Raw genomic sequence first — 70,056 nt, forward strand, 5'->3', positions numbered from 1 at the left:
GTCCTTTCCTCTCCTGTTAACTCCTCTAGACCTCTCCCATCCGTCCTCCCCTCTCCTGTCCACTCCTCTAGACCTCTCCCATCCCGTACTCTCCTCTCCTGTCCACTCCTCTAGACCTCTCCCATCCCGTACTCTCCTCTCCTGTCCACTCCTCTAGACCTCTCCCATCCCATCCTCTCCTCTTCTGTCCACTCCTCAAGACCTCTCCCATCCTGTCCACTCCTCTAGACCTCTCCCAACCAGTCCTCTCCTGTCCACTCCTTTAGACCTCTCCCATCCAGTCCTCTCCTCTCCTGTCCACTCCTCTAGACCTCTCCTGTCCACTCCTCTAGACCTCTCCCATCCCGTCCTCTCCTCTCCTGTCCACTCCTCTAGACCTCTCCCATCCTTTCCTCTAATCTCCTGTCCACTCCTCTAGACCTCTCCCATCCCGTCCTCTCCTGTCCACTCCTCAAGACCTCTCCCATCCCGTCCTCTCCTCTCCTGTCCACTCCTCTAGACCTCTCCCATCCAGTCCTCTCCTCTCCTGTCCACTCCTCTAGACCTCTCCCATCCCGTCCTCTCCTCTCCTGTCCACTCCTCTAGACCTCTCCCATCCTGTCCTCTCCTCTCCTGTCCACTCCTCTAGACCTCTCCCATCCCGTCCTCTCCTGTCCACTCCTCAAGACCTCTCCCATCCCGTCCTCTACTCTCCTGTCCACTCCTCTAGACCTCTCCCATCCAGTCCTCTCCTCTCCTGTCCACTCCTCTAGACCTCTCCCATCCCGTCCTCTCCTCTCCTGTCCACTCCTCTAGACCTCTCCCATCCCATCCTCTCCTCTCCTGTCCACTCCTCAAGACCTCTCCCATCCTGTCCACTCCTCTAGACCTCTCCCAACCAGTCCTCTCCTGTCCACTCCTGTAGACCTCTCCCATCCAGTCCTCTCCTCTCCTGTCCACTCCTCTAGACCTCTCCCATCCCGTCCTCTCCTCTCCTGTCCACTCCTCTAGACCTCTCCCATCCCGTCCTCTCATCTCCTGTCCATTCCTCTAGAGGTCTCCCATCCAGTCCTCTCCTCTCCTGTCCACTCCTCTAGACCTCTCCCATCCAGTCCTCTCCACTCCTCTAGACCTCTCCCATCTAGTCCTCTCCTCTCCTGTCCACTCCTCTAGACCTCTCCCATCCCGTCCTCTCCCCTACTGTCCACTCCTCTAGACCTCTCCCATCCCGTACTCTCCTCTCCTGTCCACTCCTCTAGACCTCTCCCATCCCGTCCTCGCCTCTCCTATCCACTCCTCTAGACCTCTCCCATCCCGTCCTCTCCTCTCCTGTCCACTCCTCTAGACCTCTCCCATCCAGTCCTTTCCTCTCCTGTCCACTCCTCTAAACCTCTCCCATCCCGTCCTCTCCTCTCCTGTCCACTCCTCTAGACCTCTCCCATCCCGTCCTCTCCTCTCCTGTCCACTCCTCTAGACCTCTCCCATCCCGTCCTCTCCTCTCCTGTCCACTCCTCTAGACCTCTCCCATCCCGTCCTCTCCTCTCCTGTCCACTCCTCTAGACCTCTCCCATCCAGTCCTCTCCTCTCCTGTCCACTCCTCTAGACCTCTCCCATCCCGTCCTCTCCTCTCCTGTCCACTCCTCTAGACCTCTCCCATCCCGTCCTCTCCTCTCCTGTCCATTCCTCTAGAGGTCTCCCATCCAGTCCTCTCCTCTCCTGTCCACTCCTCTAGACCTCTCCCATCCCATCCTCTCCTCTCCTGTCCACTCCTCAAGACCTCGCCCATCCTGTCCACTCCTCTAGACCTCTCCCAACCAGTCCTCTCCTGTCCACTCCTTTAGACCTCTCCCATCCAGTCCTCTCCTCTCCTGTCCACTCCTCTAGACCTCTCCTGTCCACTCCTCTAGACCTCTCCCATCCCGTCCTCTCCTCTCCTGTCCACTCCTCTAGACCTCTCCCATCCTGTCCTCTCCTCTCCTGTCCACTCCTCTAGACCTCTCCCATCCCGTTCTCTCCCATCCTGTCCACTCCTCTAGACCTCTCCCATCCAGTCATCTCCTCTCCTGCACTCCTCTAGACCTCTCCTCTCCTGTCCACTCCTCTAGACCTCTCCCATCCAGTCCTCTCCACTCCTGTCCACTCCTCTAGACCTCTCCCATCCTGTCCACTCCTCTAGACCTCTCCCATCCTGTCCACTCCTCTAGACCTCTCCCATCCTGTCCACTCTTCTAGACCTCTCCTCTCCTGTCCACTCCTCTAGACCTCTCCCATCCCGTACTCTCCTCTCCTGTCCACTCCTCTAGACCTCTCCCATCCCATCCTCTCCTCTTCTGTCCACTCCTCAAGACCTCTCCCATCCTGTCCACTCCTCTAGACCTCTCCCAACCAGTCCTCTCCTCTCCTGTCCACTCCTCTAGACCTCTCTCATCCCGCCCTATCCTCTCCTGTCCACTCCTCTAGACCTCTCCCATCCAATTATCTCCTCTCCTGTCTCCTCCTCTAGACATCTCCCATCCCGTCCTCTCCTCTCCTGTCCACACCTCTAGACCTCTCCCATCCAGTCCTTTCCTCTCCTGTTAACTCCTCTAGACCTCTCCCATCCGTCCTCCCCTCTCCTGTCCACTCCTCTAGACCTCTCCCATCCCGTACTCTCCTCTCCTGTCCACTCCTCTAGACCTCTCCCATCCCGTACTCTCCTCTCCTGTCCACTCCTCTAGACCTCTCCCATCCCATCCTCTCCTCCTGTCCACTCCTCAAGACCTCTCCCATCCTGTCCACTCCTCTAGACCTCTCCCAACCAGTCCTCTCCTGTCCACTCCTTTAGACCTCTCCCATCCAGTCCTCTCCTCTCCTGTCCACTCCTCTAGACCTCTCCTGTCCACTCCTCTAGACCTCTCCCATCCCGTCCTCTCCTCTCCTGTCCACTCCTCTAGACCTCTCCCATCCTTTCCTCTAATCTCCTGTCCACTCCTCTAGACCTCTCCCATCCCGTCCTCTCCTGTCCACTCCTCAAGACCTCTCCCATCCCGTCCTCTCCTCTCCTGTCCACTCCTCTAGACCTCTCCCATCCAGTCCTCTCCTCTCCTGTCCACTCCTCTAGACCTCTCCCATCCCGTCCTCTCCTCTCCTGTCCACTCCTCTAGACCTCTCCCATCCTGTCCTCTCCTCTCCTGTCCACTCCTCTAGACCTCTCCCATCCCGTCCTCTCCTGTCCACTCCTCAAGACCTCTCCCATCCCGTCCTCTACTCTCCTGTCCACTCCTCTAGACCTCTCCCATCCAGTCCTCTCCTCTCCTGTCCACTCCTCTAGACCTCTCCCATCCCGTCCTCTCCTCTCCTGTCCACTCCTCTAGACCTCTCCCATCCCATCCTCTCCTCTCCTGTCCACTCCTCAAGACCTCTCATCCTGTCCACTCCTCTAGACCTCTCCCAACCAGTCCTCTCCTGTCCACTCCTTTAGACCTCTCCCATCCAGTCCTCTCCTCTCCTGTCCACTCCTCTAGACCTCTCCCATCCCGTCCTCTCCTCTCCTGTCCACTCCTCTAGACCTCTCCCATCCCGTCCTCTCATCTCCTGTCCATTCCTCTAGAGGTCTCCCATCCAGTCCTCTCCTCTCCTGTCCACTCCTCTAGACCTCTCCCATCCAGTCCTCTCCACTCCTCTAGACCTCTCCCATCCAGTCCTCTCCTCTCCTGTCCACTCCTCTAGACCTCTCCCATCCCGTCCTCTCCCCTACTGTCCACTCCTCTAGACCTCTCCCATCCCGTCCTCTCCTCTCCTGTCCACTCCTCTAGACCTCTCCCATCCCGTCCTCGCCTCTCCTATCCACTCCTCTAGACCTCTCCCATCCCGTCCTCTCCTCTCCTGTCCACTCCTCTAGACCTCTCCCATCCAGTCCTTTCCTCTCCTGTCCACTCCTCTAGACCTCTCCCATCCCGTCCTCTCCTCTCCTGTCCACTCCTCTAGACCTCTCCCATCCTGTCCTCTCCTCTCCTGTCCACTCCTCTAGACCTCTCCCATCCCGTCCTCTCCTCTCCTGTCCACTCCTCTAGACCTCTCCCATCCCGTCCTCTCCTCTCCTGTCCACTCCTCTAGACCTCTCCCATCCAGTCCTCTCTTCTCCTGTCCACTCATCTACACCTCTCCCATCCCGTCCTCTCCTCTCCTGTCCACTCCTCTAGACCTCTCCCATCCCGTCCTCTCCTCTCCTGTCCACTCCTCTAGACCTCTCCCATCCAGTCCTCTCCTCTCCTGTCCACTCCTCTAGACCTCTCCCATCCCGTCCTCTCCTCTCCTGTCCACTCCTCAAGACCTCGCCCATCCTGTCCACTCCTCTAGACCTCTCCCAACCAGTCCTCTCCTGTCCACTCCTAGACCTCTCCCATCCAGTCCTCTCCTCTCCTGTCCACTCCTCTCCTCTCCTGTCCACTCCTCTAGACCTCTCCCATCCCGTCCTCTCCTCTCCTGTCCACTCCTCTAGACCTCTCCCATCCTGTCCTCTCCTCTCCTGTCCACTCCTCTAGACCTCTCCCATCCCGTTCTCTCTCCTGTCCACTCCTCTAGACCTCTCCCATCCAGTCATCTCCTCTCCTGCACTCCTCTAGACCTCTCCTCTCCTGTCCACTCCTCTAGACCTCTCCCATCCAGTCCTCTCCTCTCCTGTCCACTCCTCTAGACCTCTCCCATCCTGTCCACTCCTCTAGACCCTCTCCTGTCCACTCCTCTAGACCTCTCCCATCCTGTCCTCGTAGACCTCTCCTCTCCTGTCCACTCCTCTAGACCTCTCCCATCCCGTACTCTCCTCTCCTGTCCACTCCTCTAGACCTCTCCCATCCCATCCTCTCCTCTTCTGTCCACTCCTCAAGACCTCTCCCCTCCTGTCCACTCCTCTAGACCTCTCCCAACCAGTCCTCTCCTGTCCACTCCTTTAGACCTCTCCCATCCAGTCCTCTCCTCTCCTGTCCACTCCTCTAGACCTCTCCTGTCCACTCCTCTAGACCTCTCCCATCCCGTCCTCTCCTCTCCTGTCCACTCCTCTAGACCTCTCCCATCCTTTCCTCTAATCTCCTGTCCACTCCTCTAGACCTCTCCCATCCCGTCCTCTCCTGTCCACTCCTCAAGACCTCTCCCATCCCGTCCTCTCCTCTCCTGTCCACTCCTCTAGACCTCTCCCATCCAGTCCTCTCCTCTCCTGTCCACTCCTCTAGACCTCTCCCATCCCGTCCTCTCCTCTCCTGTCCACTCCTCTAGACCTCTCCCATCCTGTCCTCTCCTCTCCTGTCCACTCCTCTAGACCTCTCCCATCCCGTCCTCTCCTGTCCACTCCTCAAGACCTCTCCCATCCCGTCCTCTACTCTCCTGTCCACTCCTCTAGACCTCTCCCATCCAGTCCTCTCCTCTCCTGTCCACTCCTCTAGACCTCTCCCATCCCGTCCTCTCCTCTCCTGTCCACTCCTCTAGACCTCTCCCATCCCATCCTCTCCTCTCCTGTCCACTCCTCAAGACCTCTCCCATCCTGTCCACTCCTCTAGACCTCTCCCAACCAGTCCTCTCCTGTCCACTCCTTTAGACCTCTCCCATCCAGTCCTCTCCTCTCCTGTCCACTCCTCTAGACCTCTCCCATCCCGTCCTCTCCTCTCCTGTCCACTCCTCTAGACCTCTCCCATCCCGTCCTCTCATCTCCTGTCCATTCCTCTAGAGGTCTCCCATCCAGTCCTCTCCTCTCCTGTCCACTCCTCTAGACCTCTCCCATCCAGTCCTCTCCACTCCTCTAGACCTCTCCCATCTAGTCCTCTCCTCTCCTGTCCACTCCTCTAGACCTCTCCCATCCCGTCCTCTCCCCTACTGTCCACTCCTCTAGACCTCTCCCATCCCGTACTCTCCTCTCCTGTCCACTCCTCTAGACCTCTCCCATCCCGTCCTCGCCTCTCCTATCCACTCCTCTAGACCTCTCCCATCCCGTCCTCTCCTCTCCTGTCCACTCCTCTAGACCTCTCCCATCCAGTCCTTTCCTCTCCTGTCCACTCCTCTAAACCTCTCCCATCCCGTCCTCTCCTCTCCTGTCCACTCCTCTAGACCTCTCCCATCCTGTCCTCTCCTCTCCTGTCCACTCCTCTAGACCTCTCCCATCCCGTCCTCTCCTCTCCTGTCCACTCCTCTAGACCTCTCCCATCCCGTCCTCTCCTCTCCTGTCCACTCCTCTAGACCTCTCCCATCCAGTCCTCTCTTCTCCTGTCCACTCCTCTAGACCTCTCCCATCCCGTCCTCTCCTCTCCTGTCCACTCCTCTAGACCTCTCCCATCCCGTCCTCTCCTCTCCTGTCCATTCCTCTAGAGGTCTCCCATCCAGTCCTCTCCTCTCCTGTCCACTCCTCTAGACCTCTCCCATCCCATCCTCTCCTCTCCTGTCCACTCCTCAAGACCTCGCCCATCCTGTCCACTCCTCTAGACCTCTCCCAACCAGTCCTCTCCTGTCCACTCCTCTAGACCTCTCCCATCCAGTCCTCTCCTCTCCTGTCCACTCCTCTCCTGTCCACTCCTCTAGACCTCTCCTGTCCACTCCTCTAGACCTCTCCCATCCCGTCCTCTCCTCTCCTGTCCACTCCTCTAGACCTCTCCCATCCTGTCCTCTCCTCTCCTGTCCACTCCTCTAGACCTCTCCCATCCCGTTCTCTCCCATCCTGTCCACTCCTCTAGACCTCTCCCATCCAGTCATCTCCTCTCCTGCACTCCTCTAGACCTCTCCTCTCCTGTCCACTCCTCTAGACCTCTCCCATCCAGTCCTCTCCACTCCTGTCCACTCCTCTAGACCTCTCCCATCCTGTCCACTCCTCTAGACCTCTCCCATCCTGTCCACTCCTCTAGACCTCTCCCATCCTGTCCACTCTTCTAGACCTCTCCTCTCCTGTCCACTCCTCTAGACCTCTCCTCTCCTGTCCACTCCTCTAGACCTCTCCCATCCCGTTCTTTCCCATCCAGTCCACTCCTCTAGACCTCTCCCATCCCGTTCTCTCCCATCCTGTCCACTCCTCTAGACCTCTCCCATCCCATTCTCTCCCATTCTGTCCACTCCTCTAGACCTCTCCCATCCAGTCCTCTCCTCTCCTGTCCACTCCTCTAGACCTCTCCCATCCTGTCCACTCCTCTAGACCTCTCCCATCCTGTCCACTCCTCTAGACCTCTCCACTCCTGTCCACTCCTCTAGACCTCTCCTCTCCTGTCCACTCCTCTAGACCTCTCCCATCCCGTTCTCTCCCATCCAGTCCACTCCTCTAGACATCTCCCATCCCGTTCTCTCCCATCCTGTCCACTCCTCTAGACCTCTCCCATCCCATTCTCTCCCATCCTGTCCACTCCTCTAGATCTCTCCCATCCAGTCCTCTCCTCTCCTGTCCACTCCTCTAGACCTCTCCTCTCCTGTCCACTCCTCTAGACCTCTCCTCTCCTGTCCACTCCTCTAGACCTCTCCCATCCAGTCCTCTCCTCTCCTGTCCACTCCTCTAGACCTCTCCTCTCCTGTCCACTCCTCTAGATCTCTCGCATCCCGTCCTCTCCTCTCCTGTCCACTCCTCTAGACCTCTCCCATCCTGTCCACTCCTCTAGACCTCTCCCATCCAGTCCTCTCCTCTCCTGTCCACTCCTCTAGACCTCTCATCTCCTGTCCACTCCTCTAGACCTCTCCCATCCAGTCATCTCCTCTCCTGTCCACTCCTCTAGACCTCTCCTCTCCTGTCCACTCCTCTAGACCTCTCCCATCCAGTCCTCTCCACTCCTGTCCACTCCTCTAGACCTCTCCCATCCTGTCCACTCCTCTAGACCTCTCCCATCCTGTCCACTCCTCTAGACCTCTCCCATCCTGTCCACTCTTCTAGACCTCTCCTCTCCTGTCCACTCCTCTAGACCTCTCCTCTCCTGTCCACTCCTCTAGACCTCTCCCATCCCGTTCTTTCCCATCCAGTCCACTCCTCTAGACCTCTCCCATCCCGTTCTCTCCCATCCTGTCCACTCCTCTAGACCTCTCCCATCCCATTCTCTCCCATCCTGTCCACTCCTCTAGATCTCTCCCATCCAGTCCTCTCCTCTCCTGTCCACTCCTCTAGACCTCTCCTCTCCTGTCCACTCCTCTAGACCTCTCCTCTCCTGTCCACTCCTCTAGACCTCTCCCATCCAGTCCTCTCCTCTCCTGTCCACTCCTCTAGACCTCTCCTCTCCTGTCCACTCCTCTAGATCTCTCGCATCCCGTCCTCTCCTCTCCTGTCCACTCCTCTAGACCTCTCCCATCCTGTCCACTCCTCTAGACCTCTCCCATCCAGTCCTCTCCTCTCCTGTCCACTCCTCTAGACCTCTCATCTCCTGTCCACTCCTCTAGACCTCTCCCATCCAGTCCTCTCCTCTCCACTCCTCTAAAACTCTCCCATCCAGTCCTCTCCTCTCCTGTCCGCTCCTCTAGACCTCTCCTCTCCTGTCCACTCCTCTAGACCTCTCCCATCCAGTCCTCTCCTGTCCACTCCTCTAGACCTCTCCTCTCCTGTCCACTCCTCTAGACCTCTCACATCCCGTCCTCTCCTCTCCTGTCCACTCCTCTAGACCTCTCCCATCCTGTCCTCTCCTCTCCTGTCCACTCCTCTAGACCTCTCCCATCCCGTTCTCTCCCATCCTGTCCACTCCTCTAGACCTCTCCCATCCAGTCCTCTCCTCTCCTGTCCACTCCTCTAGACCTCTCATCTCCTGTCCACTCCTCTAGACCTCTCATCTCCTGTCCACTCCTCTAGACCTCTCCCATCCAGTCCTCTCCACTCCACTCCTCTAGAACTCTCCCATCCAGTCCTCTCCTCTCCTGTCCACTCCTCTAGACCTCTCCTCTCCTGTCCACTCCTCTAGACCTCTCCCATCCAGTCCTCTCCTGTCCACTCCTCTAGACCTCTCCCATCCAGTCCTCTCCTCTCCTGTCCACTCCTCTAGACCTTATCTCTCCTGTCCACTCCTCTAGACCTCTCCTCTCCTGTCCACTCCTCTAGATCTCTCCCATCCCGTCCTCTCCTCTCCTGTCCACTCCTCTAGACCTCTCCCATCCTGTCCTCTCCTCTCCTGTCCACTCCTCTAGACCTCTCCCATCCCGTTCTCTCCCTCCTGTCCACTCCTCTAGACCTCTCCCATCCAGTCCTTTCCTCTCCTGTCCACTCCTCTAGACCTCTCCTCTCCTGTCCACTCCTCTAGACCTCTCCCATCCAGTCCTCTCCTGTCCACTCCTCAAGACCTCTCCCATCCTGTCCACTCCTCTAGACCTCTCCCAACCAGTCCTCTCCTGTCCACTCCTTTAGACCTCTCCCATCCAGTCCTCTCCTCTCCTGTCCACTCCTCTAGACCTCTCCTGTCCACTCCTCTAGACCTCTCCCATCCCGTCCTCTCCTCTCCTGTCCACTCCTCTAGACCTCTCCCATCCTTTCCTCTAATCTCCTGTCCACTCCTCTAGACCTCTCCCATCCCGTCCTCTCCTGTCCACTCCTCAAGACCTCTCCCATCCCGTCCTCTCCTCTCCTGTCCACTCCTCTAGACCTCTCCCATCCAGTCCTCTCCTCTCCTGTCCACTCCTCTAGACCTCTCCCATCCCGTCCTCTCCTCTCCTGTCCACTCCTCTAGACCTCTCCCATCCTGTCCTCTCCTCTCCTGTCCACTCCTCTAGACCTCTCCCATCCCGTCCTCTCCTGTCCACTCCTCAAGACCTCTCCCATCCCGTCCTCTCCTCTCCTGTCCACTCCTCTAGACCTCTCCCATCCAGTCCTCTCCTCTCCTGTCCACTCCTCTAGACCTCTCCCATCCCGTCCTCTCCTCTCCTGTCCACTCCTCTAGACCTCTCCCATCCCATCCTCTCCTCTCCTGTCCACTCCTCAAGACCTCTCCCATCCTGTCCACTCCTCTAGACCTCTCCCAACCAGTCCTCTCCTGTCCACTCCTTTAGACCTCTCCCATCCAGTCCTCTCCTCTCCTGTCCACTCCTCTAGACCTCTCCCATCCCGTCCTCTCCTCTCCTGTCCACTCCTCTAGACCTCTCCCATCCCGTCCTCTCATCTCCTGTCCATTCCTCTAGAGGTCTCCCATCCAGTCCTCTCCTCTCCTGTCCACTCCTCTAGACCTCTCCCATCCAGTCCTCTCCACTCCTCTAGACCTCTCCCATCTAGTCCTCTCCTCTCCTGTCCACTCCTCTAGACCTCTCCCATCCCGTCCTCTCCCCTACTGTCCACTCCTCTAGACCTCTCCCATCCCGTACTCTCCTCTCCTGTCCACTCCTCTAGACCTCTCCCATCCCGTCCTCGCCTCTCCTATCCACTCCTCTAGACCTCTCCCATCCCGTCCTCTCCTCTCCTGTCCACTCCTCTAGACCTCTCCCATCCAGTCCTTTCCTCTCCTGTCCACTCCTCTAAACCTCTCCCATCCCGTCCTCTCCTCTCCTGTCCACTCCTCTAGACCTCTCCCATCCAGTCCTTTCCTCTCCTGTCCACTCCTCTAGACCTCTCCCATCCAGTCCTCTCCTCTCCTGTCCACTCCTCTAGACCTCTCCCATCCATCCTCTCCTCTCCTGTCCACTCCTCTAGACCTCTCCCATCCAGTCCTCTCCTCTCCTGTCCACTCCTCTAGACCTCTCCCATCCCGTCCTCTCCTCTCCTGTCCACTCCTCTAGACCTCTCCCATCGCGTCCTCTCCTCTCCTGTCCACTCCTCTAGACCTCTCCCATCCCATCCTCTCCTCTCCACTCCTCAAGACCTCTCCCATCCTGTCCACTCCTCTAGACCTCTCACAACCAGTCCTGTCCTGTCCACTCCTTTAGACCTCTCCCATCCTGTGCTCTCCTCTCCTGTCCACTCCTCTAGACGTCTCCTGTCCACTCCTCTAGACCTCTCCCATCCCGTCCTCTCCTGTCCACTCCTCTAGACCTCTCCCATCCTGTCCTCTCCTCTCCTGTCCACTCCTCTAGACCTCTCCCATCCCGTCCTCTCCTCTCCTGTCCACTCCTCTCCCATCCCGTCCTCTCCTCTCCTGTCCACTCCTCTAGACCTCTCCCATCCAGTCCTCTCTTCTCCTGTCCACTCCTCTAGACCTCTCCCATCCCGTCCTCTCCTCTCCTGTCCACTCCTCTAGACCTCTCCCATCCCGTCCTCTCCTCTCCTGTCCATTCCTCTAGAGGTCTCCCATCCAGTCCTCTCCTCTCCTGTCCACTCCTCTAGACCTCTCCCATCCCATCCTCTCCTCTCCTGTCCACTCCTCAAGACCTCTCCCATCCTGTCCACTCCTCTAGACCTCTCCCAACCAGTCCTCTCCTGTCCACTCCTTTAGACCTCTCCCATCCAGTCCTCTCCTCTCCTGTCCACTCCTCTAGACCTCTCCTGTCCACTCCTCTAGACCTCTCCCATCCCGTCCTCTCCTCTCCTGTCCACTCCTCTAGACCTCTCCCATCCTGTCCTCTCCTCTCCTGTCCACTCCTCTAGACCTCTCCCATCCCGTTCTCTCCCATCCTGTCCACTCCTCTAGACCTCTCCCATCCAGTCATCTCCTCTCCTGTCCACTACTCTAGACCTCTCCTCTCCTGTCCACTCCTCTAGACCTCTCCCATCCAGTCCTCTCCACTCCTGTCCACTCCTCTAGACCTCTCCCATCCTGTCCACTCCTCTAGACCTCTCCCATCCTGTCCACTCCTCTAGACCTCTCCCATCCTGTCCACTCTTCTAGACCTCTCCTCTCCTGTCCACTCCTCTAGACCTCTCAGCTCCTGTCCACTCCTCTAGACCTCTCCCATCCCGTTCTTTCCCATCCAGTCCACTCCTCTAGACCTCTCCCATCCCGTTCTCTCCCATCCTGTCCACTCCTCTAGACCTCTCCCATCCCATTCTCTCCCATTATGTCCACTCCTCTAGACCTCTCCCATCCAGTCCTCTCCTCTCCTGTCCACTCCTCTAGACCTCTCCCATCCTGTCCACTCCTCTAGACCTCTCCCATCCTGTCCACTCCTCTAGACCTCTCCACTCCTGTCCACTCCTCTAGACCTCTCCTCTCCTGTCCACTCCTCTAGACCTCTCCCATCCCGTTCTCTCCCATCCAGTCCACTCCTCTAGACCTCTCCCATCCCGTTCTCTCCCATCCTGTCCACTCCTCTAGACCTCTCCCATCCCATTCTCTCCCATCCTGTCCACTCCTCTAGATCTCTCCCATCCAGTCCTCTCCTCTCCTGTCCACTCCTCTAGACCTCTCCTCTCCTGTCCACTCCTCTAGACCTCTCCTCTCCTGTCCACTCCTCTAGACCTCTCCCATCCAGTCCTCTCCTCTCCTGTCCACTCCTCTAGACCTCTCCTCTCCTGTCCACTCCTCTAGATCTCTCGCATCCCGTCCTCTCCTCTCCTGTCCACTCCTCTAGACCTCTCCCATCCTGTCCACTCCTCTAGACCTCTCCCATCCAGTCCTCTCCTCTCCTGTCCACTCCTCTAGACCTCTCATCTCCTGTCCACTCCTCTAGACCTCTCCCATCCAGTCATCTCCTCTCCTGTCCACTCCTCTAGACCTCTCCTCTCCTGTCCACTCCTCTAGACCTCTCCCATCCAGTCCTCTCCACTCCTGTCCACTCCTCTAGACCTCTCCCATCCTGTCCACTCCTCTAGACCTCTCCCATCCTGTCCACTCCTCTAGACCTCTCCCATCCTGTCCACTCTTCTAGACCTCTCCTCTCCTGTCCACTCCTCTAGACCTCTCCTCTCCTGTCCACTCCACTAGACCTCTCCCATCCCGTTCTTTCCCATCCAGTCCACTCCTCTAGACCTCTCCCATCCCGTTCTCTCCCATCCAGTCCTCTCCACTCCTCTAGACCTCTCCCATCCAGTCCTCTCCACTCCTCTAGACCTCTCCCATCCAGTCCTCTCCTCTCCTGTCCACTCCTCTAGACCTCTCCCATCCAGTCCTTTCCTCTCCTGTCCACTCCTCTAAACCTCTCCCATCCCGTCCTCTCCTCTCCTGTCCACTCCTCTAGACCTCTCCCATCCTGTCCTCTCCTCTCCTGTCCACTCCTCTAGACCTCTCTCATCCCGCCCTATCCTCTCCTGTCCACTCCTCTAGACCTCTCCCATCCAATTATCTCCTCTCCTGTCTCCTCCTCTAGACATCTCCCATCCCGTCCTCTCCTCTCCTGTCCACACCTCTAGACCTCTCCCATCCAGTCCTTTCCTCTCCTGTTAACTCCTCTAGACCTCTCCCATCCGTCCTCCCCTCTCCTGTCCACTCCTCTAGACCTCTCCCATCCCGTACTCTCCTCTCCTGTCCACTCCTCTAGACCTCTCCCATCCCGTACTCTCCTCTCCTGTCCACTCCTCTAGACCTCTCCCATCCCATCCTCTCCTCTTCTGTCCACTCCTCAAGACCTCTCCCATCCTGTCCACTCCTCTAGACCTCTCCCAACCAGTCCTCTCCTGTCCACTCCTTTAGACCTCTCCCATCCAGTCCTCTCCTCTCCTGTCCACTCCTCTAGACCTCTCCTGTCCACTCCTCTAGACCTCTCCCATCCCGTCCTCTCCTCTCCTGTCCACTCCTCTAGACCTCTCCCATCCTTTCCTCTAATCTCCTGTCCACTCCTCTAGACCTCTCCCATCCCGTCCTCTCCTGTCCACTCCTCAAGACCTCTCCCATCCCGTCCTCTCCTCTCCTGTCCACTCCTCTAGACCTCTCCCATCCAGTCCTCTCCTCTCCTGTCCACTCCTCTAGACCTCTCCCATCCCGTCCTCTCCTCTCCTGTCCACTCCTCTAGACCTCTCCCATCCTGTCCTCTCCTCTCCTGTCCACTCCTCTAGACCTCTCCCATCCCGTCCTCTCCTGTCCACTCCTCAAGACCTCTCCCATCCCGTCCTCTACTCTCCTGTCCACTCCTCTAGACCTCTCCCATCCAGTCCTCTCCTCTCCTGTCCACTCCTCTAGACCTCTCCCATCCCGTCCTCTCCTCTCCTGTCCACTCCTCTAGACCTCTCCCATCCCATCCTCTCCTCTCCTGTCCACTCCTCAAGACCTCTCCCATCCTGTCCACTCCTCTAGACCTCTCCCAACCAGTCCTCTCCTGTCCACTCCTTTAGACCTCTCCCATCCAGTCCTCTCCTCTCCTGTCCACTCCTCTAGACCTCTCCCATCCCGTCCTCTCCTCTCCTGTCCACTCCTCTAGACCTCTCCCATCCCGTCCTCTCATCTCCTGTCCATTCCTCTAGAGGTCTCCCATCCAGTCCTCTCCTCTCCTGTCCACTCCTCTAGACCTCTCCCATCCAGTCCTCTCCACTCCTCTAGACCTCTCCCATCTAGTCCTCTCCTCTCCTGTCCACTCCTCTAGACCTCTCCCATCCCGTCCTCTCCCCTACTGTCCACTCCTCTAGACCTCTCCCATCCCGTACTCTCCTCTCCTGTCCACTCCTCTAGACCTCTCCCATCCCGTCCTCGCCTCTCCTATCCACTCCTCTAGACCTCTCCCATCCCGTCCTCTCCTCTCCTGTCCACTCCTCTAGACCTCTCCCATCCAGTCCTTTCCTCTCCTGTCCACTCCTCTAAACCTCTCCCATCCCGTCCTCTCCTCTCCTGTCCACTCCTCTAGACCTCTCCCATCCTGTCCTCTCCTCTCCTGTCCACTCCTCTAGACCTCTCCCATCCCGTCCTCTCCTCTCCTGTCCACTCCTCTAGACCTCTCCCATCCCGTCCTCTCCTCTCCTGTCCACTCCTCTAGACCTCTCCCATCCAGTCCTCTCTTCTCCTGTCCACTCCTCTAGACCTCTCCCATCCCGTCCTCTCCTCTCCTGTCCACTCCTCTAGACCTCTCCCATCCCGTCCTCTCCTCTCCTGTCCATTCCTCTAGAGGTCTCCCATCCAGTCCTCTCCTCTCCTGTCCACTCCTCTAGACCTCTCCCATCCCATCCTCTCCTCTCCTGTCCACTCCTCAAGACCTCGCCCATCCTGTCCACTCCTCTAGACCTCTCCCAACCAGTCCTCTCCTGTCCACTCCTCTAGACCTCTCCCATCCAGTCCTCTCCTCTCCTGTCCACTCCTCTAGACCTCTCCTGTCCACTCCTCTAGACCTCTCCCATCCCGTCCTCTCCTCTCCTGTCCACTCCTCTAGACCTCTCCCATCCTGTCCTCTCCTCTCCTGTCCACTCCTCTAGACCTCTCCCATCCCGTTCTCTCCCATCCTGTCCACTCCTCTAGACCTCTCCCATCCAGTCATCTCCTCTCCTGCACTCCTCTAGACCTCTCCTCTCCTGTCCACTCCTCTAGACCTCTCCCATCCAGTCCTCTCCACTCCTGTCCACTCCTCTAGACCTCTCCCATCCTGTCCACTCCTCTAGACCTCTCCCATCCTGTCCACTCCTCTAGACCTCTCCCATCCTGTCCACTCTTCTAGACCTCTCCTCTCCTGTCCACTCCTCTAGACCTCTCCTCTCCTGTCCACTCCTCTAGACCTCTCCCATCCCGTTCTTTCCCATCCAGTCCACTCCTCTAGACCTCTCCCATCCCGTTCTCTCCCATCCTGTCCACTCCTCTAGACCTCTCCCATCCCATTCTCTCCCATTCTGTCCACTCCTCTAGACCTCTCCCATCCAGTCCTCTCCTCTCCTGTCCACTCCTCTAGACCTCTCCCATCCTGTCCACTCCTCTAGACCTCTCCCATCCTGTCCACTCCTCTAGACCTCTCCACTCCTGTCCACTCCTCTAGACCTCTCCTCTCCTGTCCACTCCTCTAGACCTCTCCCATCCCGTTCTCTCCCATCCAGTCCACTCCTCTAGACATCTCCCATCCCGTTCTCTCCCATCCTGTCCACTCCTCTAGACCTCTCCCATCCCATTCTCTCCCATCCTGTCCACTCCTCTAGATCTCTCCCATCCAGTCCTCTCCTCTCCTGTCCACTCCTCTAGACCTCTCCTCTCCTGTCCACTCCTCTAGACCTCTCCTCTCCTGTCCACTCCTCTAGACCTCTCCCATCCAGTCCTCTCCTCTCCTGTCCACTCCTCTAGACCTCTCCTCTCCTGTCCACTCCTCTAGATCTCTCGCATCCCGTCCTCTCCTCTCCTGTCCACTCCTCTAGACCTCTCCCATCCTGTCCACTCCTCTAGACCTCTCCCATCCAGTCCTCTCCTCTCCTGTCCACTCCTCTAGACCTCTCATCTCCTGTCCACTCCTCTAGACCTCTCCCATCCAGTCATCTCCTCTCCTGTCCACTCCTCTAGACCTCTCCTCTCCTGTCCACTCCTCTAGACCTCTCCCATCCAGTCCTCTCCACTCCTGTCCACTCCTCTAGACCTCTCCCATCCTGTCCACTCCTCTAGACCTCTCCCATCCTGTCCACTCCTCTAGACCTCTCCCATCCTGTCCACTCTTCTAGACCTCTCCTCTCCTGTCCACTCCTCTAGACCTCTCCTCTCCTGTCCACTCCTCTAGACCTCTCCCATCCCGTTCTTTCCCATCCAGTCCACTCCTCTAGACCTCTCCCATCCCGTTCTCTCCCATCCTGTCCACTCCTCTAGACCTCTCCCATCCCATTCTCTCCCATCCTGTCCACTCCTCTAGATCTCTCCCATCCAGTCCTCTCCTCTCCTGTCCACTCCTCTAGACCTCTCCTCTCCTGTCCACTCCTCTAGACCTCTCCTCTCCTGTCCACTCCTCTAGACCTCTCCCATCCAGTCCTCTCCTCTCCTGTCCACTCCTCTAGACCTCTCCTCTCCTGTCCACTCCTCTAGATCTCTCGCATCCCGTCCTCTCCTCTCCTGTCCACTCCTCTAGACCTCTCCCATCCTGTCCACTCCTCTAGACCTCTCCCATCCAGTCCTCTCCTCTCCTGTCCACTCCTCTAGACCTCTCATCTCCTGTCCACTCCTCTAGACCTCTCCCATCCAGTCCTCTCCTCTCCACTCCTCTAAAACTCTCCCATCCAGTCCTCTCCTCTCCTGTCCGCTCCTCTAGACCTCTCCTCTCCTGTCCACTCCTCTAGACCTCTCCCATCCAGTCCTCTCCTGTCCACTCCTCTAGACCTCTCCTCTCCTGTCCACTCCTCTAGACCTCTCACATCCCGTCCTCTCCTCTCCTGTCCACTCCTCTAGACCTCTCCCATCCTGTCCTCTCCTCTCCTGTCCACTCCTCTAGACCTCTCCCATCCCGTTCTCTCCCATCCTGTCCACTCCTCTAGACCTCTCCCATCCAGTCCTCTCCTCTCCTGTCCACTCCTCTAGACCTCTCATCTCCTGTCCACTCCTCTAGACCTCTCATCTCCTGTCCACTCCTCTAGACCTCTCCCATCCAGTCCTCTCCACTCCACTCCTCTAGAACTCTCCCATCCAGTCCTCTCCTCTCCTGTCCACTCCTCTAGACCTCTCCTCTCCTGTCCACTCCTCTAGACCTCTCCCATCCAGTCCTCTCCTGTCCACTCCTCTAGACCTCTCCCATCCAGTCCTCTCCTCTCCTGTCCACTCCTCTAGACCTTATCTCTCCTGTCCACTCCTCTAGACCTCTCCTCTCCTGTCCACTCCTCTAGATCTCTCCCATCCCGTCCTCTCCTCTCCTGTCCACTCCTCTAGACCTCTCCCATCCTGTCCTCTCCTCTCCTGTCCACTCCTCTAGACCTCTCCCATCCCGTTCTCTCCCATCCTGTCCACTCCTCTAGACCTCTCCCATCCAGTCCTTTCCTCTCCTGTCCACTCCTCTAGACCTCTCCTCTCCTGTCCACTCCTCTAGACCTCTCCCATCCAGTCCTCTCCTGTCCACTCCTCAAGACCTCTCCCATCCTGTCCACTCCTCTAGACCTCTCCCAACCAGTCCTCTCCTGTCCACTCCTTTAGACCTCTCCCATCCAGTCCTCTCCTCTCCTGTCCACTCCTCTAGACCTCTCCTGTCCACTCCTCTAGACCTCTCCCATCCCGTCCTCTCCTCTCCTGTCCACTCCTCTAGACCTCTCCCATCCTTTCCTCTAATCTCCTGTCCACTCCTCTAGACCTCTCCCATCCCGTCCTCTCCTGTCCACTCCTCAAGACCTCTCCCATCCCGTCCTCTCCTCTCCTGTCCACTCCTCTAGACCTCTCCCATCCAGTCCTCTCCTCTCCTGTCCACTCCTCTAGACCTCTCCCATCCCGTCCTCTCCTCTCCTGTCCACTCCTCTAGACCTCTCCCATCCTGTCCTCTCCTCTCCTGTCCACTCCTCTAGACCTCTCCCATCCCGTCCTCTCCTGTCCACTCCTCAAGACCTCTCCCATCCCGTCCTCTCCTCTCCTGTCCACTCCTCTAGACCTCTCCCATCCAGTCCTCTCCTCTCCTGTCCACTCCTCTAGACCTCTCCCATCCCGTCCTCTCCTCTCCTGTCCACTCCTCTAGACCTCTCCCATCCCATCCTCTCCTCTCCTGTCCACTCCTCAAGACCTCTCCCATCCTGTCCACTCCTCTAGACCTCTCCCAACCAGTCCTCTCCTGTCCACTCCTTTAGACCTCTCCCATCCAGTCCTCTCCTCTCCTGTCCACTCCTCTAGACCTCTCCCATCCCGTCCTCTCCTCTCCTGTCCACTCCTCTAGACCTCTCCCATCCCGTCCTCTCATCTCCTGTCCATTCCTCTAGAGGTCTCCCATCCAGTCCTCTCCTCTCCTGTCCACTCCTCTAGACCTCTCCCATCCAGTCCTCTCCACTCCTCTAGACCTCTCCCATCTAGTCCTCTCCTCTCCTGTCCACTCCTCTAGACCTCTCCCATCCCGTCCTCTCCCCTACTGTCCACTCCTCTAGACCTCTCCCATCCCGTACTCTCCTCTCCTGTCCACTCCTCTAGACCTCTCCCATCCCGTCCTCGCCTCTCCTATCCACTCCTCTAGACCTCTCCCATCCCGTCCTCTCCTCTCCTGTCCACTCCTCTAGACCTCTCCCATCCAGTCCTTTCCTCTCCTGTCCACTCCTCTAAACCTCTCCCATCCCGTCCTCTCCTCTCCTGTCCACTCCTCTAGACCTCTCCCATCCAGTCCTTTCCTCTCCTGTCCACTCCTCTAGACCTCTCCCATCCAGTCCTCTCCTCTCCTGTCCACTCCTCTAGACCTCTCCCATCCATCCTCTCCTCTCCTGTCCACTCCTCTAGACCTCTCCCATCCAGTCCTCTCCTCTCCTGTCCACTCCTCTAGACCTCTCCCATCCCGTCCTCTCCTCTCCTGTCCACTCCTCTAGACCTCTCCCATCGCGTCCTCTCCTCTCCTGTCCACTCCTCTAGACCTCTCCCATCCCATCCTCTCCTCTCCACTCCTCAAGACCTCTCCCATCCTGTCCACTCCTCTAGACCTCTCACAACCAGTCCTGTCCTGTCCACTCCTTTAGACCTCTCCCATCCTGTGCTCTCCTCTCCTGTCCACTCCTCTAGACGTCTCCTGTCCACTCCTCTAGACCTCTCCCATCCCGTCCTCTCCTGTCCACTCCTCTAGACCTCTCCCATCCTGTCCTCTCCTCTCCTGTCCACTCCTCTAGACCTCTCCCATCCCGTCCTCTCCTCTCCTGTCCACTCCTCTCCCATCCCGTCCTCTCCTCTCCTGTCCACTCCTCTAGACCTCTCCCATCCAGTCCTCTCTTCTCCTGTCCACTCCTCTAGACCTCTCCCATCCCGTCCTCTCCTCTCCTGTCCACTCCTCTAGACCTCTCCCATCCCGTCCTCTCCTCTCCTGTCCATTCCTCTAGAGGTCTCCCATCCAGTCCTCTCCTCTCCTGTCCACTCCTCTAGACCTCTCCCATCCCATCCTCTCCTCTCCTGTCCACTCCTCAAGACCTCTCCCATCCTGTCCACTCCTCTAGACCTCTCCCAACCAGTCCTCTCCTGTCCACTCCTTTAGACCTCTCCCATCCAGTCCTCTCCTCTCCTGTCCACTCCTCTAGACCTCTCCTGTCCACTCCTCTAGACCTCTCCCATCCCGTCCTCTCCTCTCCTGTCCACTCCTCTAGACCTCTCCCATCCTGTCCTCTCCTCTCCTGTCCACTCCTCTAGACCTCTCCCATCCCGTTCTCTCCCATCCTGTCCACTCCTCTAGACCTCTCCCATCCAGTCATCTCCTCTCCTGTCCACTACTCTAGACCTCTCCTCTCCTGTCCACTCCTCTAGACCTCTCCCATCCAGTCCTCTCCACTCCTGTCCACTCCTCTAGACCTCTCCCATCCTGTCCACTCCTCTAGACCTCTCCCATCCTGTCCACTCCTCTAGACCTCTCCCATCCTGTCCACTCTTCTAGACCTCTCCTCTCCTGTCCACTCCTCTAGACCTCTCAGCTCCTGTCCACTCCTCTAGACCTCTCCCATCCCGTTCTTTCCCATCCAGTCCACTCCTCTAGACCTCTCCCATCCCGTTCTCTCCCATCCTGTCCACTCCTCTAGACCTCTCCCATCCCATTCTCTCCCATTATGTCCACTCCTCTAGACCTCTCCCATCCAGTCCTCTCCTCTCCTGTCCACTCCTCTAGACCTCTCCCATCCTGTCCACTCCTCTAGACCTCTCCCATCCTGTCCACTCCTCTAGACCTCTCCACTCCTGTCCACTCCTCTAGACCTCTCCTCTCCTGTCCACTCCTCTAGACCTCTCCCATCCCGTTCTCTCCCATCCAGTCCACTCCTCTAGACCTCTCCCATCCCGTTCTCTCCCATCCTGTCCACTCCTCTAGACCTCTCCCATCCCATTCTCTCCCATCCTGTCCACTCCTCTAGATCTCTCCCATCCAGTCCTCTCCTCTCCTGTCCACTCCTCTAGACCTCTCCTCTCCTGTCCACTCCTCTAGACCTCTCCTCTCCTGTCCACTCCTCTAGACCTCTCCCATCCAGTCCTCTCCTCTCCTGTCCACTCCTCTAGACCTCTCCTCTCCTGTCCACTCCTCTAGATCTCTCGCATCCCGTCCTCTCCTCTCCTGTCCACTCCTCTAGACCTCTCCCATCCTGTCCACTCCTCTAGACCTCTCCCATCCAGTCCTCTCCTCTCCTGTCCACTCCTCTAGACCTCTCATCTCCTGTCCACTCCTCTAGACCTCTCCCATCCAGTCATCTCCTCTCCTGTCCACTCCTCTAGACCTCTCCTCTCCTGTCCACTCCTCTAGACCTCTCCCATCCAGTCCTCTCCACTCCTGTCCACTCCTCTAGACCTCTCCCATCCTGTCCACTCCTCTAGACCTCTCCCATCCTGTCCACTCCTCTAGACCTCTCCCATCCTGTCCACTCTTCTAGACCTCTCCTCTCCTGTCCACTCCTCTAGACCTCTCCTCTCCTGTCCACTCCACTAGACCTCTCCCATCCCGTTCTTTCCCATCCAGTCCACTCCTCTAGACCTCTCCCATCCCGTTCTCTCCCATCCAGTCCTCTCCACTCCTCTAGACCTCTCCCATCCAGTCCTCTCCACTCCTCTAGACCTCTCCCATCCAGTCCTCTCCTCTCCTGTCCACTCCTCTAGACCTCTCCCATCCAGTCCTTTCCTCTCCTGTCCACTCCTCTAAACCTCTCCCATCCCGTCCTCTCCTCTCCTGTCCACTCCTCTAGACCTCTCCCATCCTGTCCTCTCCTCTCCTGTCCACTCCTCTAGACCTCTCTCATCCCGCCCTATCCTCTCCTGTCCACTCCTCTAGACCTCTCCCATCCAATTATCTCCTCTCCTGTCTCCTCCTCTAGACATCTCCCATCCCGTCCTCTCCTCTCCTGTCCACACCTCTAGACCTCTCCCATCCAGTCCTTTCCTCTCCTGTTAACTCCTCTAGACCTCTCCCATCCGTCCTCCCCTCTCCTGTCCACTCCTCTAGACCTCTCCCATCCCGTACTCTCCTCTCCTGTCCACTCCTCTAGACCTCTCCCATCCCGTACTCTCCTCTCCTGTCCACTCCTCTAGACCTCTCCCATCCCATCCTCTCCTCTTCTGTCCACTCCTCAAGACCTCTCCCATCCTGTCCACTCCTCTAGACCTCTCCCAACCAGTCCTCTCCTGTCCACTCCTTTAGACCTCTCCCATCCAGTCCTCTCCTCTCCTGTCCACTCCTCTAGACCTCTCCTGTCCACTCCTCTAGACCTCTCCCATCCCGTCCTCTCCTCTCCTGTCCACTCCTCTAGACCTCTCCCATCCTTTCCTCTAATCTCCTGTCCACTCCTCTAGACCTCTCCCATCCCGTCCTCTCCTGTCCACTCCTCAAGACCTCTCCCATCCCGTCCTCTCCTCTCCTGTCCACTCCTCTAGACCTCTCCCATCCAGTCCTCTCCTCTCCTGTCCACTCCTCTAGACCTCTCCCATCCCGTCCTCTCCTCTCCTGTCCACTCCTCTAGACCTCTCCCATCCTGTCCTCTCCTCTCCTGTCCACTCCTCTAGACCTCTCCCATCCCGTCCTCTCCTGTCCACTCCTCAAGACCTCTCCCATCCCGTCCTCTACTCTCCTGTCCACTCCTCTAGACCTCTCCCATCCAGTCCTCTCCTCTCCTGTCCACTCCTCTAGACCTCTCCCATCCCGTCCTCTCCTCTCCTGTCCACTCCTCTAGACCTCTCCCATCCCATCCTCTCCTCTCCTGTCCACTCCTCAAGACCTCTCCCATCCTGTCCACTCCTCTAGACCTCTCCCAACCAGTCCTCTCCTGTCCACTCCTTTAGACCTCTCCCATCCAGTCCTCTCCTCTCCTGTCCACTCCTCTAGACCTCTCCCATCCCGTCCTCTCCTCTCCTGTCCACTCCTCTAGACCTCTCCCATCCCGTCCTCTCATCTCCTGTCCATTCCTCTAGAGGTCTCCCATCCAGTCCTCTCCTCTCCTGTCCACTCCTCTAGACCTCTCCCATCCAGTCCTCTCCACTCCTCTAGACCTCTCCCATCTAGTCCTCTCCTCTCCTGTCCACTCCTCTAGACCTCTCCCATCCCGTCCTCTCCCCTACTGTCCACTCCTCTAGACCTCTCCCATCCCGTACTCTCCTCTCCTGTCCACTCCTCTAGACCTCTCCCATCCCGTCCTCGCCTCTCCTATCCACTCCTCTAGACCTCTCCCATCCCGTCCTCTCCTCTCCTGTCCACTCCTCTAGACCTCTCCCATCCAGTCCTTTCCTCTCCTGTCCACTCCTCTAAACCTCTCCCATCCCGTCCTCTCCTCTCCTGTCCACTCCTCTAGACCTCTCCCATCCTGTCCTCTCCTCTCCTGTCCACTCCTCTAGACCTCTCCCATCCCGTCCTCTCCTCTCCTGTCCACTCCTCTAGACCTCTCCCATCCCGTCCTCTCCTCTCCTGTCCACTCCTCTAGACCTCTCCCATCCAGTCCTCTCTTCTCCTGTCCACTCCTCTAGACCTCTCCCATCCCGTCCTCTCCTCTCCTGTCCACTCCTCTAGACCTCTCCCATCCCGTCCTCTCCTCTCCTGTCCATTCCTCTAGAGGTCTCCCATCCAGTCCTCTCCTCTCCTGTCCACTCCTCTAGACCTCTCCCATCCCATCCTCTCCTCTCCTGTCCACTCCTCAAGACCTCGCCCATCCTGTCCACTCCTCTAGACCTCTCCCAACCAGTCCTCTCCTGTCCACTCCTTTAGACCTCTCCCATCCAGTCCTCTCCTCTCCTGTCCACTCCTCTAGACCTCTCCTGTCCACTCCTCTAGACCTCTCCCATCCCGTCCTCTCCTCTCCTGTCCACTCCTCTAGACCTCTCCCATCCTGTCCTCTCCTCTCCTGTCCACTCCTCTAGACCTCTCCCATCCCGTTCTCTCCCATCCTGTCCACTCCTCTAGACCTCTCCCATCCAGTCATCTCCTCTCCTGTCCACTCCTCTAGACCTCTCCTCTCCTGTCCACTCCTCTAGACCTCTCCCATCCAGTCCTCTCCACTCCTGTCCACTCCTCTAGACCTCTCCCATCCTGTCCACTCCTCTAGACCTCTCCAATCCTGTCCACTCCTCTAGACCTCTCCTCTCCTGTCCACTCTTCTAGACCTCTCCTCTCCTGTCCACTCCTCTAGACCTCTCCTCTCCTGTCCACTCCTCTAGACCTCTCCCATCCCGTTCTTTCCCATCCAGTCCACTCCTCTAGACCTCTCCCATCCCGTTCTCTCCCATCCTGTCCACTCCTCTAGACCTCTCCCATCCCATTCTCTCCCATTCTGTCCACTCCTCTAGACCTCTCCCATCCAGTCCTCTCCTCTCCTGTCCACTCCTCTAGACCTCTCCCATCCTGTCCACTCCTCTAGACCTCTCCCATCCTGTCCACTCCTCTAGACCTCTCCACTCCTGTCCACTCCTCTAGACCTCTCCTCTCCTGTCCACTCCTCTAGACCTCTCCCATCCCGTTCTCTCCCATCCAGTCCACTCCTCTAGACATCTCCCATCCCGTTCTCTCCCATCCTGTCCACTCCTCTAGACCTCTCCCATCCCATTCTCTCCCATCCTGTCCACTCCTCTAGATCTCTCCCATCCAGTCCTCTCCTCTCCTGTCCACTCCTCTAGACCTCTCCTCTCCTGTCCACTCCTCTAGACCTCTCCTCTCCTGTCCACTCCTCTAGACCTCTCCCATCCAGTCCTCTCCTCTCCTGTCCACTCCTCTAGACCTCTCCTCTCCTGTCCACTCCTCTAGATCTCTCGCATCCCGTCCTCTCCTCTCCTGTCCACTCCTCTAGACCTCTCCCATCCTGTCCACTCCTCTAGACCTCTCCCATCCAGTCCTCTCCTCTCCTGTCCACTCCTCTAGACCTCTCATCTCCTGTCCACTCCTCTAGACCTCTCCCATCCAGTCCTCTCCTCTCCACTCCTCTAAAACTCTCCCATCCAGTCCTCTCCTCTCCTGTCCGCTCCTCTAGACCTCTCCTCTCCTGTCCACTCCTCTAGACCTCTCCCATCCAGTCCTCTCCTGTCCACTCCTCTAGACCTCTCCTCTCCTGTCCACTCCTCTAGACCTCTCACATCCCGTCCTCTCCTCTCCTGTCCACTCCTCTAGACCTCTCCCATCCTGTCCTCTCCTCTCCTGTCCACTCCTCTAGACCTCTCCCATCCCGTTCTCTCCCATCCTGTCCACTCCTCTAGACCTCTCCCATCCAGTCCTCTCCTCTCCTGTCCACTCCTCTAGACCTCTCATCTCCTGTCCACTCCTCTAGACCTCTCATCTCCTGTCCACTCCTCTAGACCTCTCCCATCCAGTCCTCTCCACTCCACTCCTCTAGAACTCTCCCATCCAGTCCTCTCCTCTCCTGTCCACTCCTCTAGACCTCTCCTCTCCTGTCCACTCCTCTAGACCTCTCCCATCCAGTCCTCTCCTGTCCACTCCTCTAGACCTCTCCCATCCAGTCCTCTCCTCTCCTGTCCACTCCTCTAGACCTTATCTCTCCTGTCCACTCCTCTAGACCTCTCCTCTCCTGTCCACTCCTCTAGATCTCTCCCATCCCGTCCTCTCCTCTCCTGTCCACTCCTCTAGACCTCTCCCATCCTGTCCTCTCCTCTCCTGTCCACTCCTCTAGACCTCTCCCATCCCGTTCTCTCCCATCCTGTCCACTCCTCTAGACCTCTCCCATCCAGTCCTTTCCTCTCCTGTCCACTCCTCTAGACCTCTCCTCTCCTGTCCACTCCTCTAGACCTCTCCCATCCAGTCCTCTCCTCTCCTGTCCACTCCTCTAGACCTCTCCCATCCTGTCCACTCCTCTAGACCTCTCCCATCCTGTCCACTCCTCTAGACCTCTCCCATCCTGTCCACTCCTCTAGACCTCTCCTCTCCTGTCCACTCCTCTAGACCTCTCCTCTCCTGTCCACTCCTCTAGACCTCTCCCATCCCGTTCTCTCCCATCCAGTCCACTCCTCTAGACCTCTCCCATCCCGTTCTCTCCCATCCTGTCCACTCCTCTAGACCTCTCCCATCCCATTCTCTCCCATCCTGTCCACTCCTCTAGACCTCTCCCATCCAGTCCTCTCCTCTCCTGTCCACTCCTCTAGACCTCTCCTCTCCTGTCCACTCCTCTAGACCTCTCCTCTCCTGTCCACTCCTCTAGACCTCTCCCATCCAGTCCTCTCCTCTCCTGTCCACTCCTCTAGACCTCTCCTCTCCTGTCCACTCCTCTAGACCTCTCGCATCCTGTCCTCTCCTCTCCTGTCCACTCCTCTAGACCTCTCCCATCCTGTCCACTCCTCTAGACCTCTCCCATCCAGTCCTCTCCTCTCCTGTCCACTCCTCTAGACCTCTCATCTCCTGGCCACTCCTCTAGACCTCTCCCATCCAGTTCTCTCCTCTTCACTCCTCTAAAACTCTCCCATCCAGTCCTCTCCTCTCCTGTCCACTCCTCTAGACCTCTCCTCTCCTGTCCACTCCTCTAGACCTCTCCCATCCAGTCCTCTCCTGTCCACTCCTCTAGACCTCTCCCATCCAGTCCTCTCCTCTCCTGTCCACTCCTCTTGACCTTATCTCTCCTGTCCACTCCTCTAGACCTCTCCTCTCCTGTCCACTCCTCTAGACCTCTCCTCTCCTGTCCACTCCTCTAGACCTCTCCCATCCTGTCCTCTCCTCTCCTGTCCACTCCTCTAGACCTCTCCTCTCCTGTCCACTCCTCTAGACCTCTCCTCTCCTGTCCACTCCTCTAGACCTCTCCTCTCCTGTCCACTCCTCTAGACCTCTCCTCTCCACTCCTCTAGACCTCTCCTCTCCTGTCCACTCCTCTAGACCTCTCCTCTAGACCTCTCCTCTCCTGTCCACTCCTCTAGACCTCTCCTCTCCTGTCCACTCCTCTAGACCTCTCCTCTCCTGTCCACTCCTCTAGACCTCTCCTCCCCTGTCCACTCCTCTAGACCTCTCCCATCCCGTTCTCTCCCGTTCTTGTGTCTGTTAGGGGGAGCAGATGGTAGCTGTTACTTACCAGAGAGAGCAGCGATGTGTGTGTGTGTATGTAGCCATACGTAAAGCCTTCTGTCTCACACCCTAGCCTCCTCTGTGTCCGACAATGTGTGTGGAAGGGTGTGAATATCAATTGGTAAGTCATAAAGATTCTAGACTTCCAGAGGTCAATTTGTGGATTGGATATCATTCTATAGGTTAAGCCATGTATGGTATTAATGTCAGTTTAGTATCTGGCAGCTAAATCATGGAGATGCACACTAGGGGTGTGAGACAAGACACTCCCCACACACACACACACACAATTCACACTACACCTCAGAATCCCTCTCTTACGGCTTCTCTCTCTCTCTTATAATATGCAGCCAAGGGCCCCTAGAGACGGCACTCTCCGATTTCCTTTGTAGAGCAGAATAATGCGATCCTTTCAGTGAGGCTCCCTCCCCCGCTTTAGTCTGAGATTGATTGCAAACACCTTAGCCCCGCTTCGTACTCCCTCTCTCTCTGAAGGCCTAGTGCTTCGGCACCGCATTGCGTAGCGTCCTGAAAGGCCTCCGCTGAATTTATTAGTTTCGAGGTTATTTAATCCACCTGAAAGTTTTTTTCCCCCCCACTTCCTGCCCAAACTAGAATCTGCGCGTCTCCGCTACAAGCACTTTACTCACACAGCCCGACCTCCCCCTTGACAGACACATGCACATACATACTGTATACACGCCTAGGTTCGAGAATGTGTGCGCGCGCACGTCTTTATGACAGCAGTAAACAATGTATGTAGAGAGCGTGCAGGTCCCCCTCCCTTCGCCTCTCAACAGATGCGCCCGGGTACTGCCGCCAAGGCTTCCTTTATCTCTCTCCCCTCTCCACACGCCCCTCCGCGCTCCAGAGCCTCCAATGTCACAGCGAATAGATAAACGGGGGATTAGCCCACGTGGTAGCACCAATCTGATGACGGGAAGGAAATAATTACCCCACTAATGTAATTTATAGTTTTTTAATTAAGTAGCCTACACACGTTTCACCCCAAAAAAGACAAGGAGAGGGAAAATCTAGCCAAACATCGCTAATTGGTTTGGCAGAAGAGAAAACGTTACCGGTTTGCTTAATTGATCATGTTAGCCTACATCAAAAAACGGTTGGATTATTTCTAATATTGATGGCTGGTTTTGGATATAGCCGTTAGCCTACATTTCAAATAGGCATACTTTATCGGACCATGCTAGCACACGAATAAAGGGGCTATACATAGGATAGTCATTATTTTTGGAAATCAAATCAAATATGACGGGGGAAACGTGTTGCCTAGGAGATACTTTCATATCCTTATACTTAGGACATAAAACACCGGAGGTAAATCAACAAGACCGACAGACGTTTATTTTGATGAGCTAGAAAAGGACAACAGATTAAACAACATGCATCTGGCGCAAACAGGCTTTTCAGGCGCTGCTATGCAGGGGTAGATTGTGTCAACTTGTTGGCGGTGTTTGTTAGCCTGCATGGCTTTGTAAAACACCGATCTGGATATTACGCAAACACAAACCAGCAGATATGACAAGCAGCACACCCCACAGATAATTAATATTTCGCTATTTCAAGGCAAACAACAACCATGGAATAATAAAATAGGTCCTATTTGCCCCCCACATTCTGACGGACTTTTCTACTTAACTACGGAGAACTGTGTGTGTGAAGGGAAGGGCGTAGTGGAAATATGAGCGTTTGGGATCCTGGGGAGCCTACGTTTGACTCGAACCAAACTATTCCTGCTGGCAACAAATCGCATCCTCTTCCTCTTTAAAAAACAAGATCAACAAGGATGGAAAGTATAGTGCCCTGAGAGCGGAGCGGAACGAGAGAGCCAGCGTGGCAAGTTAAAACCAGGACTCAATACCACACAAACCACCGACTGTAAGAGAAACAACAGTGAAAGCTGTGTGGGAGCACTGTGTTTCTAGACTAGATTATCCAAAATCGAGAGGTAGGTTATTCATAGTGGCAAATGTCAATAGTAAAATATTTTTCAGACCAAATTAATAGGTGACAAAACGGTGTTTTTCCATAGTCCTGGTTGGAAGAGTCCCGGACAAGGGAGGAATCCTACAACCAGAATTTCTGGAAAAACTGGGAATTTGGGGAACATTTCAGAATTTCACCTAAAAATGGAAATGATCTAGATTAATAAAATACGATAAAGGTTCACTCTTATTGCGATTTATTTAAATGAACTTTTTTGTAAAATATAAATACAAATAAGTGTATTTAATTACAAAGTTTAAACACTTACATTGCCTAAACAAACAAACCAAACACCCCAGTCAGAAAAACAGTTACTGAAATGGTCATCTTATTTACAAGTTCAAGCATGAATCTCACTCTTCAATTGAAATGGCTTGTAGTATTTTACATTTATATTTTACAAAAAACCCACATCAAATATCTTAATTCCTCATTGTCATAAATAAGAGACAAATAAAGCTAGGTTTTTAGACAATGTTGAAAATAAAAATCCCCAAATCTTTGGGATGAGCCATGAGTGCTAAAATGTTTTTTGTCACAGTTCACCTCTATATATATATCTATCAAAGTCCAATGGGTCGGTAAAGCTCAAATCAAGTGCACTGCCATGATCCAAAGTCAAACAATGACCTGTTCACTAGCCTAGTCAACCCAAACAGTGTCAAAACCCACAACCTGACCACAACATGACAACCAAAGCAGCAGATATACAGTATGGATATACATACATACATATATATATATAGAACAAATTCAATCGGCTGTTAATGTATACATATATAATATATTTATTTTAAAAATGCAGTTTGTGTGGCGCTGGGGTCTGTTTCCTCTTGGAAGGGATACTGTCCAGTATTCAACATCCAGTCCTCACAGGGCAGGGGAACGTACACATGGAGCATGTGTGTGTGTTGGCTACGTCCCAATACTCTCTCCTTCCTCCCAAAGTGTTCACTTCCCTTCACCGATTTGAAAGGAAAGGACTGGTATAAGAAACATGGTGGAAAACTACCACTAGCCAAATAACTGCACCAGATTTGTGGGAACTAGTGAAGGAGTGTCCACTTCAGGAGAAAGTAGATCTTATTGAGAGTCACCCTCTGTGTGTGTATCTCAGGGTCACGAGCGGGCTTTAGCTTTGACCTGGGCCCCTTTGGGCTCCCATCGGCTGTCCAAACACTCTAGCGAGGAGCCCAGCAGCGCAGCCAGCTCCGAGCTGGTCTCAACCAGGTCCAGCAGCTCCTTGCTGTCGGGGAGGAAGGCGGCGAGCTCGTCGGGGCACGAGAAGAGCTGCGACAGTGACGCCTGCTTGTAGAACTCTGCCTCGGCGATGGTTGCTACCTCCAGATGGGCGAAGGCTGCCCTGAACGCCCTGGAGGACATTCTGAGTCTCTTCAGGACGTCTGATAGGAGCAGCCAGTTTCTGGGACTGAGGGGGTTAAAGAGAGAGAAGGAGAGAGAGGGAACGGGTTAGCATGGCTCTACACTTCTGATGTGACACCAGTGGCTCCAGCTTTTCAACACTAGCTGTAATTATGGGCTGTAGCACCGTGGTTGGGGTTTTCAACATCTGTCACACACATATAAACACAAAGGCTTTTCTGGGGGCGCTCTGTGAATTCAGTTGGTGTGTGAATAATCCTTATGTGAGAATGGATGTGTGTAACCCCCCCCCCCCCCCCCCCCTCACACACACACACGGGTAGGTGATGAACAACAGGCGCTGTTCAATCGATAGCACTTGAAATGGTTAGCTGTGTAGCGCTGCGGCTGGGGAGCAGCTGAATGGGGAGAGGAGTGTAAATGCAAGCGCTGCCGAGCCTCCGTGTGTGTGTGTGTGTGTGTGTGTGTGTGTGTGTGTGTGTGTGTGTGTGTGTGTGAGTGAGAGAGAGCGCAGGCCGGCCTCACAGCCCAGGAGATCCATTAATACTGCATCAGCCAGAAGAGCAGAGTGAGCCGAGAGAGACAAGAGGAGAGAGAGAACGAGAGCAGAGAGAGAGAGACAAGAGGAGAGAGAGAACGAGAGCAGAGCGAGAGAGACAAGAGGAGAGAGAGAACGAGAGCAGAGCGAGAGAGAAAGAAAGAGTGGGGGAGGGGAGCTCCGCTGAGAGATGGAGAGAGAGAGAGACAAGAGGAGAGAACGAGAGAGAGAGACAAGAGGAGAGGGAGAACGAGAGCGAAAGAAAGAGTGGGAGAGGGGAGCTCCGCTGAGAGATAGAGAGAGAGACAAGAGGAGAGAGAGAACGAGAGCGAAATAAAGAGTGGGGGAGGGGAGCTCCGCTGAGAGATGGAGAGAGAGAGACAAGAGGAGAGAGAACGAGAGCAGAGCGAGAGAGAGAGACACGAGGAGAGAGAGAACGAGAGCGAAAGAAAGAGTGGGGGAGGGGAGCTCCGCTGAGAGATAGAGAGAGAGAGAGACAAGAGGAGAGAGAGAACGAGAGCGAAAGAAAGAGTGGGGGAGGGGAGCTCCGCTGAGAGATGGAGAGAGAGAGACAAGAGGAGAGAGAACGAGAGCAGAGCGAGAGAGAGAGACACGAGGAGAGAGAGAACGAGAGCGAAAGAAAGAGTGGGGGAGGGGAGCTCCGCTGAGAGATAGAGAGAGAGAGCGGTGCTCAGACTGAAGATTACACAGAACAGTGCGCTGCAGCCAAGAGGGAGAGAATGAGAGGGAGGGGAGGAAGAGAGGGTGAGTGACGAGGCTGGGAGGAAAACGGTGTGGGAGGCAATTAGCGCTGTCTGCATTCACACACGTCTCTAGCTAACGTCTCCGGCTAACGGCAGCCTGCCGTGCTGCGTAGCGTCAATCTCCATCTTCTCCTCTATATTTCTCTCTACCATCCTAAAAAACCTCCTCTCTCTACCATCCTTCTACCAAACCTCCTCTCTCTCTACCATCCTAAAAAACCTCCTCTCTCTACCATCCTTCTACCAAACCTCCTCTCTCTCTACCATCCTAAAAAACCTCCTCTCTCTACCATCCTTCTACCAAACCTCCTCTCTCTCTACCATCCTAAAAAACCTCCTCTCTCTACCATCCTTCTACCAAACCTCTCTCTCTACCATCCTATCAAATCTCTCTCTCTCTCTACCATCCTATCAAACCTCTCTCTCTCTCTCTCTACCATCCTAAAAAACATCCTCTCTCTACCATCCTTCTACCAAACCTATCTCTCTCTCTACCATCCTATCAAACCTCTCTCTCGCTCTCTACCATCCTATCAAACCTCTCTCTATCTCTCTCTCTACCATCCTATCAAACCTCTCTCTCTCTACCATCCTATCAAACCTCTCTCTCTCTACCATCCTATCAAACCTCTCTCTCTCTACCATCCTATCAAACCTCTCTCTCTCTCTACCATCCTGTCAAATCTCCTCTCTCTCTACCATCCTGTCAAATCTCCTCTCTCTCTACCATCCTATCAAATCTCATCTCTCTCTCTACCATCCTATCAAACCTCTCTCTCTCTCTACCATCCTCCTATCAAATATCTCTCTACCATCCTAAAAAACCTCCTCCTCTCTCTCTACCATCCTTCTATCAAATCTCCTCTCTACCATCCTATCAAATCTCCTCTCTACCATCCTATCAAATCTTCTCTCTCTCTACCATCCTATCAAATCTCCTCTCTACCATCCTATCAAATCTCCTCTCTACCATCCTATCAAATCTCCTCTCTACCATCCTATCAAATCTTCTCTCTCTCTACCATCCTATCAAATCTCCTCTCTCTCTCTACCATCCTATCAAATCTCCTCTCTCTCTCTACCATCCTATCAAATCTCCTCTCTCTCTCTACCATCCTATCAAATCTCCTCTCTCTCTCTACCATCCTATCAAATCTTCTCTCTCTCTACCATCCTGTCAAATCTCCTCTCTCTCTACCATCCTATCAAATCTCATCTCTCTCTCTACCATCCTATCAAATCTCCTCTCTCTCTCTACCATCCTATCAAATCTCCTCTCTCTCTCTACCATCCTATCAAATCTCCTCTCTCTCTCTCTCTCTCTACCATCCTTCAATCAAACCTCCTCTCTCTCTCTACCATCCTATCAATCCTCCAATCGTTCTCTCTAAAATCCTCTATCCAACCTCCTTTCTGTCTCTTTACCCACCCTCTCTGTTCCTCTCCATCTCTCTAACCCCCTAATGTTTCTCCTCCCTCATATCAGAGCAACCCACAGTATTAAAGAGCTCTGCTTCTACTAGTCTACCTTCTTCCCTCCACATTAATCATTTCCTCCTGTGGCGAGCCCCCTGGTTAATGACACCCACCTCCTCCTCCCTCTGCCAGGTCGGTGTGACTAATGACCCTCCCCCCTCCCTCCCCCAGATCGGTGTGACTAATGACCCTCCCCCCTCCCTCCCCCAGATCGGTGTGACTAATGACCCTCCCCCATCCCTCCCCCAGGTCGGTGTGACTAATTACCCTCCCCCCTCCCTCCCCCAGGTCGGTGTGACTAATGACCCTCCCCCAGATCGGTGTGACTAATGACCCTCCCCCCTCCCTCCCCCAGATCGGTGTGACTAATGACCCTCCCCCCTCCCTCCCTCAGGTCGGTGTGACTAATGACCCTCCCCCTCCCTCCCCCAGATCAGTGTGACTAATGACCCTCCCCCCTTCCTCCCCCAGGTCGGTGTGACTAATGACCCTCCCCCTCCCTCCCCCAGATCGGTGTGACTAATGACCCTCCCCCCTTCCTCCCCCAGGTCGGTGTGACTAATGACTTTATCGATACCCTGATCATAATGACCCTCCCCCCTCCCTCCCCCAGATCGGTGTGACTAATGACCCTCCCCCCTCCCTCCCCCAGGTCGGTGTGACTAATGACTTTATCGATACCCTGATCATAATGATCCCTCCTCTCATCTTTTTAATAACACACTGGATAGGGGGAGAGGAGGGACGGATGGATGGAGGGAACCCAACATGCAGTGAAGTGTAGGGTTACTGGTGAGAACAACAACACTGTTATAATGTGGCTGGGTAACCGTGACAATACTGTAATGTAATGGGCGGTCACAGGTGGACAGACTAAAGCTCATTATTTTGCTTACTGCAGGACAGAAACCGATTCAAAACTGTAGTCAGAACCGGAAGGAAAAATGTTATTTCTGGGGCCTTTAATGACACACAGACACTTACCCCTGTGAGAGGGAGAGCTGAATGTTGTAGCAGGGCAGGAGGGGTCGGTCAGAGAACTCAAACTCAAAGCCCTGCCTCGAGTCCTCCTCCTCCTCCTCTCCTGGGCCTGGGGGGTTAGCCAGGATGTCATAGGCTGCTGGGTCCTCACCTGACTCTGCAACACACACACACACACACACACACACACACACACACACACACACACAGTTACAACACTATTCTGTAGAGATGACCAAACACACTGTTACAACACTATTCTGCATCAGTGGCGATGACAGGTGAGTACTACACAGGTCAGGTTGCAGAACTCAAACAGGTGGGCACATTCCAAATGAAACACACATGACTGTCTACACCTGCATCACCCCCCACAACACACACAGCCAGGGTTAAGCTGGAGATAAATGCCTGTGGCAGATAAGGTCAGCCTCGTCAAACAGGCACAGTCAGAGCATTGTACTGCTGGCTGGCTGGCTGCCCCCCCCCCTCCCTCCAATGATAGCATGAAGCAGCCAGGTGTTGCCCTGGGGCGCCCAGCTCCACTCAGCCCACCGAACCGACCGCAGGGTGTGTGTGCATCAGTGTGTTGAATAATGCAGGTATGGAGAGATCCTAGCAGCCGTCCACCCCCACTTCATCCACTTCTGCCTTCACAGGACTAGGGGTGGTATTAGCATGTAATATGACTGTTTTCTTGCGGGAAGAGGGGATGAAATATTAGCGTTGTCCATTAGGCAACATTTGAAACGACCTTGAAGAATTTCTACAAAGTTGTCACCGGTGACACTCAAATCACAGAGAAAGATGAATTATGACCTTCAACTTCTGTTTGTAATATGATGCAGGAATGTAATACAGTTCTCTGGCCTCTCCAGCTGGAAGTCCAACCTCTTCCTGCTGTTCTAACACGGGGGGGCGGCTGTGGTGTGAGGGACATTTCACAATTTGGAGAAAGGGAGGGGATGAGGGGAGGAAAGGAGGGAGTGAGCAGAGGAGGAGGGAGAGGGGGATTAATTGGTAGTTTGTCGTGGGTCTTTAATAGACCCTCATGCCTCACATTCCTGTGATTCCAGGACTGGAGAGAGGATAGAGGGAGTGGAGAGAGGAGGATAGAGGGAGTTGAGAGGATAGAGGGAGTGGAGAGAGGAGGATAGAGGGAGTGGAGAGAGGAGGATAGAGGGAGTGGAGAGAGGAGGATAGAGGGAGTTGAGAGGATAGAGGGAGTGGAGAGAGGAGGATAGAGGGAGTGGAGAGAGGAGGATAGAGGGAGTGGAGAGAGGAGGATAGAGGGAGTTGAGAGAGGAGGATAGAGGGAGTGGGAGAGGAGGATAGGGGGAGTGAGAGAGGAGGATAGAGGGAGTGAGAGAGGAGGATAGAGAGAGTGGAGAGAGGAGGATAGTGGGAGTGGAGAGAGGAGGATAGTGGGAGTGGAGAGAGGAGGATAGCGGAGAGGGGAGAAAAGAGGGAGTGGAGAGGGGAGGATAGAGGCAGTGGAGAGGGGAGGATAGAGGGAGTGGAGAGGAGAGGGGAGGATAGAGGCAGTGGAGAGGGGATGATAGAGGGAGTGGAGAGTGGAGGATGAGGGAGTGCAGAGAGGAGGATGAGGGAGTGGAGAGAGGATGATGAGGGAGTGGAGAGAGGAGGATGAGAGAGTGGAGAGAGGAGGATGAGGGAGTGGAGAGAGGATAGAGGGAGTGGAGAGAGGATAGAGGGAGTGGAGAGGATAGAGGGAGTGGAGAGGATAGAGGGAGTGGAGAGAGGATAGAGGGAGTGGAGAGAGGATAGAGGGAGTGGAGAGGATAGTGGGAGTGGAGAGGATAGAGGGAGTGGAGAGGATAGAGGGAGTGGAGGGGATTGAGGGAGTGGTGGATGAGGGAGTGGAGGAGAGAGGGAGTGAGAGAGGAGGATAGAGAGAGTGGAGAGAGGATAGAGGGAGTGAGAGAGGAGGATAGGGGGAGTGAGAGAGGAGGATAGGGGGAGTGGAGAGAGGAGGATAGAGGGATTGGAGAGAGGAGGATAGCGGGAGTAGAGAGAGGAGGATAGGGGGAGTGGAGAGAGGAGGATAGAGGGAGTGGAGAGAGGAGGATAGAGGGAGTGGAGAGAGGAGGATAGAGGGAGTGGGAAATGAGGGAATTTGCTTTCCTAACAGCTGGAGTGGGGCCCATTCTGTAATAGCCCCCCCCCTCTCTCTCGCTCTTTGGAGCTCAAACCTCCATAGCATCACTAGTTAAAACCGGGGACCTTTCTGCATGGCATTGAGATCCACATATCTCAGTTGTTGGGAGCATGGTGGGTGTCGGCAATGCGAAGGTTGCAAGTTGGATTTCCACATGGGCCATCAATATTGATCGTAAGCAATACATGGGAGAAACTTGTGGTTTGGAGGCAGGAGAGTATGGAGGCAGGAGGGGAGGTAGGTAGGAGGGTAGGGAGGCAGGAGGGGAGGTAGGCAGGAGAGTAGGGAGGCAGGAGAGTAGGGAGGCAGGAGAGTAGGGAGGCAGGAGTGTAGGGAGGCAGGAGAGTAGGGAGGCAGGAGAGTAGGGAGGCAGGAGAGTAGGGAGGCAGGAGAGTAGGGAGGCAGGAGGGGAGGTAGGCAGGAGAGTAGGGAGGCAGGAGAGTAGGGAGGCAGGAGGGGAGGTAGGCAGGAGAGTAGGGAGGCAGGAGAGTAGGGAGGCAGGAGAGTAGGGAGGCAGGAGAGTAGGGAGGCAGGAGAGTAGGGAGGCAGGAGGGGAGGTAGGCAGGAGAGTAGGGAGGCAGGAGAGTAGGGAGGCAGGAGAGTAGGGAGGCAGGAGGGGAGGTAGGCAGGAGGGTAGGGAGGCAGGAGAGTAGGGAGGCAGGAGGGGAGGTAGGCAGGAGGGTAGGGAGGCAGGAGGGGAGGTAGGCAGGAGAGTAGGGAGGCAGGAGGGGAGGTAGGCAGGAGAGTAGGGAGGCAGGAGGGGAGGTAGGCAGGAGAGTAGGTAGGCAGGAGAGTAGGGAGGGAGGAGAGTAGGGAGGTAGGCAGGAGAGTAGGGAGGGAGGAGAGTAGGGAGGTAGGCAGGAGAGTAGGGAGGCAGGAGGGGAGGTAGGCAGGAGAGTAGGGAGGCAGGAGGGGCGGTAAGCAGGAGAGAAGGGAGGCAGGAGAGTAGGGAGGCAGGAGAGTAGGGAGGCAGGAGGGGAGATAGGCAGGAGAGTAGGTAGGCAGGAGAGTAGGGAGGCAGGAGGTGAGGTAGGCACAAAAGCGTAGCTCGCTCCGTAGCTGGGAGGGGAAATCTATCGGATACAAGAGAAGCCACTGTTCTCTTTTTCTGATGTTGTCCTTCTGAATCAATGCTGGTATCCTCCGAGAAGACTCCCACAGAGATTGTGTGTGTGTGTGTGTGTGTGTGTGTGTGTGTGTGTGTGTGTGTGTGTGTGTGTGTGTGTGTGTGTGTGTACTCACCACACACGGCGCTGCCGTAAAACTCCCAGTAGATGCCTTCGTCAGTGTCTTCACGCCCCTTCAGGTCGGAAAAATACTCTAGAGAGACAGAGACACAGTACAGCTATAAACAGGGACAGAGAGAGAGAGACACGGTACAGCTATAAACAGAGACAGAGAGAGAGAGACACGGTACAGCTATAAACAGGGACAGAGCAGAGAGAGACACGGTACAGCTATAAACAGAGACAGAGCAGAGAGACACGGTACAGCTATAAACAGGGACAGAGCAGAGAGAGACACAGTACAGCTATAAACAGGGACAGAGCAGAGAGACACGGTACAGCTATAAACAGGGACAGAGCAGAGAGACACGGTACAGCTATAAACAGGGACAGAGCAGAGAGAGACACGGTACAGCTATAAACAGAGACAGAGCAGAGAGAGACACGGTACAGCTATAAACAGAGACAGAGCAGAGAGAGACACGGTACAGCTATAAACAGAGACAGAGCAGAGAGAGAGACACGGTACAGCTATAAACAGGGACAGAGCAGAGAGAGAGACAGTACAGCTATAAACAGGGACAGAGCAGAGAGAGACACAGTACAGCTATAAACAGGGACAGAGCAGAGAGAGACACGGTACAGCTATAAACAGAGACAGAGCAGAGAGAGAGAGAGACACGGTACAGCTATAAACAGAGACAGAGCAGAGAGAGAGACACGGTACAGCTATAAACAGGGACAGAGCAGAGAGAGAGAGACACGGTACAGCTATAAACAGAGACAGAGCAGAGAGAGAGACGGTACAGCTATAAACAGGGACAGAGCAGAGAGACACGGTACAGCTATAAACAGGGACAGAGCAGAGAGAGACACAGTACAGCTATAAACAGGGACAGAGCAGAGAGAGACACGGTACAGCTATAAACAGGGACAGAGCAGAGAGAGACACGGTACAGCTATAAACAGGGACAGAGCAGAGAGAGACACGGTACAGCTATAAACAGGGACAGAGCAGAGAGAAACACAGTACAGCTATAAACAGGGACAGAGCAGAGAGAGAGAGACACGGTACAGCTATAAACAGGGACAGAGCAGAGAGAGAGAGACACGGTACAGCTATAAACAGGGACAGAGCAGAGAGAGACACGGTACAGCTATAAACAGGGACAGAGCAGAGAGAGAGACATACGGTACAGCTATAAACAGAGACAGAGCAGAGAGAGAGAGACACGGTACAGCTATAAACAGGGACAGACCAGAGAGAGAGAGACACGGTACAGCTATAAACAGAGACAGAGCAGATAGAGACACGGTACAGCTATAAACAGGGACAGAGTAGAGAGAGAGAGACACGGTACAGCTATAAACAGGGACAGAGCAGAGAGAGACACGGTACAGCTATAAACAGGGACAGAGCAGAGAGAGACACAGTACAGCTATAAACAGGGACAGAGCAGAGAGAGAGAGACACGGTACAGCTATAAACAGGGACAGAGCAGAGAGAGAGAGACACGGTACAGCTATAAACAGAGACAGACAGAGCAGAGAGAGAGAGACACGGTACAGCTATAAACAGGGACAGAGCAGAGAGAGACACGGTACAGCTATAAACAGGGACAGAGCAGAGAGAGACACGGTACAGCTATAAACAGTACAGACAGAGCAGAGAGAGAGAGACACGGTACAGCTATAAACAGGGACAGAGCAGAGAGAGACACGGTACAGCTATAAACAGGGACAGAGCAGAGAGAGAGAGACACGGTACAGCTATAAACAGGGACAGAGCAGAGAGAGAGACACGGTACAGCTATAAACAGGGTCAGAGCAGAGAGAGAGAGACACGGTACAGCTATAAACAGGGACAGAGCAGAGAGAGAGAGACACGGTACAGCTATAAACAGGGACAGAGCAGAGAGAGACACGGTACAGCTATAAACAGGGACAGAGCAGAGAGAGAGAGACACGGTACAGCTATAAACAGGGACAGAGCAGAGAGAGACACGGTACAGCTATAAACAGGGACAGTGCAGAGAGAGACACGGTACAGCTATAAACAGAGACAGAGCAGAGAGAGAGAGACACGGTACAGCTATAAACAGGGACAGAGCAGAGAGAGACACGGTACAGCTATAAACAGGGACAGAGCAGAGAGAGAGAGACACGGTACAGCTATAAACAGGGACAGAGCAGAGAGAGAGAGACACGGTACAGCTATAAACAGAGACAGACCAGAGAGAGAGAGACACGGTACAGCTATAAACAGGGACAGAGCAGAGAGAGACACGGTACAGCTATAAACAGGGACAGAGCAGAGAGAGACACGGTACAGCTATAAACAGAGACAGAGCAGAGAGAGAGAGAGACACGGTACAGCTATAAACAGGGACAGAGCAGAGAGAGAGAGACACGATACAGCTATAAACAGGGACAGAGCAGAGAGAGACACGGTACAGCTATAAACAGGGACAGAGCAGAGAGAGAGAGAGACACGGTACAGACACGGCCCCCCACCTTGGCCCCCAGCCCTGCCCCCCACGCCCCCCACCCTGGCCCCCACGCCCTTGCCCCCCACCCCGGCCCCCCCGCCCTGGCCCCAGCCCCCCAACCTGTCCCCTGCCCCCCAACCTGGCCCCCCACCCCCCACCCTGCCCCCCCGCCCCCCACCCTGGCCCCCCGCCCTCCCTGTTCACTCTGCCTCATGGTGGAACAGGCGGAGGACGGCAGTGTGTGTCAGACATGCATCTCTAATCAGATTCCACTCGGGAGCCTTCAAAGCCGCTAGGGAGCCATGCACGCTCTCACACAGACACACACTTAAATCACCGGGTGTTCACTCCACCGAGTGTTCATTTAAAAACGGCTCCGGCTGCTTGGACAGCAGGTCACTATGTTTGCATTCTGTGTGTGTGTGCGTGTTTGTGTGTGTGTGCTTGCGCACAGGGAGCCGGTGTGGAAGCGGGGGCAGCTGTGCGGGGGCTTGGCGTTGGGTGGGTAGTGTGGCAGTGCCAGAGGCAGCAAGGGAGTGGTGTGCCAGCTACAGCCATTCAGGGATTCAGCAGTTAAGCCTCATTAAAAAACCCACGGAACGACAGAGAAAGAGAGAGAGGGAAAGGAGAGAGAGGCAGAGAGGGAAAGGAGAGAGAGAGGCAGAGAGGGAAAGGAGAGAGAGAGGCAGAGGGAAATGAGAGAGAGAGGCAGAGAGGGAAAGGAGAGAGAGAGGCAGAGAGGGAAAGGAGAGAGAGGCAGAGAGGGAAAGGAGAGAGAGAGGCAGAGAGGGAAAGGAGAGAGAGAGGCAGAGAGGGAAAGGAGAGAGAGAGGCAGAGAGGGAAAGGAGAGAGAGAGGCAGAGAGGGAAAGGAGAGAGAGAGGCAGAGAGGGAAAGGAGAGAGAGAGGCAGAGAGGGAAAGGAGAGAGAGAGGCAGAGAGGGAAAGGAGAGAGAGGCAGAGAGGGAAAGGAGAGAGAGGCAGAGAGGGAAAGGAGAGAGAGAGGCAGAGAGGGAAAGGAGAGAGTGGTAGAGAGAGAGAAAGTATTAGATGGAAAAGGGAGAGAAGGAGAGAGAAAGAACGAGGCGAAGGAAAGTAAGAAAGTGTGTGTTGTGCTAGCTGCTGATTAGAGCTCCCAGGGAGAGGGAACACATTGGGGGAGGAGGTGGAAATCAGACTGGCAGGCAGCACATCCAGACAAACCTGCCGATTTACCACGCCCCCCTTCTTTCTCTCCCTCTCTCTCTACTTCCTCTCGCTCCATCTTTCATTCTCTCTCTAGCTCCTTCATGCTTGCTCAGCCTCGTTCCAGTTCTCTCTGTCACACTAACCCCCCCTCTATATTTCCTTCTCTCTCTCTCTCTTCACGCTCCCTCCATCTGTCTTTTAGTCGTACTCACTCTCTCTATTTCACACACTCACTGTTTCTAGCTTCCTTGCGCTTGCCGTGTCTCTAACGTGGTCTTACACAAAGCCTGGGAGTTGAGACGGAGAGAGGAAGGGAACGAGAGCACGGAAGGAAGGATGAAGAGGCTATTACCCTGTAACACCACTGAGTGTATTCATTTGTTAGTGCTGGCTTGTATATATGCCTCTCTGCAGTGTGTGTGTGTGTGTGTCAGCAGGGTATAGCTGAGCACTGTGCTCCCCATAGCTCTAAATGACAGGCTGGCTCTGTGGCCGTGCTGCTCTGTGGCCGTGCTGCTCTGTGGCCGTGCTGCTCTGTGGTTTGCGGGGGAAGCAGCCGTTTTAAATGCTAAGTGGGAAGTGGTGATTAGGGGAGGAGAGCGGAGGGAGAGAGGGAGCGAGGGAGAGCAGAGAAGAGAAGAAAAGAGAGGTGCTGGGCTCTGATTGCTACCCCCGCCCACCCCTCCTTCTGCCCCCGGCTCTCTGCTCTCCCTGGATAATGTGGGTCACGATATTGCAGCACTCAGCGCTCAGGGCAGTGTGTGTGTGTGTGTGTGTGTGTGTGTCAATGGAGATACGTCTCTCTACCGACACACACCGCCTCTGTGTTACATCACCACCATACTTCCAGCTCCACACAGACACGGAAACACACGGCTATTTCAGCTGTTGTTTTGTTTCCCTGCTCAATCCAAGGCATTCGGGAACGAGAGATCTACCTCGCAAATAACAGGATTAGGAAACAAAATCCCAGAGAATCCCTGTAGAAGTCCCAGAGGCCAGGGAGGGAAGGCCTGAGTGGGAGAGAGAGTCCAGGAAGGGAGAGAGAGTCCAGGGAGGGAAGAGAGTCCAAGGAGGGAAGATAGAAAGGAGAGTCCAGAGAGGGAAGAGAGAGAGGAGAGTCCAGAGAGGGAAGAGAGAGGAGAGTCCAAAGAGAGAGAGCGGAGAGTCTAGGGAGGGAAGAGAGAGAGGAGAGTCCAGAGAGGGAAGAGAGAGGAGAGTCCAAAGAGAGAGAGAGGAGAGTCCAGAGAGGGAAGAGAGAGAGGAGAGTCCAGAGAGGGAAGAGAGAGGAGAGTCCAAAGAGAGAGAGAGGAGAGTCCAGAGAGGGAAGAGAGAGAGGAGAGTCCAGGGAGGGAAGAGAGAGAGGAGAGTCCAGAGAAGGAAGAGAGAGAGGAGAGTCAAGAGAGAGAGAGTAGAGTCCAGGGAGGGAAGAGAGAGAGGAGAGTCAAGAGAGGGAAGCGAGAGAGGAGAGAAGGGAGGGAAGAGCGATAGGAGAGTCCAGGGAGGGAAGAGAGAGAGGAGAGTCCAGAGGGGGAAGAGAGAGAGGAGAGTCCAGAGAGAGAGAGGAGAGTCCAGGGAGGGAAGAGAGAGAGGAGAATCAAGAGAGGGAAGAGAGAGAGGAGAGTCCAGAGAGAGAGAGAAGAGAGTCCAGGGAGGGAAAAGAGAGAGGAGAATCAAGAGAGGGAAGAGAGAAAGGAGAGTCCAGAGAGGGAAGAGAGAGAGGAGAGTCCAGGGAGGGAAGAGCGAGAGGAGAGTCCAGAGAGGGAAGAGAGAGAGGAGAGTCCAGAGAGGGAAGAGAGAGAGGAGAGTCCAGAGAGGGAAGAGAGAGAGGAGAGTCCAGGGAGGGAAGAGAGAGAGGAGAATCAAGAGAGGGAAGAGAGAAAGGAGAGTCCAGAGAGGGAAGAGAGAGAGGAGAGTCCAGGGAGGGAAGAGAGAGAGGAGAGTCCAGGGAGGGAAGAGAGAGAGGAGAGTCCAGAGAGGGAAGAGAGAGAGGAGAGTCCAGAGAGGGAAGAGAGAGAGGAGAGTCCAGAGAGGGAAGAGAGAGAGGAGAGTCCAGGGAGGGAAGAGAGAGAGGAGAGTCCAGGGAGGGAAGAGAGAGAGGAGAGTCCAGAGAGGGAAGAGAGAGTGGAGAGTCCAGAGAGGGAAGAGAGAGAGGAGAGTCCAGAGAGGGAAGAGAGAGAGGAGAGTCCAGGGAGGGAAGAGAGAGAGGAGAGTCCAGAGAGGGAAGAGAGAGAGGAGAGTCCAGAGAGGGAAGAGAGAAAGGAGAGTCCAGGGAGGGAAGAGAGAGAGGAGAGTCCAGAGGAAGGAAGAGAGAAAGGAGAGTCCAGGGAGTGAAGAGACAGAGGAGGGAAGAGAGGGAAGAGAGAGAGGAGAGTCCAGGGAGGGAAGAGAGAGAGGAGAGTCCAGGGAGGGAAGAGAGAGAGGAGAGTCCAGAGAGGGACGAGAGAGAGAGGAGAGTGCAGAGGAAGGAAGAGAGAGAGGGGAGTCCAGGGAGGGAAGGGAGATAGGAGAGTCCAGAGAGGGAAGAGAGAGGAGAGTCCAGAGGAAGGAAGAGAGAGAGGAGAGTCCAGGGAGGGAAGAGAGAAAGGAGAGTCCAGGGAGGGAAGATAGAAAGGAGAGTCCAGAGAGGGAAGAGAGAGGAGAGTCCAGGGAGAGAAGAGAGAGAGGAGAGTCCAGGGAGGAATGAGAGAGAGGAGAGTCCAGGGAGGGAAGAGAGAGAGGAGAGTCCAGGGAGGGAAGAGAGAGAGGAGAGTCCAGAGGAAGGAAGATAGAGAGGAGAGTCCAGGGAGGGAAGAGAGAGAGGACAGTCCAGGGATGGAAGAGAGAAAGGAGAGTCCAGAGGAAGGAAGAGAGAAAGGAGAGTCCAGGGAGGGAAGAGAGAGAGGAGAGTCCAGAGGAAGGAAGAGAGAGAGGGGAGTCCAGGGAGGGAAGAGCGAGAGGAGAGTCCAGAGAGGGAAGAGAGAGAGAGGAGAGTCCAGAGAGAGAGAGGAGAGTCCAGAGAGAGAGAGGAGAGTCCAGGGAGGGAAGAGAGAGAGGAGAGTCCAGAGAGAGAGAGGAGAGTCCAGAGAGAGAGAGGAGAGTCCAGAGAGAGAGAGGAGAGTCCAGAAAGAGAGAGGAGAGTCCAGAGAGGGAAGAGAGAGAGGAGAGTCGAGGGAGGGAAGAGAGAGAGGAGAGTACAGGGAGGGAAGAGAGAGAGGAGAGTCCAGGGAGGGAAGAGAGAGAGGAGAGTCCAGAGAGGGAAGAGAGAGTGAGGAGTCCAGAGAGGGAAGAGAGAGAGGAGAGTCCAGAGAGGGAAGAGAGAGAGGAGAGTCCAGGGAGGGAAGAGAGAGAGGAGAGTCCAGAGAGGGAAGAGAGAGAGGAGAGTCCAGGGAGGGAAGAGAGAGAGGAGAGTCCAAAGAGGGAAGAGAGAGGAGAGTCCAGAGGAAGGAAGAGAGAGAGGAGAGTCCAGGGAGGGAAGAGAGAAAGGAGAGTCCAGGGAGGGAAGAGAGAAAGGAGAGTCCAGAGAGGGAAGAGAGAGGAGAGTCCAGGGAGGGAAGAGAGAGAGGAGAGTCCAGGGAGGGATGAGAGAGAGGAGAGTCCAGGGAGGGACGAGAGAGAGAGGAGAGTGCAGAGGAAGGAAGAGAGAGAGGGGAGTCCAGGGAGGGAAGGGAGATAGGAGAGTCCAGAGAGGGAAGAGAGAGGAGAGTCCAGAGGAAGGAAGAGAGAGAGGATAGTCCAGGGAGGTAAGAGCGAAAGGAGAGTCCAGGGAGGGAAGATAGAAAGGAGAGTCCAGAGAGGGAAGAGAGAGGAGAGTCCAGGGAGAGAAGAGAGAGAGGAGAGTCCAGGGAGGAATGAGAGAGAGGAGAGTCCAGGGAGGGAAGAGAGAGAGGAGAGTCCAGGGAGGGAAGAGAGAGAGGAGAGTCCAGAGGAAGGAAGATAGAGAGGAGAGTCCAGGGAGGGAAGAGAGAGAGGACAGTCCAGGGATGGAAGAGAGAAAGGAGAGTCCAGAGGAAGGAAGAGAGAAAGGAGAGTCCAGGGAGGGAAGAGAGAGAGGAGAGTCCAGAGGAAGGAAGAGAGAGAGGGGAGTCCAGGGAGGGAAGAGCGAGAGGAGAGTCCAGAGAGGGAAGAGAGAGAGAGGAGAGTCCAGAGAGAGAGAGGAGAGTCCAGAGAGAGAGAGGAGAGTCCAGGGAGGGAAGAGAGAGAGGAGAGTCCAGAGAGAGAGAGGAGAGTCCAGAGAGAGAGAGGAGAGTCCAGAGAGAGAGAGGAGAGTCCAGAAAGAGAGAGGAGAGTCCAGAGAGGGAAGAGAGAGAGGAGAGTCCAGGGAGGGAAGAGAGAGAGGAGAGTACAGGGAGGGAAGAGAGAGAGGAGAGTCCAGGGAGGGAAGAGAGAGAGGAGAGTCCAGAGAGGGAAGAGAGAGTGAGGAGTCCAGAGAGGGAAGAGAGAGAGGAGAGTCCAGAGAGGGAAGAGAGAGAGGAGAGTCCAGGGAGGGAAGAGAGAGAGGAGAGTCCAGAGAGGGAAGAGAGAGAGGAGAGTCCAGGGAGGGAAGAGAGAGAGGAGAGTCCAAAGAGGGAAGAGAGAGGAGAGTCCAGAGGAAGGAAGAGAGAGAGGAGAGTCCAGGGAGGGAAGAGAGAAAGGAGAGTCCAGGGAGGGAAGAGAGAAAGGAGAGTCCAGAGAGGGAAGAGAGAGGAGAGTCCAGGGAGGGAAGAGAGAGAGGCGAGTCCAGGGAGGGATGAGAGAGAGGAGAGTCCAGGGAGGGAAGAGAGAGAGGAGAGTCCAGGGAGGGAAGAGAGAGAGGAGAATCCAGAGAGGGAAGAGAGAAAGGAGAGTCCAGAGAGGGAAGAGAGAGAGGAGAGTCCAGGGAGGGAAGAGCGAGAGGAGAGTCCAGAGAGGGAAGAGAGAGAGGACAGTCCAGGGATGGAAGAGAGAAAGGAGAGTCCAGAGGAAGGAAGAGAGAAAGGAGAGTCCAGGGAGGGAAGAGAGAGAGGAGAGTCCAGAGGAAGGAAGAGAGAGAGGGGAGTCCAGGGAGGGAAGAGCGAGAGGAGAGTCCAGAGAGGGACGAGAGAGAGAGGAGAGTGCAGAGGAAGGAAGAGAGAGAGGGGAGTCCAGGGAGGGAAGGGAGATAGGAGAGTCCAGAGAGGGAAGAGAGAGGAGAGTCCAGAGGAAGGAAGAGAGAGAGGAGAGTCCAGGGAGGGAAGAGAGAAAGGAGAGTCCAGGGAGGGAAGATAGAAAGGAGAGTCCAGAGAGGGAAGAGAGAGGAGAGTCCAGGGAGAGAAGAGAGAGAGGAGAGTCCAGGGAGGAATGAGAGAGAGGAGAGTCCAGGGAGGGAAGAGAGAGAGGAGAGTCCAGGGAGGGAAGAGAGAGAGGAGAGTCCAGAGGAAGGAAGATAGAGAGGAGAGTCCAGGGAGGGAAGAGAGAGAGGACAGTCCAGGGATGGAAGAGAGAAAGGAGAGTCCAGAGGAAGGAAGAGAGAAAGGAGAGTCCAGGGAGGGAAGAGAGAGAGGAGAGTCCAGAGGAAGGAAGAGAGAGAGGGGAGTCCAGGGAGGGAAGAGCGAGAGGAGAGTCCAGAGAGGGAAGAGAGAGAGAGGAGAGTCCAGAGAGAGAGAGGAGAGTCCAGAGAGAGAGAGGAGAGTCCAGGGAGGGAAGAGAGAGAGGAGAGTCCAGAGAGAGAGAGGAGAGTCCAGAGAGAGAGAGGAGAGTCCAGAGAGAGAGAGGAGAGTCCAGAAAGAGAGAGGAGAGTCCAGAGAGGGAAGAGAGAGAGGAGAGTCCAGGGAGGGAAGAGAGAGAGGAGAGTACAGGGAGGGAAGAGAGAGAGGAGAGTCCAGTGAGGGAAGAGAGAGAGGAGAGTCCAGAGAGGGAAGAGAGAGTGAGGAGTCCAGAGAGGGAAGAGAGAGAGGAGAGTCCAGAGAGGGAAGAGAGAGAGGAGAGTCCAGGGAGGGAAGAGAGAGAGGAGAGTCCAGGGAGGGAAGAGAGAGATGAGAATCAAGAGAGGGAAGAGAGAGAGGAGAGTCCAGAGAGGAAAGAGAGAGAGGAGACTCCAGAGAGCCACGAGAGAGAGGAGAGTCCAGAGAGGGAAGAGAGAGAGGAGACTCCAGAGAGGGAAGAGAGAGAGGACAGTCCAGAGATGGAAGAGAGAGAGGAGAGTCCAGGGAGGGAAGAGAGAGGACAGTCCAGGGAAGGAAGAGAGAAAGGAGAGTCCAGAGGAAGGAAGAGAGAAAGGAGAGTCCAGGGAGGGAAGAGAGAGAGGAGAGTCCAGAGGAAGGAAGAGAGAAAGGAGAGTCCAGGGAGTGAAGAGACAGAGGAGGGAAGAGAGGGAAGAGAGAGAGGAGAGTCCAGAGAGGGACGAGAGAGAGAGGAGAGTCCAGAGGAAGGAAGAGAGAGAGGGGAGTCCAGGGAGGGAAGGGAGATAGGAGAGTCCAGAGAGGGAAGAGAGAGGAGAGTCCAGAGGAAGGAAGAGAGAGAGGAGAGTCCAGGGAGGGAAGAGAGAGAGGAGTGTCCAGGGAGGGATGAGAGAGAGGAGAGTCCAGGGAGGGAAGAGAGAGAGGAGAGTCCAGAGAGGGAAGAGAGAGAGGAGAGTCCAGGGAAGGAAGAGAGAGAGGAGAACCCAGGGAGGGAAGAGAGAAAGGAGAGTCCAGGGAGTGAAGAGAGAGAGGAGAGTCCAGAGAGGGATGAGAGAGAGGAGAGTCCAGAGAGGGAAGAGAGAGAGGAGAGTCCAGAGAGGAAAGAGAGAGAGGAGAACCCAGGGAGGGAAGAGAGAAAGGAGAGTCCAGGGAGTGAAGAGAGAGAGGAGAGTCCAGAGAGGGATGAGAGAGAGGAGCGTCCAGAGAGGAAAGAGAAAGAGGAGAGTCCAGAGAGGAAAGAGAGAGAGGAGAGTCCAGAGAGGGAAGAGAGAGAGGAGAGTCCAGAGAGGGAAGAGAGAGAGGAGAGTCCAGAGAGGGAAGAGAGAGAGGAGAGTCCAGAGAGGGAAGAGTTGGAGGAGAGTCCAGGGAGGGAAGAGAGAGAGGAGAGTCCAGGGATGGAAGAGAGAAAGGAGAGTCCAGAGGAAGGAAGAGAGAAAGGAGAGTCCAGGGAGGGAAGAGAGAGAGGAGAGTCCAGAGGAAGGAAGAGAGAAAGGAGAGTCCAGGGAGTGAAGAGACAGAGGAGGGAAGAGAGGGAAGAGAGAGAGGAGAGTCCAGGGAGGGAAGAGAGAGAGGAGAGTCCAGAGAGGGACGAGAGAGAGAGGAGAGTCCAGAGGAAGGAAGAGAGAGAGGGGAGTCCAGTGAGGGAAGGGAGATAGGAGAGTCCAGAGAGGGAAGAGAGAGGAGAGTCCAGAGGAAGGAAGAGAGAGAGGAGAGTCCAGGGAGGGAAGAGAGAAAGGAGAGTCCAGGGAGGGAAGAGAGAAAGGAGAGTCCAGAGAGGGAAGAGAGAGGAGAGGAGAGTCCAGAGAGGGAAGAGAGAGAGGAGAGCCCAGGGAGGTAAGAGAGAGAGGAGCGTCCAGGGAGGGAAGAGAGAGAGGAGAATCAAGAGAGGGAAGAGAGAGAGGAGCGTCCAGGGAGGGAAGAGAGAGAGGAGAGTCCAGGGAGGGAAGAGAGAGAAGAGAGTCAAGAGAGGGAAGAGCGAGAGGAGAGTCCAGAGAGGGAAGAGAGAGAGGAGAGTCCAGAGAGGGAAGAGAGAGAGGAGAGTCCAGAGAGGGAAGAGAGAGAGGCGAGTCCAGAGAGGGAAGAGAGAGAGGAGAGTCCAGGGAGGGAAGAGAGAGAGGAGAGTCCAAAGAGGGAAGAGAGAGGAGAGTCCAGAGGAAGGAAGAGAGAGAGGAGAGTCCAGGGAGGGAAGAGAGAAAGGAGAGTCCAGGGAGGGAAGAGAGAAAGGAGAGTCCAGAGAGGGAAGAGAGAGGAGAGTCCAGGGAGGGAAGAGAGAGAGGAGAGTCCAGGGAGGGATGAGAGAGAGGAGAGTCCAGGGAGGGAAGAGAGAGAGGAGAGTCCAGGGAGGGAAGAGAGAGAGGAGAATCCAGAGAGGGAAGAGAGAAAGGAGAGTCCAGAGAGGGAAGAGAGAGAGGAGAGTCCAGGGAGGGAAGAGCGAGAGGAGAGTCCAGAGAGGGAAGAGAGAGAGGAGAGTCCAGAGAGAGAGAGGAGAGTCCAGAGAGAGAGAGGAGAGTCCAGGGAGGGGAGAGAGGAGAGTCCAGAGAGAGAGAGGATAGTCCAGAGAGAGAGAGAGGAGAGTCCAGAGAGAGAGAGGAGAGTACAGAGAGGGAAGAGCGAGAGGAGAGTCCAGGGAGGGAAGAGAGAGAGGAGAGTCCAGGGAGGGAAGAGAGAGAGGAGAGTCCAGAGAGGGAAGAGAGAGTGGAGAGTCCAGAGAGGGAAGAGAGAGAGGAGAGTCCAGAGAGGGAAGAGAGAGAGGAGAGTCCAGTGAGGGAAGAGAGAGAGGAGAGTCCAGAGAGGGAAGAGAGAGAGGAGAGTCCAGCGAGGGAAGAGAGAGAGGAGAGTCCAGAGAGGGAAGAGAGAGTGAGGAGTCCAGAGAGGGAAGAGAGAGAGGAGAGTCCAGAGAGGGAAGAGAGAGAGGAGAGTCCAGGGAGGGAAGAGAGAGAGGAGAGTCCAGGGAGGGAAGAGAGAGATGAGAATCAAGAGAGGGAAGAGAGAGAGGAGAGTCCAGAGAGGAAAGAGAGAGAGGAGAGTCCAGAGAGGAACGAGAGAGAGGAGAGTCCAGAGAGGGAAGAGAGAGAGGAGAGTCCAGAGAGGGAAGAGAGAGAGGAAAGTCCAGAGATGGAAGAGAGAGAGGAGAGTCCAGGGAGGGAAGAGAGAGGACAGTCCAGGGAAGGAAGAGAGAAAGGAGAGTCCAGAGGAAGGAAGAGAGATAGGAGAGTCCAGGGAGGGAAGAGAGAGAGGAGAGTCCAGAGGAAGGAAGAGAGAAAGGAGAGTCCAGGGAGTGAAGAGACAGAGGAGGGAAGAGAGGGAAGAGAGAGAGGAGAGTCCAGAGAGGGACGAGAGAGAGAGGAGAGTCCAGAGGAAGGAAGAGAGAGAGGGGAGTCCAGGGAGGGAAGGGAGATAGGAGAGTCCAGAGAGGGAAGAGAGAGGAGAGTCCAGAGGAAGGAAGAGAGAGAGGAGAGTCCAGGGAGGGAAGAGAGAGAGGAGTGTCCAGGGAGGGATGAGAGAGAGGAGAGTCCAGGGAGGGAAGAGAGAGAGGAGAGTCCAGAGAGGGAAGAGAGAGAGGAGAGTCCAGGGAAGGAAGAGAGAGAGGAGAACCCAGGGAGGGAAGAGAGAAAGGAGAGTCCAGGGAGTGAAGAGAGAGAGGAGAGTCCAGAGAGGGATGAGAGAGAGGAGAGTCCAGAGAGGGAAGAGAGAGAGGAGAGTCCAGAGAGGAAAGAGAGAGAGGAGAACCCAGGGAGGGAAGAGAGAAAGGAGAGTCCAGGGAGTGAAGAGAGAGAGGAGAGTCCAGAGAGGGATGAGAGAGAGGAGCGTCCAGAGAGGAAAGAGAAAGAGGAGAGTCCAGAGAGGAAAGAGAGAGAGGAGAGTCCAGAGAGGGAAGAGAGAGAGGAGAGTCCAGAGAGGGAAGAGAGAGAGGAGAGTCCAGAGAGGGAAGAGAGAGAGGAGAGTCCAGAGAGGGAAGAGTTGGAGGAGAGTCCAGGGAGGGAAGAGAGAGAGGAGAGTCCAGGGATGGAAGAGAGAAAGGAGAGTCCAGAGGAAGGAAGAGAGAAAGGAGAGTCCAGGGAGGGAAGAGAGAGAGGAGAGTCCAGAGGAAGGAAGAGAGAAAGGAGAGTCCAGGGAGTGAAGAGACAGAGGAGGGAAGAGAGGGAAGAGAGAGAGGAGAGTCCAGGGAGGGAAGAGAGAGAGGAGAGTCCAGAGAGGGACGAGAGAGAGAGGAGAGTCCAGAGGAAGGAAGAGAGAGAGGGGAGTCCAGTGAGGGAAGGGAGATAGGAGAGTCCAGAGAGGGAAGAGAGAGGAGAGTCCAGAGGAAGGAAGAGAGAGAGGAGAGTCCAGGGAGGGAAGAGAGAAAGGAGAGTCCAGGGAGGGAAGAGAGAAAGGAGAGTCCAGAGAGGGAAGAGAGAGGAGAGGAGAGTCCAGAGAGGGAAGAGAGAGAGGAGAGCCCAGGGAGGTAAGAGAGAGAGGAGCGTCCAGGGAGGGAAGAGAGAGAGGAGAATCAAGAGAGGGAAGAGAGAGAGGAGCGTCCAGGGAGGGAAGAGAGAGAGGAGAGTCCAGGGAGGGAAGAGAGAGAAGAGAGTCAAGAGAGGGAAGAGCGAGAGGAGAGTCCAGAGAGGGAAGAGAGAGAGGAGAGTCCAGAGAGGGAAGAGAGAGAGGAGAGTCCAGAGAGGGAAGAGAGAGAGGCGAGTCCAGAGAGGGAAGAGAGAGAGGAGAGTCCAGGGAGGGAAGAGAGAGAGGAGAGTCCAAAGAGGGAAGAGAGAGGAGAGTCCAGAGGAAGGAAGAGAGAGAGGAGAGTCCAGGGAGGGAAGAGAGAAAGGAGAGTCCAGGGAGGGAAGAGAGAAAGGAGAGTCCAGAGAGGGAAGAGAGAGGAGAGTCCAGGGAGGGAAGAGAGAGAGGAGAGTCCAGGGAGGGATGAGAGAGAGGAGAGTCCAGGGAGGGAAGAGAGAGAGGAGAGTCCAGGGAGGGAAGAGAGAGAGGAGAATCCAGAGAGGGAAGAGAGAAAGGAGAGTCCAGAGAGGGAAGAGAGAGAGGAGAGTCCAGGGAGGGAAGAGCGAGAGGAGAGTCCAGAGAGGGAAGAGAGAGAGGAGAGTCCAGAGAGAGAGAGGAGAGTCCAGAGAGAGAGAGGAGAGTCCAGGGAGGGGAGAGAGGAGAGTCCAGAGAGAGAGAGGAGAGTCCAGAGAGAGAGAGAGGAGAGTCCAGAGAGAGAGAGGAGAGTACAGAGAGGGAAGAGCGAGAGGAGAGTCCAGGGAGGGAAGAGAGAGAGGAGAGTCCAGGGAGGGAAGAGAGAGAGGAGAGTCCAGAGAGGGAAGAGAGAGAGGAGAGTCCAGAGAGGGAAGAGAGAGAGGAGAGTCCAGAGAGGGAAGAGAGAGAGGAGAGTCCAGGGAGGGAAGAGAGAGAGGAGAGTCCAGAGAGGGAAGAGAGAGAGGAGAGTCCAGGGAGGGAAGAGAGAGAGGAGAATAGAGGGAGGGAAGAGAGAGAGGAGAGTCAAGAGAGGGAAGAGCGAGAGGAGAGTCCAGAGAGGGAAGAGAGAGAGGAGAGTCCAGGGAGGGAAGAGAGAGAGGAGAGTCCAGAGAGGGAAGAGAGAGAGGAGAGTCCAGAGAGAGAGAGGAGAGTCCAGGGAGGGAAGAGAGAGAGGAGAGTCCAGGGAGGGAAGAGAGACAGGAGAGTCCAGGGAGGGAAGAGAGAGAGGAGAGTCCAGGGAGGGAAGAGAGAGAGGAGAGTCCAGAGAGGGAAGGGAGAGAGGAGAGTCCAGAGAGAGAGAGGAGAGTCCAGGGAGGGAAGAGAGAGAGGGGAGTCCAGAGAGGGAAGAGAGAGAGGAGAGTCCAGAGAGAGAGAGTAGAGTCCAGGGAGGGAAGAGAGAGAGGAGAGTCAAGAGAGAGAGAGGAGAGTCCAGGGAGGGAAGAGAGAGAGGAGAATCAAAAGAGGGAAGAGAGAGAGGAGAGTCCAGAGAGAGAGAGAAGAGTGCAGAGGAAGGAAGAGAGAGAGGGGAGTCCAGGGAGGGAAGGGAGATAGGAGAGTCCAGAGAGGGAAGAGAGAGGAGAGTCCAGAGGAAGGAAGAGAGAGAGGAGAGTCCAGGGAGGAAAGAGAGAAAGGAGAGTCCAGTGAGGGAAGAGAGAAAGGAGAGTCCAGAGAGGGAAGAGAGAGGAGAGTCCAGGGAGGGAAGAGAGAGAGGAGAGTCCAGGGAGGAATGATAGAGAGGAGAGTCCAGGGAGGGAAGAGAGAGAGGAGAGTCCAGGGAGGGAAGAGAGAGAGGAGAGTCCAGAGGAAGGAAGATAGAGAGGAGAGTCCAGGGAGGGAAGAGAGAGAGGACAGTCCAGGGATGGAAGAGAGAAAGGAGAGTCCAGAGGAAGGAAGAGAGAAAGGAGAGTCCAGGGAGGGAAGAGAGAGAGGAGAGTCCAGAGGAAGGAAGAGAGAGAGGGGAGTCCAGGGAGGGAAGAGCGAGAGGAGAGTCCAGAGAGGGAAGAGAGAGAGAGGAGAGTCCAGAGAGAGAGAGGAGAGTCCAGAGAGAGAGAGGAGAGTCCAGGGAGGGAAGAGAGAGAGGAGAGTCCAGAGAGAGAGAGGAGAGTCCAGAGAGAGAGAGGAGAGTCCAGAGAGAGAGAGGAGAGTCCAGAAAGAGAGAGGAGAGTCCAGAGAGGGAAGAGAGAGAGGAGAGTCCAGGGAGGGAAGAGAGAGAAGAGAGTCCAGGGAGGGAAGAGAGAGAGGAGAGTCCAGGGAGGGAAGAGAGAGAGGAGAGTCCAGAGAGGGAAGAGAGAGTGGAGAGTCCAGAGAGGGAAGAGAGTGAGGAGAGTCCAGAGAGGGAAGAGAGAGAGGAGAGTCCAGGGAGGGAAGAGAGAGAGGAGAGTCCAGAGAGGGAAGAGAGAGAGGAGAGTCCAGAGAGGGAAGAGAGAGAGGAGAGTCCAGAGAGGGAAGAGAGAGAGGAGAGTCCAGGGAGGGAAGAGAGAGAGGAGAGTCCAGGGAGGGAAGAGAGAGATGAGAATCAAGAGAGGGAAGAGAGAGAGGAGAGTCCAGAGAGGAAAGAGAGAGAGGAGAGTCCAGAGAGGAACGAGAGAGAGGAGAGTCCAGAGAGGGAAGAGAGAGAGGAGAGTCCAGAGAGGGAAGAGAGAGAGGAGAGTCCAGGGAGGGAAGAGAGAGGACAGTCCAGGGATGGAAGAGAGAAAGGAGAGTCCAGAGGAAGGAAGAGAGAAAGGAGAGTCCAGGGAGGGAAGAGAGAGAGGAGAGTCCAGAGGAAGGAAGAGAGAAAGGAGAGTCCAGGGAGTGAAGAGACAGAGGAGGGAAGAGAGGGAAGAGAGAGAGGAGAGTCCAGGGAGGTAAGAGAGAGAGGAGAGTCCAGAGAGGGACGAGAGAGAGAGGAGAGTCCAGAGGAAGGAAGAGAGAGAGGGGAGTCCAGGGAGGGAAGGGAGATAGGAGAGTCCAGAGAGGGAAGAGAGAGGAGAGTCCAGAGGAAGGAAGAGAGAGAGGAGAGTCCAGGGAGGGAAGAGAGAGAGGAGAGTCCAGGGAGGGATGAGAGAGAGGAGAGTCCAGGGAGGGAAGAGAGAGAGGAGAGTCCAGAGAGGGAAGAGAGAGAGGAGAGTCCAGGGAAGGAAGAGAGAGAGGAGAACCCAGGGAGGGAAGAGAGAAAGGAGAGTCCAGGGAGTGAAGAGAGAGAGGAGAGTCCAGAGAGGGATGAGAGAGAGCAGAGTCCAGAGAGGGAAGAGAGAGAGGAGAGTCCAGGGAGGTAAGAGAGAGAGGAGCGTCCAGAGAGGAAAGAGAGAGAGGAGAGTCCAGAGAGGAAAGAGAGAGAGGAGAGTCCAGAGAGGGAAGAGAGAGAGGAGAGTCCAGAGAGGGAAGAGAGAGAGGAGAGTCCAGAGAGGGAAGAGAGAGAGGAGAGTCCAGAGAGGGAAGAGTTGGAGGAGAGTCCAGGGAGGGAAGAGAGAGAGGAGAGTCCAGGGATGGAAGAGAGAAAGGAGAGTCCAGAGGAAGGAAGAGAGAAAGGAGAGTCCGGGAAGAGAGAGAGGAGAGTCCAGAGGAAGGAAGAGAGAAAGGAGAGTCCAGGGAGTGAAGAGACAGAGGAGGGAAGAGAGGGAAGAGAGAGAGGAGAGTCCAGGGAGGGAAGAGAGAGAGGAGAGTCCAGAGAGGGACGAGAGAGAGAGGAGAGTCCAGAGGAAGGAAGATAGAGAGGGGAGTCCAGTGAGGGAAGGGAGATAGGAGAGTCCAGAGTTGGAAGAGAGAGGAGAGTCCAGAGGAAGGAAGAGAGAGAGGAGAGTCCAGGGAGGGAAGAGAGAAAGGAGAGTCCAGGGAGGGAAGAGAGAAAGGAAAGTCCAGAGAGGGAAGAGAGAGGAGAGGAGAGTCCAGAGAGGGAAGAGAGAGAGGAGAGCCCAGGGAGGTAAGAGAGAGAGGAGCGTCCAGGGAGGGAAGAGAGAGAGGAGAATCAAGAGAGGGAAGAGAGAGAGGAGCGTCCAGGGAGGGAAGAGAGAGAGGAGAATCAAGAGAGGGAAGAGAGAGAGGAGAGTCCAGAGAGGGAAGAGAGAGAGGAGAGTCCAGGGAGGGAAGAGAGAGAAGAGAGTCAAGAGAGGGAAGAGCGAGAGGAGAGTCCAGAGAGGGAAGAGAGAGAGGAGAGTCCAGAGAGGGAAGAGAGAGAGGAGAGTCCAGAGAGGGAAGAGAGAGAGGAGAGTCCAGAGAGGGAAGAGAGAGAGGAGAATCCAGGGAGAGAGGAGAGTCCAGGGAGGGAGGACGGGCAGAAAGGCCAGAGGGAAGAGAGGGAGGAGAAGACAGGGAGGGAGGGAGGAGAGGACAAGGAGGGTGGGAGTGCTCCTAGTGGGTTCTGGGGTGCTCCTAGTGGGCAGGCTTATGTAAAATAGTATCAACTCATCAACACTTGAGGATTAGTGAGTGGAGAGAGGCAGAGAGGGCTGGAGCTGAAGCAGCAGTGTGGGCCACTGTGGAATTGAACTGAAGGGGGAAATTCTAATCCCCCCTTTTGCCTAAATGAATTGGATTTGTTGTGCGTTTTCTCTCTCTCTCTGGGAAGCACAGATCAGGTTAGGTGAGTGGAGTGAACTAGGCACCGTTTGGCAATCGCTGTTGGAGTGTGTATAAGAGGAGGAAAGTGTGTGTGTGTGTGTGTGTGTGTGTGTGTGCACGCACCAGAGCAGGGCTGATTAATAATGCCCTGAAATAGAGAACGGATGGAGGGAGGAAGAGAGAGAGAGAGAGGAAGAGAGGGAGGGAGGAAGAGAGAGAGAGAGAGGGATGCTAGCTCACTGCGGTTCTCTCAAGCACTCAATGGAACGCTGTCCTCTACTTCCCCTTGGTATATCTCTTCACCATCCATTTAAACTGTGTGGTGCCTGGGCGTGTGTGTGTGTCTGTGTGTGTGTAATGAGGCCGTCAGTTCCCTGTCCTGGCCCCCAGAAACCACTGTGTTGGGCCAGAGCCAGAACACACGTAGGCAAAGCCGTGTTTTGAAAGTTCGTCATTGATCCAATCCCCTGTGACTTTGTTTTGACGTCCCCACCAACGACCTCCCTGACGTCCCCACCAACGACCTCCCTGACGTCCCCACCAACAACCTCCCTGACGGCACCCACCAACGACCTCCCTGACGGCACCCACCAATGACCTCCCTGACGGCACCCACCAACGACCTCCCTGACGGCACCCACCAACGACCTCCCTGACGTCCCCACCAACAACCTCCCTGACGTCCCCACCAACGACCTCCCTGACGGCACCCACCAACGACCTCCCTGACGGCACCCACCAACGACCTCCCTGACGTCCCCACCAACGACCTCCCTGACGTCCCCACCAACGACCTCCCTGACGTCCCCACCAACGACCTCCCTGACGTCCCCACCAACGACCTCCCTGACGGCACCCACCAACGACCTCCCTGACGGCACCCACCAACAACCTCCCTGACGTCCCCACCAACGACCTCCCTGACGGCACCCACCAACAACCTCCCTGACGTCCCCACCAACAACCTCCCTGACGTCCCCACCAACAACCTCCCTGACGGCACCCACCAACGACCTCCCTGACGGCACCCACCAACAACCTCCCTGACGTCCCCACCAACGACCTCCCTGACGTCCCCACCAACGACCTCCCTGACGGCACCCACCAACGACCTCCCTGACGTCCCCACCAACGACCTCCCTGACGTCCCCACCAACGACCTCCCTGACGTCCCCACCAACGACCTCCCTGACGTCCCCACCAACGACCTCCCTGACGTCCCCACCAACAACCTCCCTGACGTCCCCACCAACAACCTCCCTGACGTCCCCACCAACGACCTCCCTGACGTCCCCACCAACAACCTCCCTGACGTCCCCACCAACGACCTCCCTGACGTCCCCACCAACGACCTCCCTGACGGCACCCACCAACGACCTCCCTGACGGCACCCACCAACGACCTCCCTGACGGCACCCACCAACGACCTCCCTGACGTCCCCACCAACGACCTCCCTGACGTCCCCACCAACAACCTCCCTGACGTCCCCACCAACGACCTCCCTGACGTCCCCACCAACGACCTCCCTGACGGCACCCACCAACGACCTCCCTGACGGCACCCACCAACGACCTCCCTGACGTCCCCACCAACAACCTCCCTGACGTCCCCACCAACGACCTCCCTGACGGCACCCACCAACGACCTCCCTGACGGCACCCACCAACGACCTCCCTGACGTCCCCACCAACGACCTCACTGACGTCCCCACCAACAACCTCCCTGACGTCCCCACCAACGACCTCCCTGACGTCCCCACCAACAACCTCCCTGACGTCCCCACCAACGACCTCCCTGACGTCCCCACCAACGACCTCCCTGACGGCAGTCTCAGACTGAAGTATGTAGTGAACATAGAACAGTGGAAGTATTCTGTTTGAGTCGTCAGGCAACCTCTCTCCCCCTCACTGCACCGCTCACAAGGGCCAGCCCATAGAGGACGACCCCTCTGCAGCTGTTGCTAAGTAACCTGATAGTGGGGTAACGCGGTGCAACTCCCGAGGATGATACTGTGTCCCCCACAGATGAGGAACACACACACACACCATCTCTAAAGCAGTCTTACCAGAGAGGAATCCCTCCATGCCGTGGGAGTGTGTCATGCGGAGGAGGCTGCGGCCAGAGTACGTAGCCAGGGTTGGGTCAGCTCCGTAGGACAGCAGCAGACGGACCACGTCCAGATGGTCATTCTCCACCGCGTCATGGAGGGGCCTGGGGGGGAGGGACACGCCACACACGCTGGCGTTTTGTACAGAGCCTTGGAAGGCAATTGTCCATGTCCATATGTCTGGCCTGTGTGTTAGTGAGAGAGAAAGTGAGTGTCCATGCTTAAGTGTGTGTGTGTGTGTGTGTCTACCTGGTGCCTTCCTGGGCGCTACAGTTGACGTCGGCACCGTGCTCCAGCAGGTGCTGAGTGATAGCAAGCCAGCCACGTGCACATGCCTCGTGCAGCGCACAGTAGCCCGCGTTGTCACGGTGATTGACGTCACACACCCCGTTCTCCAGGCAGTACAGCACTACATCCTAGATAGGCCACAGAGAATAGAGGGGTTAGGGTCTCCACAGACAGGGAACAGAGGGGTTAGGGTCTCCACAGACAGGAGACAGTGGGGTTAGGATCTCCACAGACAGGGGACAGAGGGGTTAGGGTCTCCACAGACAGGTGACAGAGGGGTTAGGGTCTCCACAGACAGGGGACAGAGGGGTTAGGGTCTCCACAGACAGGAGACCGAGGGGTTAGGGTCTCCTCTAACCCCTCTGTATCAGACTGACTCCATACTACCTAGACCCTGTGTTATTCCTCAGTATAATACCTACTACACTATCTGTATCAGACTGACTCAACCCTACCTAGACCCTGTGTTATTCCTCAGTATAATACCTACTACACTATCTGTATCAGACTGACTCAACCCTACCTAGACCCCGTGTTATTCCTCAGTATAATACCTACTACACTATCTGTATCAGACTGACTCAACCCTACCTAGACCCCGTTTTATTCCTCAGTATAATACCTACTACACTATCTGTATCAGACTGACTCAACCCTACCTAGACCCCGTGTTATTCCTCAGTATAATACCTACTACACTATCTGTATCAGACTGACTCAACCCTACCTAGACCCCGTGTTATTCCTCAGTATAATACCTACTACACTATCTGTATCAGACGGACTCAACCCTACCTAGACCCCGTGTTATTCCTCAGTATAATACCTACTACACTATCTGTATCAGACTGACTCCATACTACCTAGACCCCGTGTTATTCCTCAGTATAATACCTACTACACTATCTGTATCAGACTGACTCAACCCTACCTAGACCCTGTGTTATTCCTCAGTATAATACCTACTACACTATCTGTATCAGACTGACTCAACCCTACCTAGACCCCGTGTTATTCCTCAGTATAATACCTACTACACTATCTGTATCAGACGGACTCAACCCTACCTAGACCCTGTGTTATTCCTCAGTATAATACCTACTACACTATCTGTATCAGACTGACTCAACCCTACCTAGACCCCGTGTTATTCCTCAGTATAATACCTACTACACTAGCTGTATCAGACTGACTCAACCCTACCTAGACCCCGTGTTATTCCTCAGTATAATACCTACTACACTAGCTGTATCAGACTGACTCAACCCTACCTAGACCCCGTGTTATTCCTCAGTATAATACCTACTACACTATCTGTATCAGACTGACTCAACCCTACCTAGACCCCGTGTTATTCCTCAGTATAATACCTACTACACTATCTGTATCAGACTGACTCAACCCTACCTAGACCCCGTGTTATTCCTCAGTATAATACCTACTACACTATCTGTATCAGACGGACTCAACCCTACCTAGACCCCGTGTTATTCCTCAGTATAATACCTACTACACTATCTGTATCAGACTGACTCAACCCTACCTAGACCCCGTGTTATTCCTCAGTATAATACCTACTACACTATCTGTATCAGACTGACTCAACCCTACCTAGACCCCGTGTTATTCCTCAGTATAATACCTACTACACTATCTGTATCAGACGGACTCAACACTACCTTGCCCCTCTTAGCCAGTCCTTCTAATATCAGAAGATGGTGTCCAAGAGAGATCGAACTGGAACTGGTCCATAGAACTGGATCTGTGCGGTTCTCATCCCTCATCCTCTCAACCAGGGCAGTGGAAGGTAAGCCATTACAGGAGCCTCCGCTCTGATTCCCATCTCTATGCAAATGCTGTGGAGTGGTCGCCGAGCCTTTCATTTTTCAATAAGTCTTATCAAACGGCTGCCTGGGCGGCTCAAAATAGCCCAGTCAATCTGTCCCTCCTGAACGGTCCCATATATTTTCTACTAACATCTGGGTAATGGATTTGGATGGCTGTGTGTGATGGCTCAGGCTGGCCAGTTATGGACCATATCCACAATGGCTGCGCAGTTGCTCCTAAAAACCTGGGATTCTGAGCCACTGGAGAGTATGTTTGAGCCGGAATGCCTCCTAGCAGAGAGCTTCTTTAACCCAACAGCAGGGAAGCAGGGGCCATTAAATTGTTTCTCCCCACCCAACTCCATTCAGTAAAGGGGATTAAACCAAATTGAATTCAGGTTTGGAATTTAAAAAAACTGCCAATTATTTTTCCATTGAGGAGGGATTCAATTTCAATTCACTTACTTTCACTTTCTGTGCCTGGCCTTATGAGTTAAAGGGATACTTCGTGATTTTGGCAATGAGGCCCTTTATTTACTTCCCCAGCCTCAGATGAACTTGTGGATACCAGTTGTATGTTTGAGTCCAGTATGAAGGACGTTAGAGGTAGACACTTCTAGGCATTGCGAAAACTCTAGTTGGCTTTTACAGTTGCGCTAGTTAGCAACTTCGTTCAAACCGCATGCGGAGACATATACATGGTATCCACGAGTTCTTCTGACTCCTGGGAAACATTGCCAAAATCCTGAAGTATCTCTTTAACATGACTCATGTCCTGAGTCACAGTGGCAAAGAATTGGAATGAATTGCAATTCTATAGACAGTTTGCTGACTCCAAGGCCTGACCAAAGCCAGGTGACTATGGCTAAAACAATGAGAATATTTTATTTATTTATATAACCTTTATTGAACTAGGCAAGTCAGCTAAGAACAACTTCGTATTTCCAATGATGGCCTACCAAGAGGCAAGACGCCTCCTGCGGGGACGGGGGACTGGGATTAAAAATTTAAATATAGGACAAAACCCACATCACGACGAGACACCACTACATAAAGAGAGACCTAAGACAACAACATAGTGTAATGAAACAGGCAGGGAGCAGGTCTCGTACCCTCGACCTTCGAGCCCGAAGTCCAGCGTGCTATCGACTGTGCCGCAAAAGCATGCTCGTGCGGCAGGGTCGATTTCTGCGCTTATAAACCCAAGGTGGTTACACTACTCCCTCCTTTCAAAGAGCGCGTCGGCCAAGCACACGCACTGTCGTGGATGGGAGGTCCGATCTCTTCTGACACCAATGTAATGAAACAGCAGGGAGCAGGTCTCCAACCCTCCACCTTCTAGCCGGAGGTCCGGGGCGCGATTTCAGCGTTTATAAAGCCAGGGTCGTTACAAAAGCATAGCATATGAATGTATATCACTAAAAGGTTCTCGATAACGGAAATATGTAGTCCTGTAGTATATTGTTAATGATAGAATCCAGTCAGAATGAGAAATATGTAGTCCTGTAGTATATTGTTATTGATAGAATCCAGTCAGAATGAGAAATATGTAGTCCTGTAGTATATTGTTAATGATAGAATCCAGTCAGAATGAGAAATATGTAGTCCAGTAGTATATTGTTAATGATAGAATCCAGTCAGAATGAGAAATATGTAGTCCTGTAGTATATTGTTAATGATAGAATCCAGTCAGAATGAAAAATATGTAGTCCTGTAGTATATTGTTAATGATATAATCCAGTCAGAATAAGAACAGCAGAATAAAGCCAATAAGCATCAAGTCGACAGCAGTCTCTCTTCTGTCTATGTGCTCATTTACCTGTGTCAGACAGCGCTGCGCGGCGGGCGTTGTTAACAAACCACACACACCCTTCCAGTCAGCCCAGTGTGGCTAGCATCAAACCACACACACAACCCCAGACAAACAGAAAGAACCAGGGTAGCGAAGCGTGGAAAGAGAGAGAGGTCCAGAGAAAGAGAGTGAGAAAGATGGAGACTAGTAGCAGCACTCCACACAGAGAGCAGAAACAGACATTAGCATTCAGCTAGCGTAGCGCAGCTTTGACGTGCCCTCCCTCCCGACCCGTATTCATAGAATTCATTCACAGCTCCCCATCGCGGTGCTGTGAGCTGAGCACACACATACACAGAGAAAGTGTATGTATCTTTAGATACAGCGTGGTCGTGTGGCTGCTGTGGCAACAAATTAGTCCAACTCCTGCTACTGCCAGTGCCGTGGCAACTTATGCGCTAAACAGCGAGAGCTGGCATTGCGGTTGGCATGCCTGGTGGACAACAAAATAGGCCATAACACAGTACACAGTGTTCAAACGACCAGCAGCCCCCACTCTTCTTAAATGGACTCTCTTCTCCAAAAAACAGCTCACCAACAGTGCTCAAACATAGACCCTACAGTCCCTCTCCAGTCTACTACCGAGGCGTGGTAGCTACCAGTCTACTACCGTGGGGCTGCCGCCACCAGTCTACTACCGAGGGGCTACCGCCACCAGTCTACTACCGCGGCGCAGCCGCCACCAGTCTACTACCGCAGCACAGCCGCAACCAGTCTACTACTGTGGCAGATACTAGTCTACTACCGTGTCGTGGTAGCTACCAGTCTACTACCGAGGGGCTGCCGCCACCAGTCTACTACCGAGGCGTGGTAGCTACCAGTCTACTACCGAGGCGTGGTAGCTACCAGTCTACTACCGAAGGGCTGCCGCCACCAGTCTACTACCGAGGCGTGGTAGCTACCAGTCTACTACCGAGGGGCTGCCGCCACCAGTCTACTACCGAAGGGCTGCCGCCACCAGTCTACTACCGAGGTGTGGTAGCTACCAGTCTACTACCGAGGGGCTGCCGCCACCAGTCTACTACCGAGGGGCTGCCGCCACCAGTCTACTACCAAGGGGCTGCCGCCACCAGTCTACTACCGAGGGGCTGCCGCCACCAGTCTACTACCGAGGGGCTGCCGCCACCAGTCTACTACCGAGGGGCTGCCGCCACCAGTCTACTACCGACGGGCTTCCGCCACCAGTCTACTACCGAGGGGTTGCCGCCACCAGTCTACTACCGCAGCGCAGCCGCCACCAGTTTACTACCGTGGCAGATACTAGTCTACTACCGAGGCGTGGTAGCTACCAGTCTACTACCGAGGGGCTGCCGCCACCAGTCTACTACCGAGGGGCTGCCACCACCAGTCTACTACCGCAGCGCAGCCGCCACCAGTCTACTACCGTGGCAGATACTAGTCTACTACCGTGTCGTGGTAGCTACCAGTCTATTACCGAGGGGCTGCGGCCACCAGTCTACTACCGAGGGGCTGCCGCCACCAGTCTACTACCGCGGCGCAGCCGCCACCAGTCTACTACCGAGGGGCTGCCGCTACCAGTCTACTACAGAGGGGCTGCCGCCACCAGTCTACTACCGCGGCGCAGCCGCCACCGGTCTACTACCGTGGCAGATACTAGTCTACTACTGTGTCGTGGTAGCTACCAGTCTACTACCGAGGGGCTGCCGCTACCAGTCTACTACCGAGGGGCTGCCGCCACCAGTCTACTACCGAGGCGTGGTAGCTACCAATCTACTACGGTGGTGTTGTAGCTACTAGTCTACTACTGTGGTGTGGTAGTTACTAGTCTACTACTGTGGTGTGGTAGTTACTAGTCTACTAATGTGGTGTGGTAGTTACTAGTCTACTACTGTGGTGTGGTAGCTACCAGTCTACTACGGTGGTGTTGTAGCTACTAGCCTACTACTGTGGTGTGGTAGCTACTAGTCTACTACTGTGGTGTGGTAGCTACTAGTTTACTACTGTGGTGTGGTAGCTACTAGTTTACTACTGTGGTGTGGTAGCTACTAGTCTACTACTGTGGTGTGGTAGCTACTAGTTTACTACTGTGGTGTGGTAGCTACTAGTTTACTACTGTGGTGTGGTAGCTACTAGTTTACTACTGTGGTGTGGTAGCTACTAGTCTACTACTGTGGTGTGGTAGCTACTAGTCTACTGCTGTGGTGTGGTAGCTACTAGTCTACTACTGAGGTGTGGTAGCTACTAGTCTACTAATGTGGTGTGGTAGCTACTAGTCTACTGCTGTGGTGTGGTAGCTACTAGTCTACTACTGTGGTGTGGTAGCTACTAGTCTACTGCTGTGGTGTGGTAGCTACTAGTCTACTACTGTGGTGTGGTAGCTACTAGTCTACTACTGAGGTGTGGTAGCTACTAGTCTACTGCTGTGGTGTGGTAGCTACTAGTCTACTACTGTGGTGTGGTAGCTACTAGTTTACTACTGTGGTGTGGTAGTTACTAGTCTACTACTGTGGTGTGGTAGCTACCAGTCTACTACTGTGATGTGGTAGCTACTAGTTTACTACTGTGGTGTGGTAGTTACTAGTCTACTACTGTGGTGTGGTAGTTACTAGTCTACTACTGTGGTGTGGTAGTTACTAGTCTACTACTGTGGTGTGGTAGCTACTAGTCTACTACTGTGGTGTGGTAGCTACTAGTTTACTACTGTGGTGTGGTAGCTACTAGTTTACTACTGTGGTGTGGTAGCTACTAGTTTACTACTGTGGTGTGGTAGCTACTAGTCTACTACTGTGGTGTGGTAGCTACTAGTCTACTACTGTGGTGTGGTAGCTACTAGTCTACTACTGTGATGTGGTAGCTACTGGTCTACTACTGTGGTGTGGTAGCTACTAGTCTACTACTGTGGTGTGGTAGCTACTAGTCTACTACTGTGATGTGGTAGCTACTAGTCTACTACTGTGGTGTTGTAGTTACTAGTCTACTACTGTGGTGTGGTAGCTACTAGTCTACTACTGTGGTGTGGTAGTTACTAGTCTACTACTGTGATGTGGTAGCTACTAGTCTACTACTGTGGTGTGGTAGCTACTAGTCTACTACTGTGGTGTGGTAGCTACTGGTCTACTACTGTGGTGTGGTAGCTACTAGTCTACTACTGTGGTGTGGTAGCTACTAGTCTACTACTGTGGTGTGGTAGCTACCAGTCTACTACTGTGATGTGGTAGCTACCAGTCTACTACTGTGGTGTGGTAGTTACTAGTCTACTACTGTGGTGTGGTAGCTACTAGTCTACTACTGTGGTGTGGTAGCTACTAGTCTACTACTGTGGTGTGGTAGCTACTAGTCTACTACTGTGATGTGGTAGCTACCAGTCTACTACTGTGGTGTGGTAGTTACTAGTCTACTACTGTGGTGTGGTAGCTACTAGTCTACTACTGTGGTGTGGTAGCTACTAGTCTACTACTGTGGTGTGGTAGCTACTAGTCTACTACTGTGGTGTGGTAGCTACTAGTCTACTACTGTGGTGTGGTAGCTACTAGTCTACTACTGTGGTGTGGTAGCTACTAGTCTACTACTGTGGTGTGGTAGCTACTAGTCTACTACGGTGGTGTGGTAGCTACTAGTCTACTACTGTGGTGTGGTAGCTACTACTACTGTGGTGTGGTAGCTACTAGTCTACTACGGTGGTGTGGTAGCTACTAGTCTACTACTGTGGTGTGGTAGCTACTGGTCTACTAATGTGGTGTGGTAGCTACTAGTTTACTACTGTGGTGTGGTAGCTACTGGTCTACTACTGTGGTGTGGTAGCTACTAGTCTACTACTGTGGTGTGGTAGCCACTAGTCTACTACTGTGGTGTGGTAGCTACTGGTCTACTACTGTGGTGTGGTAGCTACTAGTCTACTACTGTGGTGTGGTAGCTACTAGTCTACTACTGTGGTGTGGTAGCTACTAGTCTACTACTGTGGTGTGGTAGCTACTAGTCTACTACTGTGGTGTGGTAGCTACTAGTTTACTACTGTGGTGTGGTAGCTACTAGTTTACTACTGTGGTGTGGTAGCTACTGGTCTACTACTGTGGTGTGGTAGCTACTAGTCTACTACTGTGGTGTGGTAGCTACTAGTCTACTACTGTGGTGTGGTAGTTACTAGTTTACTACTGTGGTGTGGTAGCTACTAGTCTACTACTGTGGTGTGGTAGCTACTAGTCTACTGCTGTGGTGTGGTAGTTACTAGTTTACTACTGTGGTGTGGTAGCTACTAGTCTACTACTGTGGTGTGGTAGCTACTAGTCTACTACTGTGGTGTGGTAGCTACTAGTCTACTGCTGTGGTGTGGTAGCTACTAGTTTACTACTGTGGTGTGGTAGCTACTAGTCTACTGCTGTGGTGTGGTAGCTACTAGGCCCAATTCTGCTATGAACGTGTACATGGTACAGTTCCACATATTAAAAGCACAGCGGGCTGTAGTGAGCTGTGGAGGTCTGTCTGTTTTCCAGCCGGCTGGTCGGTCGGTGGAGCTAAGCGGGGCATTAAACACATGATAAAGCACAGCTTTAATGGCCGCCAGAGGAGAGGAGCACAGTGGAGAGCACAGGGTTGTTGATTTCTTTCCCGCCGCAGTAAAACACCCACCTCCCGCTCTCCCTTCATAGTTCCTCTTTCATCTCTTCCTCCTCAGGGAGGATGGCCTTCCAGCTCACCCCCCCCCCCCTCCCCACAGACTGTTAACCCTCTAGCTACTCTATCACCTAGAGAACACAACCACACACACTCCCTCACAAGCCTAACTCCCTCACAAACCACACATACGGTATGATAGACAAGTCTCACAAAGAAGTGTTAGAATTGAAATGCATATGGAGGTTAGGGCGAGGAGAGCGGGAGAGAGATTCCAACCTTGAGAATGCTGAAGCCTTGTTTCTCATCTACTAACACTTGACAGACTGGGACACACACGCACACTCGGACATACACACACGCTACACAGGCATACTCTCCATTTTTCACTGTGTCCTAAGCGTCATCTAGGCCGGCGCCGTTTAGATAATCAGGAAGTGAAAAACAACAGCGTGGTTTAGAGCTCTCTCTGATGCTGGTTCTAATTTTACCCTGCATTCACCAGCAGACAAAGACTAGGAGACCACACAGTGTATTACGATGGAGAGAAAAGAACAGAGGAGCAGGGAGAAGGGAGCGTGAGGGGAGCGTGAAAAGGCCGGGGCACACTAAGTGGAGCTTTTAATTGAGCGGGCGTGATCTCTCCTTTCTCCCTCTCGTTTCTCTGGCTTTTTTCATGTACTCATTCAGCCAGTGAGTGGGAGTACAGCGTTGAAGGGGGAGGGTGTCGAGAGAGCAGTGGGGGGCCTGGGGATATGGAGAGGGTGTGTGTGTGCGCGTGTGTGTGTGTGTGTGTGTGTGTGTGTGTGTGTGTGTGTGTGTGTGTGTGTGTGTGTGTGTGTGTGTGTGTGTGTGTGTGTGTGTGTGCGCGCACGCACTGGGGATGTGTCTGAACGGCTGTGTCTCTGAGGTCTGGCAGACAGACAAGAGAAGAGGATACGAGCTGCGATAACACCCTACAGCACTCTCACATAAGGGCATGTGTGTGTGTGAGTGAGAGCGAGCGGGTGAAAGAGATGGCGTGAGCATGCATTTTTAGAGGGCAGAGCTATAGGTGTTTGTTAGCCTTTATGCGTGTCTGTATTGAATGTGCTGCACGTGTGTTTTTAAAGGTCATTCGTGTGAACTCTTGAGGAAGTAAAACCTCCAGTGTTTTTTATGGATAGCATGTGTGAGGACAATCAGTTACTTTGGGCACGTAAGTATGCAAATGAGTACAATTAGGTGTGCCCATCCCGGTGTGTGTTATTAGTTCTGGCAGGTACAGGACAAAGCCTTGACTCATTTTCAACCCAGCCTCATTAACATATCCCATTGGCATCCTCGGCACGGCAGGATTGTGAAGAGAGAGAGAGAGAGAGAGAGAGAGAGAGAGAGAGAGAGAGAGAGAGAGAGAGAGAGAGAGAGAGAGAGAGAGAGAGAGAGAGAGAGAGAGAGAGAGAGAGAGAGAGAAAAAGAAAGAGAGAGACCACTTATGTGTCGTGACACGCATCGCAAAGACTAAAGGATTCTGAAATATGCAGGAAGTGAGTGTGTGTGTGCATGTCAAAGGGCTTTTGGCTGGTCCCCGTGTAGCTCAGTTGGTAGAGCATTGTGGCTTCCATTCCCACGGAGGACCAGTAAAATTAAAATACTAAATATTATATTAAATGTATGTAAGTCACTCTGGATAAGCGTTTGCTAAATGACTAAAATGGCAATGTAAGAGTGACAGCCGGCAGGGCTGTGTGTGTGTTGAGTGGAGACGCACTGTGTCGAGTGTGTGTGTTGAGTGGAGACACACTGTGTCGAGTGTGTGTGTTGAGTGGAGACGCACTGTGTCGAGTGTGTGTGTTGAGTGGAGACACACTGTGTCAAGTGTGTGTGTGTTGAGTGGAGACAGACTGTGTTGAGTGTGTGTGTGTTGAGTGGAGACGCACTGTGTCGAGTGTGTGTGTGTTGAGTGGAGACGCACTGTGTCGAGTGTGTGTGTGTTGAGTGGAGACGCACTGTGTCGAGTGTGTGTGTTGAGTGGAGACACACTGTGTCGAGTGTGTGTGTTGAGTGGAGACGCACTGTGTCGAGTGTGTGTGTTGAGTGGAGACACACTGTGTCAAGTGTGTGTGTGTTGAGTGGAGACAGACTGTGTTGAGTGTGTGTGTGTTGAGTGGAGACGCACTGTGTTGAGTGTGTGTGTGTTGAGTGGAGACGCACTGTGTTGAGTGTGTGTGTGTTTGTATGGCGCTGCTAGCTGGTCGGTGACAAGCGAGTGACAACACAAAGACAGGAGGACCAGTCTCAGTACTATGCACTTTCTGTCCTTCCCTCACCTCCTTCCCTCACCTCCTTCCATCCATGAACATTGACCTCACCTACATGACAGAAGCAAGCAACATGGTGGATCCTATCGCTTATTTTAACGGCAAACAAAGTCACAAATGATCTAGATATTCCCTATTTAACAAATACACCCAATGCATCTGAATAAATTAGACAAAGTCACAAATGATCTAGATATTCCCTATTTAACAAATACACCCAATTCATCTGAATAAATTAGACAAAGTCAAACAGCTGAATAAAATCTAAATACTATTAGTGGTGAACTGATAGCTGCTCTCTCCCTGTTATAATAATGAATAGATGCTGTGATCAGAGAGACTATGGAAATGGCTGCATGACCAAAGTCAACCATTCAAGCAGATAAAAACAACAGTCTCTTGGAACCACAGTAAGAAGCACAAACCAACGCCATGCCTCACCACAGATCCTCATTCCACTCACAAACACTGCACTCCAAAACCACACACAAATATACAAGACTCACTGTAGATATATACATCACACACACACACACACACACACTCACAGCACACACACACACACACACACACACACACACACACACACACACACACACACACACACACACACACACACACACACACACACACACACACACACACACACACACACACACACACACACACACACACACACACACACACACACACACCAGGAATTGAGATTATGCACTGCTGCCGGAGTGATATTCCACAATCCGAGTGTGAATTTGCATGTGTGTGGTGTGATTGTGCTGTGAGTGAGTGCGTGTGTGTGTGTGCTGTGAGTGAGTGCGTGCGTGTGTGTGCTGTGAGTGAGTGTAATTAAAGGCAGTCCTAAGGCTAAGTGATACAAGTGTGAAGATTGCGGGAGAGATCGATCCAACGGAGCCTCCCAGTTTTGCGCACTGACTGGAACTTGATTTGGAGGGGCTGTGAAACGAAAGCAGGCAGGCAGGCGGCAAGCCCAGCGTGTGGAGTGGAGGGGGAGGAGGAGAGGAAGGGAGGGAGCGGCGCGTTGAAAGGCCCGGCCTCACGGCCCTGTCGTATTTCACAGTCTTCCTCTCTCTCTTGCTCTTGCATTCTCTACAGTGCTCACTGTCTGCTGTTCCGTGCTGCGCTGTGTGCGTGAGAGAGAGAGAGAGAGAGAGAGAGAGAGAGAGAGAGGGCGGCCCCAGGGAGCTGCTTGTGGCTTATCACACGCAGGCAGTTAGAAAAGCTTCCTGTCGGGGGCCCGCTGAAGGAGGGAGGGAGCCAGGGAGAGAGGAAGCGAAGGAGGGAGAGAGAGACAGAGGGAGGGAGGGGAGGAAAAAAACCCTGAAGGCTAGAAAAACAAGATGCCGTTGGGTTTATGCTCAAACACAGCAGCCATGTCTAGCGGCGCCGAGCGGGGAACAAGGGAGGGAGAGAGGGCTCAGGGCTAGCGGAGGAGAAGAAGAACAAGGGAAGGGAGGAGAGTGGACACTACAGGATTAAA

At 54.3% G+C, this 70,056-nt stretch overlaps 1 protein-coding gene across 1 annotated transcript; it reads right to left on the minus strand.

Annotated features, from left to right (window-relative positions):
* Window positions 1–29,080: 29,080 nt before the first annotated feature.
* LOC139396855 (BCL-6 corepressor-like) lies at window positions 29,081–58,136 on the minus strand (the record flags this gene model as incomplete). The annotated part of the gene is made up of 5 exons (XM_071143772.1): window positions 29,081–30,232; window positions 33,949–34,102; window positions 37,367–37,444; window positions 57,679–57,824; window positions 57,970–58,136. Coding segments are annotated over 5 exons (855 nt in total), but the record flags the coding sequence as incomplete, so codon positions are not given.
* Window positions 58,137–70,056: the final 11,920 nt, after the last annotated feature.

Source organism: Oncorhynchus clarkii, unplaced genomic scaffold (assembly GCF_045791955.1).
Source record: "Oncorhynchus clarkii lewisi isolate Uvic-CL-2024 unplaced genomic scaffold, UVic_Ocla_1.0 unplaced_contig_12929_pilon_pilon, whole genome shotgun sequence".
In the NCBI taxonomy this organism is placed as follows: domain Eukaryota; kingdom Metazoa; phylum Chordata; class Actinopteri; order Salmoniformes; family Salmonidae; genus Oncorhynchus; species Oncorhynchus clarkii.